At 33.6% G+C, this 53,620-nt stretch overlaps 3 protein-coding genes across 7 annotated transcripts; all 3 read left to right on the forward strand.

Moving 5' to 3' along the window:
- The first annotated feature begins 516 nt into the window (after nt 1–516).
- Nucleotides 517–5,310, forward strand: LOC135847417 (uncharacterized). The gene is made up of 4 exons (XM_065366932.1): nt 517–760; nt 1,127–1,257; nt 2,315–4,635; nt 5,028–5,310. Exons 2-4 carry the CDS (start codon nt 1,138–1,140, stop codon nt 5,128–5,130), a joined length of 2,544 nt encoding a protein of 847 aa, XP_065223004.1. The 5' UTR covers nt 517–760; nt 1,127–1,137; the 3' UTR covers nt 5,131–5,310.
- A 1,737-nt stretch (nt 5,311–7,047) lies between these two features.
- Nucleotides 7,048–13,100, forward strand: LOC135848283 (uncharacterized). Of its 2 annotated transcripts, none has more exons than XM_065368162.1 (4): nt 7,048–7,307; nt 10,523–11,129; nt 11,230–11,321; nt 11,433–13,100. In XM_065368162.1, exon 4 carries the CDS (start codon nt 11,606–11,608, stop codon nt 12,884–12,886), a length of 1,281 nt encoding a protein of 426 aa, XP_065224234.1. In that variant the 5' UTR covers nt 7,048–7,307; nt 10,523–11,129; nt 11,230–11,321; nt 11,433–11,605; the 3' UTR covers nt 12,887–13,100. Both variants share the same exon structure in this region, with proteins under 2 accessions (XP_065224234.1, XP_065224235.1).
- A 5,110-nt stretch (nt 13,101–18,210) lies between these two features.
- LOC135846827 (uncharacterized) lies at nt 18,211–53,267 on the forward strand. Of its 4 annotated transcripts, none has more exons than XR_010559019.1 (2): nt 18,211–18,442; nt 34,927–35,635. XR_010559019.1 is itself a non-coding variant. In XM_065366125.1 (2 exons), the coding sequence occupies exon 2, from the start codon at nt 49,931–49,933 to the stop codon at nt 51,068–51,070; it is 1,140 nt and encodes a 379-aa protein (XP_065222197.1). In that variant the 5' UTR covers nt 18,211–18,442; nt 49,903–49,930; the 3' UTR covers nt 51,071–53,267. The 4 variants fall into 4 exon arrangements, 3 of the variants coding, with proteins under 3 accessions (XP_065222197.1, XP_065222196.1, XP_065222195.1); XM_065366125.1 differs by lacking the exon at nt 34,927–35,635 and adding an exon at nt 49,903–53,267; XM_065366124.1 differs by lacking the exon at nt 34,927–35,635 and adding an exon at nt 29,576–32,959.
- The last annotated feature ends 353 nt before the right edge of the window (nt 53,268–53,620 follow it).

Here is a 53,620-nt window from a genome sequence, read left to right on the forward strand (position 1 = left end):
TTTAATTCAATTGAATTCAAATTTGGATTCAAAATAGCTCAAAAACTAAAAACCCTGGACAGGTAATGTAATCGAGGGAAATGTTCAGATTTTAATGCTCTTTAAAATGAGATATAACAACCTTCCTAGCTTTTTTCGTTCTTGATATATTTGAGAATAATCGAAAAAACGGCAAAAACAGCCCACTTCAACTCAACATTTGGGCCCTTTAATTCCAAAATTTTTGCCCTCGCGTATTTTTCCTGTATTCTATTCTAGAGAAGTTAAGCTGTCGATTAAAAAAAAAAAATAGCTCTCTAGGTGCCATAGATCGAGCTGGGAATTTTTTTCCGATTTTTCGAGTATTTTTCGGGTATTTTTTGGGTATTTATTTTTCTTGCAGCTGTATAGTATAGATAGATAAGGTACTTAGGTAGTGGTAGTGCCCATGTGGCGCAACAACATTGATATCGCGCAACATTGCATGCGCATATTTGTTGCTCTTTTCCTTCTTTACTCTTTACAGTACCTCTACCTACCTACCTGTACCTACGTACTTCGGTAACGGACGTAACCGCCTAACCGGTAACGGTAGTTGCATTTGTGATGTGTGTTCACTGTTCTGCATACGCGTGTCGCGTACTGTAGTTGTGTTTTCGTTGTAGCAAAGTGTTCCTTTTGATTGTTGGAAATTATTATAATTCTTCAATGTTAATGTTATACTTTTTTGGGTCGGAAGTGTCTAAAATTTAACTCTTCAATTGATTGCTATAGTCTACAGGTAACTTTGTTTCCTTCAAAAGTCATAATTCATTACGCTATGTTGTAATTGGGCCTTCGGGATAGTTAATTTTTACCCTAAAATTTCATTCGATGGTGAAAGTTTTCAGTGGTTGCATAATTATTTCAAGTAATTTTGCCTGGTCCAACTCTAAGGACTTCAAAACGAAATTGTAGTGAGGTACCTACGAAGCCTAAATGAAAAATTTAGGCTTTATAAATACTTATGGGTACTGACACTTTCTTACCAGTTTGTTTTTCTCGTATGTCTCAAACAATCAAAATTCTTCATTTATTGTACTTGGTAAAAAGTAATCGTGTAATTTCTATTAAAATTATTAATCAGAAACCAATGGATTTTTTTCAGATTCAAACATCATGTCAGAGGACGATATGATGAATTTTCATCAAGGGTTCAACGCCATAGAACATGATTTTTTAGCTCCAGATGAATTACCAGATTCGACGTTGAATGATTCCTCAGCTCATCAAATAAAGGTGAATACCTAATCCAGAATACTGGAAACTACCACTTAATATAATGTACTTAGTTTTTAAGATTCAGTTAGGATTTCATTCTACGAAGATTCAGATTAATTCAAAAAGTATTCTCCAAGAACCCAAAATGAATCAAAATCTTCGTCAGCTGTCGTGATGAGAAATCTCAGGTTTTTCTCGTAGAACAGGGACAAAATTATGTCAAATCAAAAATACTGGCCCTGTTTTCGTAAATTAAATAAAATTGAAAAATTGCTCTAGTGAATTATGTATTCTTGTTGGTAATTTAAAATCCAACTTTTCGTGATACTGGATGTTGGTTTAAATTCCATTTAATCGAGAATCGAAAAAGTCGCCCTTTAAAATCAGTTTTTTCCTTTTTTCCCTCGATTTTCTAATTGACGATTTTTTTCGGTAGGTACCTACTTATTGATCAATTTTATTTTTACAAGAATCGTTCATCTCGATTTTTTGCAAAAAATAATAAATAAACAGTGTTCAGAATAATTTTAAAATGGAAAAAATTATCAGAAGGACATAAATTGTGAAAAAATGGCAAAAATCGAGAATAATTGATTTCATTAATTTCATGGGATTGATTTTATGGGAAATAATTCTTTTTAATAACCAATATTTTTCAAAAAATTGAAAAATCGTTTCAAGAATATTCGCAAAACATCAGCATCAGGACGTCATTATACGTACGCTGATCCAGTGATCCTGGATCCTGTTACTCGAGGGCCACCTTGAATTTCTAGATTTTTTTTAAAATCTTAAATTCATTTTCGGGTAATATTTAATATGAGATGAATACCTACCTACTCAAATTTCGATCGACATTTAAAAATGTTTCCAAACTGACGACATTTATTCTTGTAACTGGCTAGAAAATAAACTGTATAAGTATTATAGGTACCTGTAGTTTTGTAACTCACGGGTGGCAGAAGTGTCTACTTGAAACTTTGAAAGTACCTAGTGTTAGAGTTTATGTGACTTTCTTTATTTATGTGTATTACATCGAATTGAATTTTTATATTGTGTTTTATTTTTGTTTCAGATACTGGATGGAAATTCTTGTAATGAAGTGGGAACGGCTCATATCGATTTGGAAGATAGAAGTACATATGTCTATGCCCATGCCCAACAAATTCCAAGATTACAAGACATGGCTACTCTTGTGGCAACTTTAGAAACGTTAAACAATCATTATTGCCACTCTCAAAGCAAACCCCTATTTTACGATTTTCCAAGAAATACGAACCCAGAAATCGATAATTTAATGGTACCGAACCGCATCAAGGAAAAAATGAAAGCACTTTGTGCTAAGATGGAAAAAGAAGAATATTTTCTTAAATGTGCTGATATCGAGGGGAAGCACAGGCCTAATATCCTGCGATTGCGCAGTGTATACGATAATGATTCGGATTTTTATCTCTATGGACTGGTTTGGGACGTGAATGGTCACATTGACCACAAAAAAACTATAGAGAAAGCTATATCGCGTTCAAGGCATTTGAATAATGGCGATTTCATATTCGAAATAATAACTGCATACTGTTTAAAGAATCATATAATGGATTTTCCTCTGGATTCTCTGAGCAAAAAGTTCATCAGAACGGTGAAAGAAAACAGATTTGTTGCAACTCAACTAACATATTATTGGATCAATTGGATGAAATGCAAAAGAAAGATTAATCTCGAAAGGTACGATCATGCAAGCTACGAATTGGCTTTGATTAGCCTGCTTGGTTCGTTGAAATGGTGTTTCTGCCAAGCACATCAATGGCCTGTGTACGAATACTTCTGGGATGTATTCGATGAAAACGAACAAGTGACAGTGACCAAGAATTTAATTCGAAGAGGTAGTATAAATAAAAATTTCCAGATGTTTTTATTCTCAAAATTAAATAAAAAGCAGCTTAAACAATTGTATTCTGAAGGACCTCTTACCATTATTGCCAACTTTTTGTCTTTGGGAGAATTCGATCTAGCGAAGGCGACTTGGGATCGTATCAAGTTGACCATCGCATGTGAGAAATACGAACTTCTACTTGAACAAATCTGGAAGAATCGAAAATCAGATGAAGATGGATATGTGCAATTTTTAATTTATTTATGGAACACCGCACCACCGAACTTAATCGAGTACATGATCGAGGTGAAAAATTGTCAAATTACGGACAAATTTTTAAAAGGAAAACCAATGCTTGAAAGTTCCAGTGGTTGTAAATTTCTGAAAGCTGTTTTATCTCGAACGACGCCCGAATTCAAACAGAAATTTTTGCTACAAGCTGGGCCATGTTTAACATTGAATCATCCGGAAGTGCTCATTTCATTGACTAATCATTGTTTGAACGATACTGACCGTGTAGCAGTCAAGGAAAGTTTACTTATTGAAGCGATGGAGTCGAGTCCACCAGCTGGAATTATGCACCGTTTTCGAGATTTATTTTTGTACTCGAGTCCTGAAGAATTTAACAAATTCCTCGAGTTGTTCACTTTGAAACCAACTTTACAGACACGGTTCAAGGAGTGTTTATTACGATCTAAATTACTAATCACCAGAGTACTGTGGAGAACTAATGATTGGGAAAAATTGTCTCATTTTATAGACGAATTGTATCCGAACCGAGAAGTAGCTCGATATCAAAAGAGGAATGTTGTTTTTACTTTTTTACAGACTTACTGTACCTACCATGATTGTTATCGACCAAATGGCGATGAAAAGTTTACCGAAATTGATAACCTCGTAAATCAAGTTCTTACGCCTCGAGAAGTAATCACTGCCAAAGAAAATATAGCCAATAGTTTTCTAGAAAGATGTCGATCTGGTCGGGTCAGATCTACGAAACGAATGAATATGCTGAGATTTGCTACGTGGTGTTATTGCGGTGATGAAGAAAAGATAAAGCGATTCAGACGTTTGCTTCCAATTGATAAATTATTTCACGCTCTTTTGAGTGAAATAGTTGAGCGATACGTTAATGGCAGAGATGCAAAGTTATCGTTTTCATCATTAGACGAACTCTTACATTGGAAATTTTCATCGAGAAGGAGAAAAATGAAAAAATTCAAGTCGCGTAAAATAAACAAAATCATGAAAAGTAAGGTAGAAGTAGGCTATTCGTGGAAAACGAACGTATATCCGCCTGTCGTGAAGAAAGTTATAAAATGGTTTTTCCATGACGATAGGCGTCAGATTCGAGAATTTGAGCAACGCTACTCAAAAAGAGATTTGATGAAGATTATTTACTGGATGAATTTAAGAGAAGAGTCCGACGGCTGCGGAGAGTACTATGGGCATACCAGTTTAGAATCAGATGGAGGAAGGATCCAACGCTCTTTTGTTAGAACTAACGATGAGTCAGATCCTGAATGGCACTTACTAAAGCCCGGAACGATGTCGTTAGTGATGTAGTTATAACAGCTATCGCATCGCTTGAAAGCGATATCCGTTAGTAATCGGTATCGCCAAATAAAACCCGAACCTGTTAGTTGGTACAATCACTTTTCATAAAACGATTATTTCAGTATCGTTTATGCATGGGCACAGAAATCCTTATCTGTTGCATGAATACATGAATGGTTGCGCACGCTTATATGAGCGCGGGGGTGTGTGAGTGTGTGAGTCAGAATTCAAAAGCGTTTGCGATAGCGATACCAAAAGCGATACTAACGACATCGCTTCCAATAAACCTGTTACTAACAGTATCGTTAACAGTTTTGAAGCGATGTCGTTGTAACGACTAACGACATCGTTCCGGGCTTTAGCACTTACCCAATTATGAGAATGATGTGTTTCATGAGTTTGGCATCCCACTTTTATTCGATAGCACGGCCGAAGAGTCTGATAGTACAACTGATTCTGATTAATTTATAGAATTTATATTATTACTCCTACATTTTTTACCCTTCTTTATACAATGTGATATTATTTTAATATGTACCAGACCTGTGGATCGAAATATTCACATCTCGTCCAGTTGTTTATATTGTAAAATTGCATAGACTTACAGCTATTTTTACCCAATAAGTATAATCCTTTACCTTACAGTTTGTTTTTTTCTTCATTTAAAGGTCAAGGCTTGAACCCATTTTTTTACCCAAAAAAGCGCTAACGACGAAAAAAAAAGCATAAAATACTAAATCAACATTTTTGGCACAAAAAATAACAAGAAAAAGCACTCCCTATCAACTTTTACTATTCGTCTCAAAATGGAATAAATCGCGAAGAAAATGTTGGTACCTATAGGACGTAGCTAGAAATAAAACATTACCTATCATAAAAATCCCTGCCCTATTTATTAGTTGAAGTTGAACACTGGCCAAGATTATTGCTTGGAGGATCAATGCATTGATTTCAGTAATTGATCACTTTCGGCGTAAATTGCCAATTACATATTGTCATAGCGAAAACAAAACATCCAACAAGTGAGGTGGTTTTTTCTCGAAGAGGAAGTCATTAAAGAGAACTTGAAAGGAAATTGAATTTTTAAAAAATTACTACCTTATAGATAGTTTGTTCATTTTTAAATTTTTTTTCAACTTTGGAAGTCTTTATAAAAGTTAGGTACCTACCAACATTCTTGAGGGAGAGAGGGGGGCTGAGGGGAAGTTTTTCTTGAAAAAATAATAATCTAGAAGTAGGTGTTCTACTCACAGCGATGAAAAATTTTAAAATAATTTGTACCTACCTACAGACATTAATTTTCATCTTTTTCGATATTTTTCAACTTTGGAGGCTTCATTCCAGGAGACCATTACCATCAACATCATTTGGAGGACCAAGGTAAGTTGTTTTTATTGAAAATGTGGTTATTTAAAAACTCCATTTACCTAGGTACTCGAGTCTAAAAAAAATATGGATTTTGAAAAGCGTCTAAATCGATCGAAATATTCACAAAAATGAACAATTGTAAATACGAGTAAGTAAGTATATAAATCTGAGTTATTTTCAACCTGTCCTTTTTCAACAATATTTTTCCACAACTGCAGAATAATCCAAAAATTCTCTGGGGTTCCAACACAGCTCGAAGTCGTTGCTAATATTAATATAATATTACAGAATTACAGAGGTCAAAAATATGACATTTAGGTAGGCATCTTACCCACCACAATTTTTTTTCATAAATAACGAACCTTCGAAAATTTTTCAAAATTCTAAAAATGAAATCCAACACTTGAAATTTTGCCTAATGATGTACCTATTTTTGATTTCCCTTTCGATTTTTCTTTCTCTAGTTATATTAAAATTTCTTCAAAATCTCATTTCACTGGTGCAAATTTAAAATTTTCCTCGGAGATATTGAAAACAAGAAAAAGTGCAAGTTATTCTAGATTTTACTAAATTTTTCAGCTCTTAAAATGTTTAAAAAATGAAGAAAAAAAATTTAATAATGTACTTTCACATAAATAGCTTCAAGCTTCAAAGCCCAAGGTGTCGATTTGAACTGACTGAAAATGGTCATTTTGAATATTTTATTGCTAAATCAACTGAATGCTGAGGTTTTATCCAGTCTCATTAACTCATTAAGTATAATTATGTATTTGTATGTTATGTACTTAGGTACCAATTTTTCGTGAAGCTAGAAATGCGTTTTGATTTTAAAAATCACTGCCCAAGTGGATCAGTGGGGTATTTGCAACGTTATATATTCAGAAGCTGAATTTCATTTTTTTTTTTTTTTTTTGGTGAGAAATAATTTTTTAATCAGCTAATTTACTTAATGGTTGGCGAAGTAGGCGAAGGGAAAGGATTATGGTGCAATGTACCACCACGTGGCGCAACAACGACATCGCGCGCAACATCGCATGTGCTCTCGGAAGGGAATCCTTCCCTAAACACATTTGTTGCTTTTCTTTAGTATTAGTATACGATAGTTGCATTTGTGATATATGCGTACGTTTACTATAGTTGTGTTTAATGTGTTTTCGTTGTTGCTAAGTGTTAATATTTTGGTCAAGGGTTCAGCGTCATGGAACGTGATTTTTTTGGTCCAGATGAATTACCAGAATCGGCGTTAAATGATTCCTCAACTCGTCAAATAAAGGTGAATAATCCATAATACTCAAAACTACCATTTAAGTAATAGTTTTTAAAATTCAAGTTAGGATTTTATTCTACGAAAATTCAGATTAATATAGAAAAAAAAGTATCACCCGCAAGAACCCAAAACGACTAATGAGTAAAAATATTCGCCAGCTGTCGTGATAAGAAATCTCAGTTTTTTATTATTCGTAGAACAGGAACAAAATGGTGTCAAATCAAAAACACTGGCCATGTTTTTGCAAATGAAATGAAATTTGAAAAAATTGCTCCTTGTAAAATGTTCTTTTTAGTAATTCGAAATCCAACCTTTTCGTGATACTAGAGGTGTCGATTAAAATTCTATTTGATAGAAAATCGAAAAAGTCACCCTTAAAAATCAGTTTTTCATCGATTTTCTGATGACAATTTTTGTGGTAGGTACTTACACATACGTACCTATCGATTTTATTCTTACAAGAATCTATTACCTATGTTTGTAAAAATAATACGAGTAAGTAGGTAAACATTGTCCAGGATAATTCAAAAATGGAAAAAATCATCAGAAGGACTAAGTAAAATTGTGAAAAACTGGCAAAAATACTGCAAAAACGTAAAGTAATAATACAGAAATCGAGAAAAATCGATTTAATTAATTTCATGGAATCTTTTCCGAGGGCAACATTTAGTAGTTCCTAGATTTTTTTTTAAATTTTAAATTCAGTTTTGGGTAAGATTCATTATGAGATATGGATACCTTCTTGAATTCCGATCAACATTTCAAAAAATGTTTCCAAACTGACGACATTTCTTGTAACATGGCTGGAAAAAAATACCTGTAGTTTTGTAACTCAAGGTGGCAGAAGCAGGGATTGTACTTGGTTTGGTTACTACAAGTTACTTTTTCCGAGGTTTTTCACAATTTTCCGTGTTTTTTTTTTCATCAAAATTTCAACCAGGATTCTTTGATAAAAAAATATGCTTTTATTTAAATGGCAAAACTGTTTTTTTCAGCGTTTCGAATTTTAATTTTCCAGATTTAATGATTTTTTTTTTAGAAATTTTTTGAATTACTCGATGGTTTTTAGTGTATTTTCTTTTCATATTGAATTTTTAGTGATTTCCAAAGTAATTTTCCATGATTTTTTTTGCCTGAATTATTTCTGAATTTTATTACCTTGGGTTCTCGTGATTTTTTCATTTTTTCATGAATTTTGTGTTTTTTTCTTCCCCGAATCGGTGAGTTTTCTTCTGATTTTTTGTAAATTTTTCCAAATTTTGACGGGTATCATTCTTTTGAATTATTTCGAGTTCTCTTTTTTAGATTTTATTTTTCTTCTAATTTTGGCAAAGTTTCTCTAGTTTTGATAGACTTTTTTACTTTGAATTTTCAAGATTTTAGTTTTTTTTTTGTTTATAAATTGTGATAGGTAATTTTTTTGCTTAAATTTTGACTGCATTTTTTTCATTCTAACTGTTTTTGTTTTCAAGACTCCTGCATTAAAAAAACTAGTGATTTTTTTGCTTAGGTACGTTTTTGTGAAATTGTGATTTTTCTTCTTCCAAAAGATATGATTTGCTTTAATTTTTGACCATTTTTTAGGGGGGAGGGCTAGGAAGGGAAGCTTCTTTGAGATTTGATGAATTTTTTTCACATTTTCACCTTTTGTGGTGGGTTTTTGTCTACATTTTGATAGGTATCTTTCATTTGTGATCCCTCTGTACTTTCCCCTTCACTGCTAGTTACAAGGAGTTCGAATTCTTTTTCTTTCTAGAATCCTCGTGAGTTTCGGTTTAAATTTTTCGATGATTTTTCTCAACAATTTTTTGACTTTTTTTTTGAATTCATATTTTTAATTCTCGTGAGTTCTCTGTTCTGAATTTTCTTTCAAGTGCATGATTTTGTTTTGAATTTTAATGATTAGTTTTTCTGCCTTTTTAGTTCTCAATTTCAGAGAAACCTTTTTTCTTGAATTTTCGTGATTTTTATAAAATTTTCTCCTAATTTTACCCCAAATTTCAGTAAATTTTTTCTGCTAAAAATCCCTTTTTTTTACAGATTATTTCAGTTATTTTTTGGACTTTGAGAGACTTGATGGTTTTATTTTGAATTTTTTTTAGGCTTTCGTAATTTTTTTTTCATGTTACATTCTTTTGAATTCTCATAGATTTTATTTTCCAATTTTTTGGCGTTTTTTCCCGAATTTTCATTTTTTTTGTGCCTACATTTTTGTGAAGTTTCTGCAATTTTATCGTGAATTTTATTGAGTTAAATCGAATTTTCATTCTGAAAACCTCATAGTTTTTTCCAACTTTGTAAATTTTAGCAGAATTTTTCTGAATTTTTGGTTTTTTTGAAATTTTCCTCGTTGAGTTTTATTCTCAGGGATGTATGATTTTGAGTTTAAGAGACTACAAAAAGGTTGATCTTTCCTTTGCTTCCTGTTTTGGTCATTATGTCTCAATTTTAATAATTTCGACGCGTTTTTTCCATTTTTTTTTTTTGAAAAGTGTACCATTTTTTGCCAGGTTTTGAGGGAGTTTTTTCATTTTGAAGCACCACACATTTTTCTGTATTCGAATTTTTAAAATGATTTTCACGAATCATTATTTTCCCCAAATTGGATTACAATCTCCTTCCTCCGCCTTTTACATTTTAATTTTATAAGTTTCCCGTTCTAAAATGATTCTTCTTATTTACGGAATTTTTTACAGTTAGGTATTGTTTATTCTATCGCAACACCTTGAATAATTTTTTTCATCAAATGCTTGCTAATGTCAAAATTTAATATTTATTCAATTTTACAATAGGTATTTTTGAGTTTTCATTTTTTGAAATGATTTTGGATAAAAGATTAAATTTCGTTCCTCCTTATTTCGGTAGACTCCCCCCCTCTTCTTCTTTCAATTTTGCAACTTTTCTCAGTAGTTCGACACATTTTTCGATTATGTTTCCCCAGTTCAAAATTTTTTTGTCAATTTAAAATAAAAATGTTATCTTTTGTATGGATTAAACTTTAAGGTTACCATTTTTTTTTTTTACATTAAAAATTTTTTGGATACTTTTTCCAGCTTTTTAGGTTATTATAAAGTTACTTTTTTTGAGAAAAATTCGAGTACAATCCTTGCAGAAGCGCCTACTTGAAACTATAAGTATCTAGTGTTTATGTGTATTTCTTTATTCGGGTTTATTACCTCAACTTAAATTCTTATATTGTGTATTACATTTTTTTGTTTCAGAAACTGGATGGAACTTCTCGTAGTGTAGCGGATACGGCTCAGATTATTGATTTGGAAGATAGAAGTACATATGTCCATGCCCAACAAATTCCAAGTTTAGAAGACATGGCTACTCTTGTGGCAACTTTAGAAACGTTGAATAATCATTATTGCCACTCTCAGAGCAAACCCCTATTTTACGATTTTCCAAGAAATACGAACCCAGAAATCGATAATTTAATGGTACCGAACCGCATCAAGGAAAAAATGAAAGCACTTTGCGCTAAGATGGAAAAAGAAGAGTATTTTCTTAAATGTGCTGATATCGAGGGGAAGCACAGGCCTAATATCCTGCGATTGCGCAGTTTATACGATAATGATTCCGATTTTCATCTCTATGGACTGGTTTGGGACGTGAATGGTCACATTGACCACAAAAAAACTATAGAGAAAGCTTTATCGCGTTCAAGCCATTTGAATGATGGCGATCTCATATTCGAAATAATAACCGCATACTGTTTAGAGAATCATATAATGGATTTTCCTCTGGATTCTTTGAGTGAAGAGTTCACCAGAACTGTGAAAACGAGAAGCTTCGAACATGAACTAGCAGATTACTGGATAAAATGTAAGTCAAGGATTACTCTCAATTATAGATACGACGCATGTTTCATATTGTATGAATATGCTTTGACTCGCGTGCTTAATTCGTTGAAATGGCGTTTCAGAAATAAATATCATTGGTCTGCGTACGAATACTTCTGGGATTTTTTCAATGAAAACGATCAAGTGGAAGTGACCAGGAATTTAATTCGAAAAGGTGAATATAAAAAATACCAGATGATTTTATTCTCGAAATTGAATAAAAATCAGCTCAAGCGTTTGTATTCTGAAGCACCTCTTACAATTATTGTCAACTTTCTGTCTTTAGGAGAATTCGAGCTAGCGAAGGCGACTTGGGATCGTATCAAGTTGACCATCGCATGTGAGAAATACGAACTTCTATTTGAACAAATCTGGAAGAATCGAAAATCAGATGAAGATGGATATGTGCAATTTTTAATTTATTCGTGGAAGACCGCACCTCCGAACTTAATCGAGTACATGATCGAGGTGAAAAATTGTCAAATTACGGACACGTTTTTGCAAGGAAAACCAATGCTTGAAGATTCCAGCAGGTGTAAATTTCTGCAAGCTGTTTTATCTCGAACGACGCCCGAATTCAAACAGAAATTTTTATTACAAGCTGGACCATGTTTAGCATTGAATCATCCGGAAGTGCTCATTTCATTGACTAATCATTGTTTGAACGATACTGACCGTGTAGCAGTCAAGGAAAGTTTACTTATTGAAGCAATGGAGTCGAGTCCACCAGCTGGAATTATGCACCGTTTTCGAGATTTATTTTTGTACTCGAGTCATGAAGAATTTAACAAATTCCTCGAATTATTCACTTTGAAACCAACTTTACAGACACGGTTCAAGGAATGTTTGTTACGATCTGAATTAATAATCACCAGAGTACTGTGGAGAACTGATGATTGGGAAAAATTGTCCCAATTTATAGACGAGTTGTATCCGAATCGAGAAGTAGCTCGATATGAAAAGAGGAATGTTGTTTTTACTTTTTTGCGGACTCACTGCACTTACCGCGATTGTTATCGACCAAATGGTGATGAAAAGTTTACCGAAATCGATAATTTCTTAACTCAAGTTCTTACCCCTCGAGAAGTAATCATTGCCAAAGAAAATATAGCTAATAGTTTTCTAGAAATATGTCAATCTGGTTGGGTCAGATCTTTGAAAAGAATGAATGTACTGAGATTTGTTACGTGGTGTTATTGCGGTGATGAAAAAAAGATAAAGCGATTCAGACGTTTGCTTCCAATTGATAAATTATTTCATGATCTTTTGAGTGAAATAGTTGAACGTTACGTTAATGGCAGAGATTCAAAGTTATCGTTTTCTTCGTTAGACGAACTCTTACGTTGGAAATTTTCATCAAAAAGAAGGGAAATGAAAAAATTCAAATCGCATAAAATAAATGGAATCATGAAAAGTAAGGCAGAAAAAGACTATTTGTGGAAAACGAACATATATCCGCCTGTCGTGAAGAAGGTTATAAAATGGTTTTTCCATGACGATAGGCGTCAGATTAGAGAATTTGAGCAACGTTACTCAAAAACAGATATGATGAAGATTATTCACTGGTTGCGTTTTGGAGAAGAGTCCGACGGCTGCGGAGAGTACTATGGCCATACCAGTTTAGAATCAGAGGGTGGAAGGATCCAACGCTCTTTTGTTAGAACCTACGATGAGTCGTATCGTGAATGGTACTTGAAGGACTATGATATTGATGTGTTTCATGAATTTGACAATCAATGAGAGTCTCACTAGTACGACTGATTCTTATCAATTTATGGAATTTGTATCACCCAACCCCTTCCTAATTTGTCCACCTTTTCAAATACAATGTGATATTATTTTAATACGCGTGTGTGGGTCGAAATATTCACATCTCGTCTAGTTGTTTATTTGTCAAATTGCATAATAATTTTACAATTTTTTTTTTTTAAATCCAATATAATCTTTTAGGTACCTTGTTTTACCGTTATTTTTTTCTTCATTTTAAGGTCAAGGCTCAAACTTTCATTCATTACGGGACTTCAACATGAATGTAACGAAGCTTACTTTTCAGTTTTCGGGGAGGTAGATGGACAGAAACCACAAAATTTCCGAAAAACACTGCTTCGAAAATTTTAAAGTTTTAGTAAACGTGAAAAAGTGCACTTTAAAATTTATTCGCCAACCGAATTTTCAATCGACGAATAGGACCTCCCCTCCCTGCCACGTGATTCAGTCGTCAATTTGGCGCAAGATATTGAGAATTCATTGCAATTAGGATGCCTCATTAAAAAATTTAAAAAGCTGAGTAAAATTCCATATAAAAATTTATTGAGAAGCTGGTACTTCACTCCGAGAATCTTTCTTCTTATCTTATTCTGACATCGACTACGTACATCTGACGTTTTATTAAGGCAAACTTCAGACATGGGTTCAGTAATTTAATTGACTTTCACAATAGAGGTAAGTACCTATTACTTAAATAAATACCTACCTAGTACATAGAAGATTTCCCGAGTTGTAACTGCTAGTTGCCAGTACTCAAGAAAAAAATAGGTAAATAATTATAAAAAACAAGCAACAAAAACAAGTATGTGAAAGTAAGGAGGTATAAGTACAGTACATTTACAGGGTGCCCAGAAATATCGAGTACCCCTAAGAAAATGTTTAAATAAAAATATAGGTTGGCAACGTGAAATAGATGCATATGATTGGTGGAATGTTATCTCTCCAGTCCAACAACCAATCATGTGCAAAAAAATATGGATTTTGAAAAGTGCCTACCTAAATCGATCGAAATATTCACAAAAATGAACAATGGTATATGCATAAATCTGAGTTCATGAACATATAATTTCAACTCGTCCTTTTACAAGAATTTTTTTCCACAACCGAAAAATCCAAATATTCTCTGGGGCTTCAAAACAGCTCGAAGTCGTTGCTAATAAGCATATTTGATATTACAACATTTAAGGTATCTATCCTAAACCAAATTTAAGCTTTCTAATTTTATTCAATTCGACCAAATTTTAAATTTTTTTATAAGATGAGGCTTTGAAAATTTTTAATGAAAAATATAAAAATTAAATCCAACACTTAAAATTTTACCTGATGGGGTATATTTAGATATCGAAAACAGGAAAAATGCAATTTTCACAAATTTGTCGACATAATGAAACGAACTTTAGCTCATGGTCATTTTTTGAACTCCGAATCAATTGCGGTGAAGATTTTGGGTCTTTCTGGGATCTTAAGCAAGTTTTTTAGAATTTTTAGTTTTGGAAAAATGTTTATAAAAGATACAAAATGAAATTCAATGTCAATAATCTCGGACTGAAGTACTTGTGCTATCTTTGTGACACTTTCGATTAAAAGGCATCAATATTTAAAAAAATCTTGCGCAGCGCGCAAAATCAACCGACTTTTCCCTCTAGCACACATTGGTAATTTACAAAAAATTACCGGTAATTTACTAAGAATTGCCAGTAAATTACCAACCAAGAATTACCAGTAATTCACCAACGAAGAATTACCAGAAATTTACCAACCCAGACTTACGAGTAATTTACCAAAAAATACTGGAAATTTACCAACCAAGAATTACCAGTAATTTACCAACCAAGAATTACCAGAAATGTAATTTACCAAGAATTACCAGTAAATTACCAACCAAGAATTATCAGTAATTTACCAACCAAGAATTACCAGAAATTTACCAACCAAGACTTACAAGTAATTTACCAACCAAGACTTACGAGTAATTTACCAAAAAATACTGGTAATTTACCAACCAAGAATTACGAGTAATTTACCAAAAATACTGGTAATTTACCAACCAAGAATTACCTGTAATTCACCAACCAAGAATTACCAGAAATTTACCAACCAAGAATTACGAGTAATTTACCAAAAAATACTGGTAATTTACCAAAAATCATTGGTAATTTACTAAAAGCTACCGGTACAATTACCAAAAAGCACCAGTAATTTATTTCAAAAAAATTATCAAAAGTTACCTGTAATCAGCTAAAGTTATGCGTTTTTTTACCAAAAATTACAAGTAATTCACCAAAAATAACTAATTATTTTATTTACTGATAATTACCATTGATTTACCAAAAAAAAATTATCAAAATTTACTGGCTAATTACCAAAAAATTTACGTTTTTTTAAAACAAAAATTACCAGTTATTCGCCAAAAATAACTATTGATTTGCAATTCGCGATTCCAATACTAGAAATTTTGAAAAATTTTGATTTTTGATTGCAAAAAATTATTAAGGTAATATTAAAAAAGTCGGTAAAAAAAATCGACAAAAAATTTTCATCTCTTGACTCACGCGGGATTCGATCCCCCGACCTCCGGCGCACCAATCTGCAACCTACACACCCTAACCACCCCATCTGTTTGTTGGGAATGAGCCATTTTCGAGATATAAGGGTTTACAAATATTTCAGCTTATCCATAACGTTGAAACACACTTAAACGTTCATATCTCGTAAACGGCTGAATCGATTTCGACCAAATTAAAAATTTCTCTAGTTTAGTATCACAGCAATATTTTGCCATCCTCAGTTTCGACTTAAAGTTCGGAGCTTTTGAGTTCAGCGTGACACAAATTTATACATAAATTGATATATAAATAAATAGATATGCAAACGGTACCTCTACGTCACCTTTTATATACTCACGCGTTCTCTTCGTCACCGAAATCGGTGACGGAGGCGTTTTGCCGGTGACGAAGACGTTGCCCTGTGTATAACAAGTCCAAACGGTTTGTTTTCCCCTGAAACGTAAAAGGGCAAAAGTTTGTCCGGTGACGAAAAGGTCATGTATACACCTACTGTATACAGATTTTAAAAATTTTGTTCCATCAACACCGACATACCCTCGACGTCACCGTATATAAACAGTACCTATTGGTCACCGCTTTTTAAATGCTTCCAGTTGTGTTATATTTTCGTATTCGTAGCCAGCGCAGTTGCAATCTATTAGGCAAGGCAGCAGGTGACAATTTGGTATAGTCAATATCTTTTTAAATACACAAGGTCACGGAAGAGATCAGTTTATAATCGGAGGCAAATTGGTACCATTCTCGTAAATTTTTTTTGTATAAGCTTAAAGCATGTAAATCAAGTGGGGGAAAGAGTATAAGCACTTTTACAACTGTGCTGGTTACGAATATGAAGTATAAATACACCTCCGGAGGCATTTAAAAGCCTGGTGACCAAAAGGTACTGTTTATATACGGTGACGTCGAGGATACTTAGGTCCATATACATATGTATGTATACACATGAAAAGTGGTATTATGCAGCCCATACTAGATAAACCTCAGACTTTTTGCGGCCCATCAGGACTTTTTGCAGCCCAGTACCGGGCTGCAAAAAGTCTGTTCTGTTTTCGATCACTACAGACATTCGAAAACAAGCCAACACAGTGTGTACATAAGGCAAAACACCACTAAAGACCTGCATTATCCGATTTTATCAACTTGGCGTTACATACACGAGCGAATCGAGCTCCTCGCCTCTCTGTAAGTCAATGAAAACATTTTTTTGGTGGCGGAAAAAGTCTGGGGAATATCGAAAAAACATACACTTGAGTGGGGAGCTCTCCTCAAAAATCGAAAATCGAATTGCAAGCCTAAATGTCAGTCTTTTTCCAACCTGGTGGAGTATATACCTTCTTCGCATGGCCCAGCAGTAAGCTGCTGTGAGAACACGTGGAAAAATTCAAGCGCACCCCTGCTAGTGCCAACACAAGTCGGTCCGCAAAAAGCCAGTGAAATATCATGGGCCGCGTAATGTATGGGGGAAATCTATACATATATATAAACTTATCTCGTTTGAAGCCATAGGTCTTATCGTGATCAGCACACTTCAATTCGTCAAGAAAACCCACCCCCACCCAAATCCTGAACCATCATGACAAATACAATACCTTCACTTTTCGTGCGAAAAGTCGGTAAAATTCATGCGTGAATTCAAATTCGAAATTTTCTTCGTGATTTTTTTTTAACAACAAAATGAAAAGTTCTCTGTTTACAAAAATGCATTGGTTTATTCCTACGTTATTTTTGGCCTCCAACATCGATTGGTGATCTTTCAAAGTTATTCTGGATTTTGCATATTTTTCAGCTCTTAAAAAATGAAAGAAAATAAATTTTTATGTAATAAGTATTTTTACACATACCTATAGCCTTACAGCCCTCGGTGGCTCGGTATCGATTTTAACTGCCTGAAAAGTGAAAATTACCATTTTGAAAGTTTAATTGCTAATAATCTAGGTATAGGTACTGAAATCTAATAGTTTATCCGGTCTCATTATAGCAATTTTTCGAGAAGCCCGAAATGTGTTTTGATTTTGAAAGTCAGTGCCCAAGTGAATGAAGAGGAGTATTTGCGACGTTATTTTCAGGAGCTGAATTCCATTTTGCTATTTTCGTGAATGATAATTTTTCAATCAGTCAATTTAATAATAATATAGTAATTTTAAAAATGCATGTTTCCTATAGACCTATACATTTCCATGTAATAATTTGACATTTTTTTCTCGAATAATTTCTGACATTGTAAATTTAAGAAAATATTTTTAGACACACGTCAGAAATTGGATGTATTGTATAAATTACACAATATTTTAATGGGAGAGTAGATGTTGCTGTGAGCAATTTTTCTGAAATTTTTGTGCGGAAAACGCTTGCTCACCTAGCTCTTGATATTTAGGGGAGGCAATTGCATGAGAAAACTTTATTCTACAGCAATACAAAAATGAAACCCTGAAGCTGTCGTACTCGGACCTGTGATTTGTGACAATACAAATAATACAATAGATATTATATGGTGGCCACTGGAACTGTGTGAAATGATAAGGTAAAAGTACGAATGTACATTAATTGTTGTACACATTAGAGAGGATTGCGATACATGGTGCAAGGCAAGTTACTGGTGCAACGTTGTTGCACCACGTTGGGTATGTAGTTGCGCGATACACGTGCAAGAAGGAGAAAAGCAGGCGGTTCGAACGTTATTTTGAGGGGAGTGGAGGAAGTGACAATCTTCATTGCACAGAAGGAACTATAAGCCTACCAAACGTTCGCCGTTAGTTCGCCGGTTCGCGTCAAAGTAATATTGTACGTACACGAACGCTAGAGTGCATTCTCTTATCAATTGTTACTTTTTTACCGAAGCAAATCACGTGTTTTTCTTGGTTCATTTTCACTCGTTCGTCGGTTAAAAATTATAAATTTCGAGTATTGCTGCCGTTCAAAGTTGATCCGTCGAACTTCTTAAATTATTCCTCGATTTGCAGAGGTGAGTTTGCACGATTTTTATCTACGTAGGTAAGGTACTCTCAGTTACAGTAGATATCTAATTAATTTGTGGATACTCAATCGAAATGAAACCTTTAAGATACAGGCTGGCCCATTAAAATTTTTAAGATTACGGTTGCGTTCATCTGTTTACCTCCCTCGTGAGAAAATTAATTACTTTCAGTTTATGGTTTAATAGTACCTGTTGGAGTGTAGGTGCATGAAAGGCTAACCATACTCATGAAAATCTTATATTTGTAAGTGGCTTGGATTTTTTTTTTGAGCCTCTTTGATTAATTCTAATAATTGTGTGAGGTGTGATCCAAAAATTCAACAAAAGCCTGGGCATAATGTGAGAAAGGCTGATAAGAAGAAATTCCAGCTCGAGCAGTCGAGCTCGAAAGTCCTTAGAATTGTTGACGTTGATATTAGGTATACATACATACAGGGTGCCCAGAAATATCGAGCATCGAGCACCCCTAAGAAAGTTTTCTACTAAAATACTTTGGTTGGTCATAGTGAATGATAATAATAATAGCACATGATTGGTTGTTGGACTGGAGAGATAACATTCCACCAATCATATGCATCTATTTCACGTTGCCAACCTATATTTTTAATGAAAAACTTTCTTAGGGGTGCTCGATATTTCTGGGCACCCTGTACCTACATATACCTACATTTTTTCACCTTGTGAGTTGTGAGGTATTTCATTAAACCTACTGAACACTAAGTTTCATTACCTATATTATAAGTATTTTTCGATTTTAAAAAAGGAAATCACAAGTCCATGGGCAAATAAGAATGGGAAATCTCAAATCTGCTTCAAAAGCATCTTTGAATCTTCTTCAAAATGTTGTACAATACATTATCTTGATTGTGAGTTCCAGTGGTTCTAAAGGAAGAAATAACAATTTGCCAATTATTGATATCATATTTATATCACTTGAAGAAATTTTTATTTTTTGTTTTGGATTTTTGGGGGACCATATGTGATTTTTTTTTAAATTTTAAAACAAAAAACAAATTGGCTCGAGCGAATGCAAGGCTAAAAGTTTTTAAAAATTTGATTACGAGAGGCCTGAAAACGACGTGTGTTTTTTTTTAGGAAATTGATTTTGAATTTTTCGAAAAGAAAGAGGACAGACTCGAATAAAGCGAGGGTGAAAACTTCTGAAATTTGTATTTTGAAAGGACTAAAAACTACGTTTTTTATGCAAGAAGTTTAAATATTTTTTAATTTTAGAAATTTTAAAAAGAATTTTTAGAGTGTTAATTTGAAAAAATAAAAGAAAACAGGCCCAAGATGAGGGTGAAAACTCTCGAAAATTTGTATATCATTTTCATTTGAGTGGCGTAAAAACAATGCTATTTATGCGATAAAAGTTTATTTTTTTCACTTTAAAAATTTAAAAATTGCATGATTTTTTTTAGAAATTTCAATTCTAAAAAGAAAAAAAACAAAACCGAGCGAAGCAAGGACAAAATATTTTTTAAATTTGTGTGTTGAGAAGTAAGAAAACAGGTTTTTCTTTTATCTCGAGCCCTTATTTTGCCGGCTTCTCCAGGAAGTGCGGGCCTGGGGCAAACTGTCCCCTTTTTACCCTCCCTTCACAACAGCCCTAGTACATGGTATCAAAAAATGTTGAAAATGTATAAGTAGTGGTTCTAAGTGTATTATGACTATTTCTAGAATTTTTCTGTTCAATTTTTATATTCTCAACATTTTTGAAAGTAGTATTTTAAATCGCACTGTATCCCCCCCCCCCACATCCACTCCTGCCAACTGGTAAAAAAACATTGAACCTGACAAAGCTGCAAAAAATTTCATGTGCTATAACCTATTACTTAGGTACATTTATCGATTTTTTGGTGAAGTTTGGAAAATCAAACCTTGATCCAAAAAAGAAAAACATCAAAATAAAAAAAAAAATGACCCAGAAAGTTGACTTTGGCTTTTGAAATTTTGGCTTGTGATGTATTTTTAACGCTCATTTCGATTTAACTTTGTTTGGTTGAAAAAATTTTCTGCCAATAAGGATACCGTCCTTGTTAAAATCTTGGGAACACATTTTCCACGAGGCCTAGGTCAAGTTTTCCTGACTAGAACTCGGTTTTCTCTTCAAAGATGGAGCAAAGCGAGAATGAAATTCAGTATACCCTAGAGTTTCAATTGAAGCGTGATTTTTCAAAAGGGAATAAGTCAATTTTTTTTTAAAATCGAGTTTTTCACGCCATTGTGTTCTATAGGTTGTATCTCACCTATTTAATGCCTAACCTACCCAAAATACCTATTTATTTACACGTAATACAGGGTGCCCAGAAATATCGAGTACCCCTAAAAAAGTTTTCTACTAAAATACGTTGGTTGGTCACAGTGAATGATAATAATGATAGCACACGATTGGTTGTTGGACTGGAGAGATAACATTCCACCAATAATATGCATCTATTTCACGTTGCCAACCTATAATTATTTTTAATGAAAAACTTTCTTAGGGGTACTCGATATTTCTGGGCACCCTGTACAGCTTTTCTGTAAATTGCAAATTGCAATCGTTTTTCCAAAACGCAATGTCACAATTTACTTCGTTTTCATTAATTTTATAGCCAAAGTAGAGCTGTGAACATTGTTTTTTTCAATACTGTAAGTAATACTTCATTTTCGTTTTAATTTTATTGCCAAAATGAAAGTAAAATTTTTTAGATGATAGTGCTGTAGATCATATTTGATTTCTGTAAATTTTATCGCCAAAATAGAGGTAAAAAATATTTTTTAATTGAAAATTCTCTTTTTGGAAATTTTATTGCCAAAATAGTGGTAAAATTTTTTTTATAATCGATAGTACTGTAATACTTAATTATTTTGTCAATTTTATCGTTAAAATGGAGGTAAAAAAATTTTTTTGATCAAAATTTTTTTGGTGATATTGTTGCCAAAAAGCCAAAATAGTGGTAAGATTTTCTGTTTTAATCGAAAATCTTTTTTTTCAATCGATATATTCGATGGTATTGTACCTAATGCTTAATTTTTGTCAATTTTATCGCGAAAATGGAGGTAAAAAATTGTTTTTTAATCAAAAACAATTTTTTGGTTGCCAAAATAGTGGTAACATATTCTTTTTGATCAAAAATCTTTTTTTTTCAATCGATAGTATTGTAATAGGTACCTTGATTCTTGTTTTAAAAAATGCAGGTAAAATTTTTCATAATCAATTTTTTTGGTCAGGTACTTTTGTATTGTGAATTAGAGTTGACTTAAATCGATTTGCAACACTGGTTCAATCATTATAAATGAAAACATGAAAAATCGTTTTTCCAAAAGGCAATAAGTCAGTTTACTTTTTCTGCCGCAGAAGCGCTGCGAACTCGAGTGACACTGCAAGTGTTGTGGTAGATCCAATGCAACATGCAGGATGGGTTGCATACTCCAAGTGCATCATGGCTTCAAATGGGCACTAAAATCATCATTTATCTCAAAATCATAATTTTTGACTTATTGCTTTTTGGAAGACCGCCCTTCAATTTATCTATTCTTCTTGACCTATGGAATCTCACTTTCTGATGAGTTCATCACCCCTGAAATGTAGAAATAAAGTTGAAATATGTGCGTACTTCGAGATAAGTTGTATATGTGCCTACTGAGGTGGATCATCGGGAGGGAAAAAAATCTCGTATCTATGGTTTGGACTAAATCCTGTGTCGACGGTCATTTTGAGTTGAAAGTTATTCAGAAAAAAATTTCCGGTCCGGAGGTACCCATGGAGGGAAGATAGGTACTAATGGGTCTTTGAAAAGAGGGCATATTTTTCGAGAAAAAAAATCATATTTTTTCGCTTTACTTACTACAAAATCTGTTTCGGGAAAAATGGCTCAGACCAAATCCAAAAGATGAAGTTTGAGATTCTGCGTCGATCCAAGACAATTTTTTAGGGTTCTACTGAGCGGTTGAAAATTTGCAAATCGCTTATTTTTGGGCTAATTCGTATTTTGAACATTTTTTCTTCCCAAAAGTTTTGCATTACCTAATCATGTGAAATCAGCGAACGATATGATTTCTCATGTCTGAAACTGTTACTTCAAATTCTTCAACTTTTTTTTCAATTTACCTTGCCTTAATGATTAGCTACCTACCTACTTGATTATATTTGTACAATATTAGGTATAAAAATAGTTACCTATTTACTGCGATGTCGAATTCCAACCAATACCTACTTAATTTTTTGATGTGATTCTCTTACGTTAGTCCTTCTTCGACATAATTTGATTAAAATTGTAAGATGTTTAAAAATTATGTGATTTGTTTGGAGTTGAGTTATTCGTGACAATTTCTGAGTATGGAACTTTCGTGACAGTTTTGAGTGCTCTTAATTAACTCATCCTCAACTTCGCGCAAATGTGTCCCATTTGCAACTCAAAATAATTAGAAAGAAGTTAAGTACATTTTATCAACAACTAATTGGGTGCCTTTATTGCGGCTTTTAAGAGCAGCAGCTTATACCTATTATGAGAATTACTAACTGGATTTTAAATCTATAGGTAGCGTCAAATTGAGATTTGCTGCCTCAGAACATACATTCTTACGTGGAACCAACATTATTTGTTTCAGAAATTGGATTTATCCTCATTGAAAGAAATGGAGACCACTGGTATTGATTTAGAAGACAAATACACGTACGTTCCTCCATTTCCAAAATTAGAAGACCTGGCTATTCTCACAGTATCTTTGGATTTGTGGAATTATTATTATTCTCACTATCACACAGATTCTTGTGATGAAGATGATGAGCTCGATGAGGTGAATGAACTTATCAATGATATGAAGATGCCAAACTGCATTAAAGAAAAAATTATCAAACTTTGTGAAACTATTGATGACCAGTTGGATTCTTATCACTATCACGACCCCGATATCGTGAAGTTGTGCAATGCTTATAAAAATAGAAAACATTTTTTTCTTTATGGACCTGTTTGGAATACGAATGGCCATATTAATGGCAAGAAAACTGCTGAGAAAGTTTTACAGTATCGTGAACGATTAAATGACAATGACGCGATGTTTAGAGTCATCGCAAAATATTGCTTAGAAAAGTACATGAATAATTTTTCACTACGTTTATTGACCGAAAACTGGAATAGAGGTAATTACGGTCATGAAATGATAACACTGTACTGGTGGAGGAAACTTCATACCGAAAAGAAAACTGCTTCAGGTAGTAGGTCTACAGGATGGGATAGACTTTTTCAATATGAAAAACGTAAATTACTTGAAGCTTTAAAACAAGCTGAAATTAAGGGATGGCATGAGTACGAATACTTTTGGGATTTCCTTGATGAAAATGATCACTTGTCCATGGCTAAGAAATTGATCCAAAGTAGTGAACATGTACAATACCAGATGATTCTGTTCTCAAAATTGAGTAGGCACCAGCTCGTATGTTTATTTTTAGAAGAACCTGTTGCTATAATTGCAAATTTTTTTCAATTAAATGAATTCGAGTTGGCAAAAGCGGCGTGGGATCGTGTCAAGTCAACAATACAAGGTGAAGAATTTCAAGATTTAATTGAAAGGATTTTGTATTGGGAAATGCTATCTGAAAACAACGACATACAGTGCTTAGTTGATATAATATGGAACAGCGCACCTGTTAATTTAATCGATTATGTAATAAACGTAAATGATTGTGAAATTACAGAGATATTTTTTTCGCAAAAACCAAAGTATGTAAGTTCCTCTAGTTTCAACTTTCTAAAAGTAATTTTCCCTCGTACAACGCTTGAATTCAGAAAGCAATTTTTTCTACAAAAAGGACTGTACTTGATATTGAATTATACTCAGGTGGTGCTCAGTTCATTAATCGAGCACTGCTTAGATGTCTGTGATCAGGTAGAAATCAAGGAAACGATTCTCGCCACTGCGATGGAATCAGAACCGAGAAAAATTCTGGGTCGTTTCCGGAACATATTATTCTACCGGAGTCTGGAAGAATTTTATAAATTATTAACATTTCTTACTTCGCAGCACGACTTGCAAACTCGAGTTAAAAAGCGTTTGCTGCGATCCGGACTACTCAACATTAGAGGACTGACCAGAGTTGATGATTGGGCAAAAGTATCGCAATTTATAGACGAGTTGTATCCAAACGAAGAAGAAGCTCGTCGACATAAAAGAAAGATGGTATTTTCATACTTGGACTCTCACTGCAGTTACTGGGGCTGTTTTCGACGTAACGGCGAAGATAAGTTTACTGAAATTGATCACCTCATAAATCAGTATCTTACCCAGGAAGAAATCGTAAAATACAAAGAAAATACAGCGAACAAGTTTCGAGAAGTTTGCTCCTGTCCACGCTGGCTTAGCAGTCAACATATAAAAAGAGTAAATATTCCAAAACTCATTTCGTGGTGTTATTCTGGGAACGAGGAAAAGATGTCGCAATACAGACGTTCATTTCCAATTGATACGGCATTTCGTCTTCTTTTGCGTGATATAGTGGAACGAGTTATTAATTACAGAGACGGGCATGTATCGTTTTCTTCCTTGGAAGAACTTCTACGTTGGAAATTCTCATCGAAAAAAAAGAAAATAAAAACGTTCAAAAGGAGCCAATTATATAATATTATGAGAATACCTTATGTTTCGGCACACATCAGATGTACTAAGCCAAGTGAATTTTCGACTATATTGAAGGAAATGATTCCGTGGTTTTTCGATGACGATGAGTCGAAAATTGAAGAATTTCAGCAACTGATAAAAGAAGACACGATGCAAATTATTCATTGGTTGAGGTTAAAAGAAGAGTGTTGGGTCTGTCATGTGTACTGTTATCGTAGCGATGATGAGTCTGACTAATGTTTTATTAAATTATTGATTTCGTGATACCTACAAATGAATAGAAATAATTGTGATTGTGATTTTTACTTACGTTTCATAAATTTCATAATAAATACCTACTTTTACTGAGCTGATCTTAATTTTTTTTTCTTCTCACGAAACGAAAATTTGTAGTTAAGGTATTTATGTTTCTCCATCTACCTATTGTTGAAGAAATTACCTAGGTACCTACCTTATGTTAACTTACACTAAAATTCAATATTCAACGTAAAATTACTTCCTAATCTTCTGAATCAAAATTTTAAATACTCAAATGATTTTTTAAAATGGAGAAATAGTTGTCAGACTGTAATGCATTGCAATAAAAATATCCTTTTGAAGTGATCTTTGGTATTTATCATGTGAAAAAATGTTCAAGAATTACAGAACATCTCACTTTTTTCAATACTTATCGAAAAATGACTAGGTATACGTTTGTTTATTTCAAGTCAGAAAAATTGAGAAGCACATTGCCAAGAGCAAGAATAACATCTGATGTAGATACCTACTCACTGAATAAATTTCTTTCAAAAGTGAAAAAATTGTAACATTTTTCAATGTAAGTAGGTCTATTAAATTTGCTTTCTTCAAACTAGACAAATTTTATGTAATTAGATACATCAATTTTTCTTTTATTTAAAAAAATCAATTTTTTTCGAAGTTTTAGAAATGTTTGCAATAAAATATTAATAATATTGAAATGTTTGTAGGCTATCAATTTTTGATATCGGATATGTTTCATTCGATGTCTATTGTCTGTACCTATACTTGCTATATCTATATTTCTATTTCAATGTTGTTGTTGTTTTTTTTGGTTTTTGCATAATTTTAGACCCACTTATGTGATTCGCTAAACAATACCATACCACTTGTCGGATGAAATGTTTTCGTTTTTTTTTTTTTTTTTTTTTTTGCTCATCGAATTATATTCTTTTTGAGTTTTCAAATGATGAAAACTGATTGAAAAAATGTTTTAAACTGACTGAGAAATCATTTTTTAAACATTTGAGCTTTTCCATGTCATAAAATTAAGAAGCTAAAAAAAATGTAATTAAAAGTTTTGAAAGTGTTTTTTGAGAATTTCGAGAAACTAATACATATGTATTATGATTAGCATGTTTATTTATGGTATTATTGCTCAATGAGTCACATACCTACATATATTCGATTACATTGGTGATGAATTTATGATTTTCTGTTTCAATTATTGCATAATATAATTTTCTACCACGAGTGCGTTTGATTTAATACAATAGGCGTTGAAACTAAAAAAAAAAAAAAAAAATACCACCTAAAATACCTACCTATTGGTTATGTTTGCCTTTGTAATCACTACGTTATCGCCACACCTCTGTATTAGAGAAAAGGAAGAGGTAAAAACTTACGCATCTGACTATAAATTCTCTAAAATTGTCCGAAGTTGATTTGAGAATGAGAAGTCAAAAAATAAAGTATTTCAGTACAATCTTTTGTTCATTTCTCTTATTGTAAGAATGTGATGTGAATTGTTAGGACTTGGAAATACTACAACAGTAATCAATGCTCTTTCAAAAAATTTCATTTATTTTTTTGGAGGGTGGAGGGTTTGAAAAGTTCTTTTATGTTTTCTTCATCAAAAACGAACCAAACTAAATAAAACTAAAGTGTAAAGTAAGTAATAAAACTGGAAAACAAAATGAAAAAATTGGAACTGAAACAAAAACTGAAAATAACTGAAACAGCGAAACGTCGATTGTTTTCATTTTAAAAAATTATGTTTTCTAAATGTTCAAAATTGTTACCTGTTTTTTTTTTTTTTTAAACTTTACAAAAATTGACGAAATGACAACAAAAATAAAAAAAACTTATACTAAAATGGAAAGACCGAAGCTGAAACTATAAACTGTCCAAGAAAAAATCCTGTATTTGCTAAAATTGTCTGGAAATTCCCGTTTTATTAAATCAAAATCGGGGGGGAGGCTGGATTAGCAGAAAACCTGACGTCATATTCATGCTCAGCGGTATCGAATCATGCAGAAACGACACATATTGTACCTCGAAATTTTCATTGTTGGTAAAAAGCATAAAATCAGTTGAAAAACACAATTTTGAAGGGTAAATAGCAAGGGAGGGGGTTGAAAATTCTTGTATGTATAGCTCTGTGGTTCAACACACCACTCTAGAAAATATATTCACCAAAAAAACCTTTGATGGCAACTACATAATTATGGTATTTCAATAGGGTTTTCAAAAAAAATCCAAGTTTGAGAGCGCGCGATAGGTGAAGTTTTCCCACGGTGTTGTCGGGGAACAATGTTGACAAAACGCGCGGTATAGCCCAGTCAAATAGCGGGATTGTCTAGGATGGTGTAGTGAACAACATACTAAAAGCCCCCGCCCCTACCCCTAGAGCTAATCCCCCCACAGTGGATCAAAGCCCCCTAAAATCCGTTTTTTGTCAAAAAATTACTTTTGAGTAAAATGAGCTCTGATTATTTAATCTCTCCTAAAATACCTATCAAATGAGCTGTCAACCAACTCCCTAGCCCCAAGGGGAGCGCTACGACCCCTCAAAGTGATGTGATTTCAATAAGTTTACATTTCATGACTTTGGGACTTGAAACCAGTTCTAACGATTAAATAAAGTCAAACTTGGGGAATGAGATTATTTTGGGACCTAAAGTCGACCCCTAGGGTGGGGGATGGTCAAATTCGAAAATTACGGTAAGGTCATTTTTTTGGAGGGCCATAATATGGTCCCAAATGAATGAAAATGGTCTAAAATCATATCATTGGTCAGTACTTCCATTGTGATTAACATATCCAAATTTCAGCTTCCTAGGTCATCCCCACTTCTTTTAAGGAGGAAAAACCGAAAATAGGGGTAAAATGAGGGGTTTTCCACCTTAATTTCGCCTTAAATGGGGTGGGAATGACCTAGGAAGCTGAAATTTGGATATGTTGATCACAATTTGGGAGTACTGACCAATGATATGATTTTGGACCATTTTCATTCATTTGGGACCATATTATGGCCCTCCAAAAAAATGACCTTACCGTAATTTTCGAATTTGACCCTCCCCCACCCTAGGGGTCGACTTGTTCACTACACCATCCTAAACCATATTCGCAAAAAAACCCTTTGATCCCAATTATGTCCGGGTCAAATCGTAATTTGACTGGGCTGGTAGTACTGGAGGTACATGTTTTTTTCAAACTTTTTTTTGACCATGTTGCACCCCTTTTTGGGACCTTGGGAAAATTATATGTTATACCTTAGGGTGTAACTAAATTTCTGAGAAAATTTCGCAGAGACCCCCCTCCCCGTTTTTTTCTACGAATTTTTGAAATTTTAAACCCTCCCAAAAAACCCCCAAATATGAATTTTTTTTCGAAAAAAATTCCACACGCGCACCTACCTAGTGACTATTTTCTGTGAAAGTTTCAAAATTTTTGGACCACCCCCTCCAGAGAACGAGAATTTTGAATTTTGAGCACGTATGGGCACATTTCTCGGGTGGGTGTGGAGGGGTCGACCCAAAAAAAATTTTTGGATGGTTTTACATCCAAACTAACATTTTGGATGAGTTTCAACCAAATCGGAGAAAGTGCGGATTTCACTATCTTACCCTGAAAGGCCTTTGCCCCAGTCAAAAAGTGTCAATTTTTGGGAGGAAATGTCAAAAAGCGTTAATATTTGGAAAAGTGGTCAAGAAGTTCCCATTTTTTGGCTCAATTGTTAATGTTGTCATTTTTGTCAAAATTTTCAAAAAGTGTCCAATCATGGTGAAATTGTTGGCAATTTCTGTTTAAATTGTCAAAACAGTCCTGCACTCGCCAAAATTGTTCAAAAAATCCTGTATTTGCTAAAATTGTCTAAAAACTCCCGTTTTTTTAAAATCAAAATCATCAGAATGCCAATTTTTTGCGCGTTGACGAAAAATTGTTGTGCTTTTTCGTCAAAATTCTCAGAAAGTGAAATGGGCGTAATTTTTCCCAAAATTGCTAAGAAATTTGTGCTTTTTTGGCTAAAGCGCCTGATTTTTGCCATACATTATGGAAATCACATGAATTTAACATTCGTTTACTTTTATCTATCGTGAACATTTCCTCCTTCGGATTAAAATTTAACAAAGGTTAACTTTTATTAGCAAAATCGAGTGTGATTTGTGATTGGAGAGTATCGGCTCATGATAGATTTACTGATAAGATTTGAATTAAGATTTGCTGTCTCAAATGCATTAATTTATGTAGTAGGTACCTGCGTCTTATTTGTTTCAGATATCAGATTTGACTTCCCTGAAGGAAATGGAGACCACTGGTATTGATTTAGAAGACAAATATACGTACGTTCCTCCATTTCCAAAATTAGAAGACCTGGCTATTCTCGCAGTATCATTGGATTTGTGGAATTATTATTATTCTCACTATCACGCGGATTCCAGTAATAATGAGCTCAAAAAAGTGAATGAAATCGTCAATGATATGAAGATGCCAAACTGCATTAAAGAAAAAATTATCGACCTTTGTGAGACTATTGATGACCAGTTGGATTCTTATCACGATCACGATCCCGATATCATGAAGTTGTGCAATGCTTATGAAAATAGAAAACATTTTTTTCTTTATGTACCTGTTTGGGATACGAATGGTCATATAAATGACATGAAAACAGCGGAGAAAGTTTTACAGTATCCTGAACGATTAAACGACAATGACGCGATGTTTAGAGTCATCGCAAAGTATTGCTTAGAAAAGTACATAAATAATTTTTCACTAAGTTTATTGAGCAAAAACTGGGATACAGGTTATTACAAGCATGAAACAATAACACTGTACTGGTGGAGGAAACTTCATACCGAAGATAAAATCGCTTCAGGTAGGTCTACAGGATGGGAAGACATTTTTCGACATGAACAACGTCGATTACTTCAATCTTTAAAACAAGCTCAAATTGAGGGATGGCATGTGTACGAATACTTTTGGGATTTCCTTGATGAAGATGATCACCTGTCAATGGCCAAGAACTTAATCCAAAGTACATACAGACATTACCAGATGTCGCTGTTCTCAAAATTGAGTAGGCACCAGCTCACGTGTTTATATTCAGAAGAGCCTGTTGCAATAATTGCAAATTTTTTTCAATTAGATGAATTCAAGCTGGCAAAAGTGGCATGGGATCGTGTCAAGTCAACGATACAAGGCGAAGAATTTCAAAAATTAATTGAAAAGATCTTGGATTGGGAAATGTATGATAAAAACAACGACAACGACGTACAGTGTTTAGTTGATGTAATATGGAACAGCGCACCTGATAATTTGATCGATTATGTGATAAACGTAAATGATTGTGAAATTACAGAGATATTTTTTTCGAGAAAACCAAAGTACGTAAGTTCCTCTAGTTTCAACTTCTTAAAAGTCATTCTCCCTCGTGCAACAGTTGAATTCAGAAAGCAATTTTTTCTGCAAAAAGGACTTTACTTGATATCGAATTATGAACACGTGTTCAGTACATTAATCGAACATTGTCTAGATGTCAGTGATCAGGTGGAAATAAAGGAAACGATTCTTGTCACAGCGATGGAATCAGAACCGAGAAAAATTCTGGCATGTTTTCGTGACGTATTTCTCAACCGGAGTTTCGAAGATTTTTATAGATTTTTAACATTCCTTACTGAAAAGCATGATTTACAGACTCGAGTTAAGAAACGTTTTCTGCGATCTGGACTACTCAATATCAGAAGACTGGCCAAAGTTGATATTTGGGCAAATGTATCGCTATTTATAGACGAATTGTATCCAAAGGAAGAAGAAGCTCGTCGACAAAAAAGAAAGATGATATTTTCATACTGGGACTCTCACTGCAGTTACTGGGGCTGCTTTCGACGTAACGGCGAAGATAAGTTTACTGAAATTGATAATCTCATAACTCAGTATCTTACCCAGGAAGAAATCGTAAAATACAAAGAAAATACAGCGAACAAGTTTCGAGAAGTTTGCACCTGTCCACGTTGGCTTAGCAGTCAACATATAAAAAGAGTAAATATTCCAAAACTGATTTCGTGGTGTTATTCTGGAGACGAGGAAAGGATTTCGCAGTACAGACGTTCATTTCCAATTGATACGGCATTTCATCTTCTTTTGCGCGATATTGTGGAACGAGTTAATAATTTCAGAGACGGGCATGTATCGTTTTCTTCCATGGAAGAACTTCTACGTTGGAAATTCTCATCGAAAAAAAAGAAAATAAAAACGTTCAAAAGGAGCCAATTATATAATATTATGAGAATACCTTATATTTCGTATAACCTCAGATGTACTAGGGAATGTGAAATTTCGGATGTTTTGAAGGAAATGATTCCGTGGTTTTTCGATGACGATGAATCAAAAATTAAAGAATTTCAACAACTCTATCAGGAAAAGGATACGATTAAAATAATTCATTGGTTGAGGATAGATGACGAGTGTCAGTCCTGTGGTTGGTACTGTTACTGGAGCGCTGACGAGTCTGACTAATGTTTTATTATTGATTTCGTGATACAATAGAAATTGTGATTGTGATTTTTACGTTTCATAAATTTTATATAATGATTTGTAAAATAGCTAGGTACGTTTATTGAGGTGATCTTAATTTTTCTTTCTTCACGCGAAACGAAAATTTGTAGTTGAGGTATTTAATTTTATTTTTCTCCATCTAGCGTTGGAGAAAATTACCTATACCTTATGTTGACTTATGCTAAAATTAAATATACCTAGTCAACGTAAATTACTTCCTATAATCTTCTGAAATCACAACAAAAATATCCTTTTGAAGTGATCTTACTTAGGTACCTATGATGTAAAAAAATGTTCAAGAATTAAAGAACGCTTCACTCTTTTCAATACTTATTGAAAAATCACCACGTTTGTTTATTCCAAGCCAGAAAAATTGAGAAGAATATTGATAAGAAAAACCCCTGATGTACTAACTGAATAAATTTCTTTTAAAAAAGTGAAAAAATTGTGACACTTTTCAACGTATAGCTTATTGAATTTGCTTGCTAGACAACTTCTAACTTTTATGCATCAGTTTTTCTTTAATTGAAAAAAATCAGTTTATTTTTGATGTTTTTTTTTTTTCGAACTTTTAGAAATTTTAACAATAAAATATGAATAATATTAAAATATTTATAGGCTATCAATTTTCGATACCGGATATGTTTCATTCGATGTTTATTGTCTGTACCTATACTTTTAAGAACATCATGCTAGGTATCTATGTTTTTAATTTCAATGTTTTTTTGTTTTTTTTGGGGGGTTTTGCATAATTTTAGACCATTTATGTGATTCGCTGAGCTATACCTACCATACCATATGTCGGAAAACATTTTTTCGTTTTTTTGGGGGGGGGGGGGCGGGGCTCATTGAATATTTTTCTTGAGCTTTCAAATGGTGAAAACAGATTTTAAAAATGTTTTGAACTGACTAAGAAATCTTTGATTTTTTTCTTCGTTTTACATCGTTTCTCAGAGTTCATAATTCTGAATATGCAAAATAGAAAAAAATTTTCGACTTAAGGTATGGTATTGCTGAGTCGGTCACATATTCGATTACATTGGTAGGTACCTAATAAATTTATGATTTTCTGTTTCAATCATTACATAATATAATTTTCTACCACGAGTGCGTTTGATTTATTACAGTAGGCGTTGAAACTAAAAAAAAAACCCATTTAAGTAGGTACCTATTGGTTATGTATCGTCACACCTCTGTATTTTAGAGGGAAAAAAGAGGTAAATTTACGCATCTGACTATAAAGGCTTTTAAGTGTTGTCCGAAGTTGATTTGAGAATGAGAAGTCAAAAAACAGAGTATTTCAGTACATTCTCTTAATCATTTGTTTATTTCTATTAATACATATTGTAAGAATTTAATGTCAATTACTAGGACTTGGAAATACAAATACAAAAGTAATCAATGCACTTTCAAAAAATTTTATTTATTTTTGAGGGAGAGAAAAGAATAAGGAGAGCTTGAAAAGTTCTTTTATGGTTTTTTCACCAAAAACGTACCAAATAAAATAAAACTAAAGTGTAAAGTCATAAAACTAGAAAACAAAATGAAAAAATTGGAACTGAAACTAAAATGCAAACAAAAACTGAAAATTACAAAATAAGAACTGAAACATCGATCGTTTTCATTTTAAAAAATTTTGTTTTCTGAATTTTCAAAGTTTTCAAGTACCTAATTTTTTCAACATATTATGTTGAAAAAAAAAATGAACGGAGTACAGCCATGGTTTATTTTAGCCCTCGCCATACTTAGCACTTTGTTTGCTTCACGTATCGCGGTTGATGAATGCAACAATTTTTGCATACTCTCATCAATAGTGAAAGTTTTGTTTTAGGTATTCAGTTTCCCTAATTATCAGCGTATATTTGACCCCAAAATATATCCGAATCTTATAAATTGAATAATTTCTCTTCTCAGTTGAGTTGAATTTTATTTTGATCCAAACATACGAGGGGAGTCTCCTAGAAAAACATAAATTTCTACTCCACCAGTTCCGCAGTTTTCTTCGATAATCTCAGGCAAAAAAATAAACTATTGGTAAAAAATTGAGTCACTTTTTTTAAAAATAATACTTTTTTCAGACGTTTAAAAAGGAAAAAAATTCTTTGAATTAATTTAGAAATTGTATGCAATCAATACTATATGCTTTAGATGTTCTCTTTTCAACAGTAGAAGCATTAAATAGGTGCCTAATTTTAAAAAATCTTCCTTTCAAGTATAGCTACTGCCCATAATTCTTCTACAAACTTTTACATTGGTTCACTTTGCTAAAAAAAATTATGTTTTATGAAAAATTTTTAAAATCACCCTTAAAACAGATTTTTTAAAAATTTTTTACGTTTTCGAAAATTTTCCAAAAATTCAAAAATAAAATACGACCTGAAATTTTGATTAAGTGGTTTTTAGGAGATTCTCTCTCAATTTAGTCTGATTTTGTTCAAAATCGAAGAGGCAAGTTCAATGAACAGTTCGTGTCAAAAGGGGTCAATTTCAGCCAAAATTGTCAAACAGCTCCTGATCTCGCCAAAATTACTGAAAACTATCCTGTTTCTACTAAAATTGTCAAAAAAAAAAAACGTTTTTTATCAAAATCATCCGAGTGTCAATTTTTTGCCAGTAGATGAAAAATTAAATTGTAATGTTTTTTCGTCAAAATTATCAGGAGATAGTATTTTGATAATAATAGTCAAATGGTGGCAATTTTTTCCAAAATAGCTAAGGAACTTGTGCTTTTTTTTGTTAAAACCCCCCAAAAGCACTGATTTTTCCCATGCATGCCTACATATAAAGAGTCCTAATTTTTGTTTCGAAGTAACCAACTTCATTTTTTACATTAAAGAAATCGTATAATTTATCGTTCGTTAACATTAAGGCTATATCAATCGTGGACATCCCTCCCTTTTTAGATTGAAATTTAAAAAAAAAAGAACTTTTACGGTATAGGTATTGGCCAGATGGAGTGTGCTTTGTGATTGGGGGTATCGACTCACGATAGATTTACTGATAAGATTCGAATTAAGATTTGCTGTCTCAAATGCATTATTTTATGTAGTAGGTACCTGCATTATTTGTTTCAGATATCTGAAGGAAATGGAGACGGCTGATATTGATTTGGAAGACAAATTCACCTACTTTCCTCCCATTGCAAAATTAGAAGACCTGGCTAGTCTCACAGTAGCATTGGATTTGTGGAATTATTATTATTCTAACTATCACGCGGATTCCAATAATAATGAGCTCAAAAAGGTGAATGAAATCGTTCATAATACGAAAATGCCAAAACGCATTAAAGAAAAAATTATTAAACTTTGTACAACTATTAACTACGAACTGGATACTTTTCCCTTTCACGATCCCGATATCATGAAGTTGTGCAATGGTTATGAAAATAGAAAACATTTCTTTCTTTATGGAGCCGTTTGGAAAGAAAGTGGTCGTATTAATGACAAGAAAACTGCGGAGAAAGTTTTACAGTGTCCTGAACGATTAAATGACAACGACTTGATGTTTAGAGTCATCAGCAAATACTCCTTAGAAAATTATCTAAGAGATTTTCCGATACATTCATTGAGTGAAGAATTCGATCGCAATTTGAGTAACGATTATTGGCGATATCAAGTAGTAACAGACTATTGGAGGATTGCATTGAAACATTCAGAAAAAGCTGATTCATGTGAATACGATAAGAGAAATATTCTTCAGAGTCAACTACGTAAAGTATTTGATGCTTTGAAAGGATTTTCGTTAATCCGACAATTGTATGTGTACCCTGTGGGCACGTTTGGCACTCAGGACGCAATGCCAGCGAAAAAGTGCCAAAATCTGACACTAAGTGTCACATTTTGGCACTGGAGTGTCAGGTGACGACACTCAAGTGTCAGGCATTGGCACTCCAGTGTAAAATGTTGGCACTGGAGAAATTTTTCAATAACACAAGTCTCAATTTTTTAGTTTTAAACAACAAAAACTTTTTTTGTTGTTTAAAACTTTGATTGAACATTAAAAATAAAAAAATTCGCAAAATTTCAGATTTTTTAAAAATTGAATTTTAATTTAAAATTTACTTCAAAAAACAGTTATGCACCAAAAGTTTGAAATCAAGTTTGTTGGTAGAGTGGTTTAATTATAACCTTAAAATCCATTAGCACTTTCATAGTTCTGTTGAGAGATTGGAAATTTTCAAATCTATTTTTGGATAAATTTGAATTTTGAGAATTGTTTTTTCGCAAACATTTCGCATTAATTAGGTACATTTATGTTAAGACATTGAAACGCTTATTCCTAAAACTGCGGATATATAAGGGGTGTTCAATAAAGACTGAGAGTGGTGTGCCGAAAGATCAACTCAGAATCTCAAATTCCATGTTTTGGAACAAGACAATTTTTTCCAAAACAGGTTGGGTAGGGGCCAGAGCTGAAAACCCAAGATTTTTTCAATATTCTCACTCTTTGATGACCAATATCCATCCTTCAGGGGAACCTCCAAAACTGAAAGTTTTTCTGAGTGAATTTCAACTTAAAATGGAGGTCTCCGCTGAATTTTCTCAAAATCTTCCAAATTTTTTTCGCGATCCATCCAAAAGAACATATATTCTACTACCTACATAATAAGAAATACAAGTTTTAAAATTTCTTCAATGTGTAATTATTTTCTTTTCAAAAAAAGAACAGGCGCTTTTCCAACAAATAAAAATTCGTTTTTTTCAATAAGCTATTTAAAATTTTTAAGCCTTACCCTTGAAATTTTTTTTTGAGAAAAAAAAACAGATTTCACCATTTCCAGCCATTCTGGAGCCTCCAGCGCGATTTTCAATTTTTCCCGAATTTTGAATTTGCTCCAGAAGGCGTGAATATGCAGTTAGGTAGCTAAAAATCGAGTTGTGTATTACACTCGACCTGTTTAACGAGTTTATCCACATTTGAGCCGATTTTGAGAGTGACACCTCAAGAGTGGCTTTTTGACCAGCTTTTTTCAAAATTGAAAAATCCAAAAATGACCATTTGTGAAGAAATTTTTGAAATGTACGCGAATTGCTGTATTTCTTCAAGAACTAACCCTGGGAGCGCAAAATCTACCATTTCCAGCCGTTTTGGAGCGAGAGTGACACCTCAAAAAACCACTTTTGAGGTGTCATTCTCAAAATCGGCTCAAATGTGGATAAACTCGTTAAACAGGTCGAGTGTAAAATATACAACTCGATTTTTAGCTGCCTAACTTCATATTCACGCCTTCTGGAGCATATTCAAAATTCTGGAGAAATTGAAAAACGCGCTGGAGGCTCCAGAACGGCTGGAAATTGTGAAATTTGTATTCGAGGGGTTAGTTACGGACAAAATACAGCGATTCGCGCCAATTTCAAAAATTTCCTCACAAACAGTCATTTTTTGATTTTTTTGATTTTTTAATTTTGAAAAAAGCTGGTCAAAAAACCACTCTTGAAGTGTCACTTCCAAAATCGCCTCAAATGTAGATAAACTCATCAAACTGGTCGAGTATAATACACAACTCGATTTTTAGCTGCCCAACTGCATATTCACGCCCTCTGAAGCAAATTCAAAATTCTGGAGAAATTGAAAAATCGCGCTGGAGGCTCCAGAATGGCTGGAAATTGTGAAATTTTGATTTGGGGGTTAGTTACGGACAAAATACAGCGATTAACGCCAATTTCAAAATTTTTCTCACAAACGGTTATCTTTTGATTTTTTTGATTTTTTAATTTTGAAAAAAGCTGGTCAAAAAGCCACTTTCTTTTGAGGTGTCACTCTAAAAATCGGCTCAATACAAATGTGGACAAACTCGTTAAACGGGTCGAGTGTAATATACAACTCGATTTTTAGCTGCCCAACTTTATATTCACGCCTTCTGAAGTTAATTCAAAATTCTGGAGAAATTGAAAAATCACGCTGGAGGCTCCAGAATGGTTGGAAATGGTGAAATTTGGATTTGGGTAATTGATATTAGTTTTGGGACTTATTCTGACCATTTTTATTGATCAAGTACCTACGTATTTTTTTTTAAAAAAGCATGAATCGCCAAAAACAGTCAATTTTGAATTTTCAAAAATTCGCCAAAAATCGAAAAATGAACTTGGGAGAGCTGAAAATTTGGTTTTTAGTTCCCCTGTAAGATGCTGTATATGGCTCATAAAATATAATAAAATGACAAAGAACTGTTTTCAGTTTTCTATTTTGGGTATTGAATCATTCCAGAGCGAATATTTTCAAAAATCTAGATTTGCGTGTGAGTTTCAAATTTTGATTTCATTCAAAAATCAAAACTTCGAAAATGGAACTCGATTAGCATTATCAAAAATATTTTTATTTCATTTTTTTTTTTTGAATAGGAGAAAAATTTGCGTTGAAACCTATTGCCACTTTTTCCTAAGCTCCATGTGAATTCTTCTATCTCACAAAATATTTTTTTCAACTAATAAAAATTCTTTTTTTTGAAAAATATTTCAAATTTTAGGTCTGTACCCTTGAAAATTTTCATTGAGAAAAAAAAACGAAAAATTGGGACCCCTTTTTTTAAAAACAATAATATTGTAAAAAAATCGTGTTTTTTATCAGGAAAAAATTGAAAATTGGAATGGAATAAATTTAAAAATTTCTCCAGTAGAATATGTAATAACTTCAGAGAAAAAAAAATCTTCAATAAATAAACTAGTGCCTAAAAAATGCAGTGATGCAAGCTCAAAATGAATGAGCAATCAACTAACAGTCACTTCAGCGTACATAAATTATGTCTCACGCGGTGGCGTAATCGGTTAAGCAACGGACTGTCACGCAAGGAACCCGGGTTCGAATCCAGCCGGAGCCAAAAAATTACATGGAAAAAAAGCGGGAAAACAGGAAAATGATGTTAACATCAACGACTCTCTCCCCGGGCAACACTGCTTCATAAATTGCTAGAATTGGCAATATAAAACTTTCTCGTAATTTTTCCTCACTGGCACTGGCACTGGCACTGGCACTGGCACTGGCACTGGCACCAAAAATTTGCATTGCGTCTCAGTCTCACATTGACGCAATGTATCAGTTCTCAGTGCCAGTGGCACTGACACTGGCACTCTGACACCATGACACTGGCACTAAAAATTGGCATTGCGTCCCAGTCTCAATTTGACGCAATGTTAAATACTGGCACTAAAGTGCCAAACGTGCCCACAGGGTACGAATACTTTTGGGATTTCTTTGATGAAGACGAACAAGTGATACTGACAAAGGATTCGATTCAAAATCCTTACGACGAAAATCAGATGGGTTTGTTCTCAAAAATGAGTCGATATCAACTAAGGCGTTTATATCTAGAAGATCCTGTCAGTATTATTGCGAACTATTTTCGTTTGGAAGAATTAGAGCTGGCAAAAGTGGCATGGGAACGTGTAAAGTCAACCATCAAAGGTGAGGAATTTCAACGTTTAATCGAACGCATCTTGAACTCGGAAATGTATTGCGAAAACAATAACATACAATGTTTGATCGACCTATGGAGTAGTGCTCCTGATAATTTGATCGATTATGTGATAAATGAAAAAAATTGTGAAATTACTGCGATATTTTTCTCGAGAAAACCTGAGTACATAAGTTCCTCCAGTTTCAACCTTTTAAAATTCATTCTGCCTTTTGCAACTGTTGAATTCAGAAAGCAATTTTTCCTGAAAAAAGGACTGTATTTGATATCGAAGTATGCTCATGTGTTCAGTACATTAATCGAACATTGTTTAGATGCCAGTGATCAGGTGGAAATAAAAGAAACGATTCTTGTCACAGCGATGGAATCAGAACCAGACACAATTCTGAAATGTTTCCGTGACGTATTTTTCTACTGGAGTCTGAAAGAATTTTATGAATTTTTAACATTCCTTACTGCAAAGCGTGATTTACAAACTCGAGTTAAGAAACGTTTGCTGAGATCTGGATTACTCAATATCAGAGGACTGACCAAAGTTGATATTTGGGCAAACGTATCGCAATTTATAGACGAATTGTATCCAAACGAACAAGAAGCTCGTCGACATAAAAGAAAGATGGTATTTTCATACTTGGACTCTCACTGCACTTACAAGGGCTGCTTTCGACGTAACGGCGAAGATAGGTTTGCTGAAATTGATAACCTCTCGACTCAGTTTCTTACTCCAGAAGAAATCGTAAAAGATAAAGAAAATACCATGGACCATTTTAAAAGAAAATGTTCCCGTACACGTGGTCGTGGTGGTAAACGTATAAAAAGAGTGAATATTCCAAAACTTTGTTCGTGGTGTTACTCTGAAGATGAGGAAAAGATATCACGATTCAAACGCTCATTTCCAATTGATACTGCATTTTGTCTTCTTTTGCGTGAAACAGTGGAACGATATGTTAATGACAGAGATAAGCATCTATCGTTTTCTTCCTTGGATGAACTTCTCCTTTGGAAATTCTCATCGAAAAAAAAGAGAATAAAAACGTTTAAAAGGAGCCAGTTATACGCTATTATGAGAAAACGTAAAGTGGGATCGTACTATTTATGTAAAGATGAATATTATCCATACGTGTTGAAGAAAATGATTCCGTGGTTTTTCGATAACGATGAGTCAAAGATTGAAGAATTTGAGCAACTCCATCAGGAAGAAGAAAGGATTAAAATTATTTATTGGTTGAAATTAAAACAAGAGTGCTGTCACTGTGATGTGGAATATTATAATAGCTGTGATGAGTCTGACTAAATTAATCAATTTTGTAATAATTCAATGATGCATATTTTTATACATTCTCAACACTTGTTCCTAAAATTTGTTTTTCTTTCAATGAATAAAGATGGTGATTGTGATTTTTATGTTTCATTTTGATTCGTCGAGTACCTATCTACTTTTATATTCATTTTTTTTTCATGAAATAAAAATTTGTAACTATTATTTCTTTTATTTTAGACGAGTACCTATACAGGATGAATCCGGAGTCGTCTGTACTCGAGGACACGAACAAAAAAATGTTATTATGATAAGTTGCCTATCTTGTAAAATGAAGGTGCTACGTGCTTCGCAAAATCGGAAGTTTACAAATTTTGAAAAATTCATCAAAAATAAGAAAATGTTTGAATCATTTAAGTGATGTCCCTAACCCATAGTACTCGAGTGAACGAACAAAAAGTGGTTTTATGACCATTTGCCTATCTTCAAAATTGAAGGGGCAAACCTGATTCAAAATTTCCAAATTTAAAGTGCCCCAAATTTGAATTTTGAAATTGTGCTTGCCCCTTCAATTTTTAAGATAGGCAATTGGTCATAATAACATTTTTTTGTTCGCCCACTCATGTACTATGGGTTAGGGGCATCAATAAAATAATTCACACATCTTCTTATTTTAAAAGAATTTTTCAAAATCGGTAAATTTATAGTTCAAAAATGGGGTAATTTCTTCAATTTGCAGACAGTAAGAAAATGTTTGTATTATTCAAATCGTGCCCTTAACCCGGTACTTGAGTGGACGAACAAAAAAAATGTTATCATGACCAATTGCATATCTTAAAAATTGAAGGGGCAAACACAATTTCAAAATTCAAATTTGGGGCATTCAAAATTTAGAAATTTTGAATCATATTTGCCCCTTCAATTTTGAAGATAGGCAAATGGTCATAAACCACTTTTTGTTCGTCCACTCGAGTACTATGGGTTAGGGATATCACTTGAAAGTTGAATGATTCAAACATTTTCTTATTTTTGATGAATTTTTCAAAATTGGTAAATTTCCGGTCTTGCGGAGCACGTAGCACCTTCATTTTACAAGATAGGCAACTTATCATAATCACGTTTTTTGTTTGTCTCCTCGAGTATTACCTCTACATTTGAATTTAATCAGACGACTCCGAATTCATCCTGTATTACAAAAAATCTTCCTTTCTAGTGTTACCTTGCTCAAAAAAATGTTTAGAATCACCCTTAAAACAGTTAATTTTGAGTTTTTTACGTTTTCAAAAATTCGCCAAAAATCCAGAAATAAAATACGACCTGAAATTTTGATCAAGGGGTTTTTAGGAAATGCTTTCTCAATCTAAGTAGTCTGGTTTTGTTCAAAATCGGAGAGGCAAGTTCAATAAACAGTTGGGTTAGGTGTTCTATTTGTAGTTACCTAAATACCTACCTAGGTAATACAGTTTTTAGCCTGCATTGAATTTCATTTTTCAATTTTTGGGAAATCGAGTGTGCTGTGGATAAGATATGAATGGAAAATTCGCTCTTGAGACTCTTTGAGATGAGTAGGTAGTCGGTCCTTCGAATTTGAGCGGTGTGAAAATTCAGTCATAGAGTTTTTCGACCACTAGGATTAACTTCCGCTGATAAATTTCAAAATCCCAGCCATAGGCATGCCTTTTTTGGTCACTCCTTTTATGTTCTCGAAAGTTGAAGTCCATAATTTTTTGTACCTCTCCTGCTCACCGCAAACATCTGAAAAAAATAGATTTTCGCATTTTTCCTCTCAAACTAAAGTCCTGTTTATTTTTAAAAAGTTGCCATTTTTATTAAAATTTTTAGAAAGTGTTAAACGTGTCAAAAGGGGCCAATTTCAGCCAAAATTGTCAAACAGCTCCTGATCTTGCTAAAATTACTGAAAACAATCCTGTTTCTGCTAAAAGTTGTCAAAAAATACCCGTTTTTTATCAAAATCATCCAAGTGTCAATTTTTTTGCCAGTTGACGAAAAATTAAATTATAATGTTTTTTCGTCAAAATTCTCAGGAGAACCTCAGTTCTCGGAAGTGGTAAGTCTAAAATTTTTTGTACCTAGCTCCGGCTCACACCAAACATCTAAAACAAAATTGATTTTCGCGTTTTTAAAAAGTCCTCTTTTTGTTCCAAAACTGCCAAACAAAAGTCCTGTTTTTTTTGCCAAATTTGCCCGATTCAAAAAGTGTCAATTTTTGGGAGGAAATGTCAAAAAGCGTCAATTTTTGGAAAAATAGTCAAGTTACCATTTAGAGGCAATTTTCAAAAAGTGTCCAATCATGGCGAACGGGTCAAAAGGGGCAATTTTCCACCAAAACAGGCAAACAGCTCCTGATCTCGCCAAAATTACTGAAAAAATCCTGTTTTTACTAAAATTGTCAAAAAATACCCGATCTTTAATTATCTAAACTATCCGAGTGTCAATTTTTTTGCCACTTGACGAAACATTGCTATGTTTTTTCGTCAAAACTCTCAGGAGATGATATTTTGATAAAATAGTCAAATGGTCGTAATTTTTTCCAAAGTAGATAAGAAATTGATGCAGCTTTTTTTTTGGCTAAAACTAGCTAAACCGCCCAAAAAGCACTGATTTTTGCAATGCATGCCTAAAAAGTCCTCTTTTTGTTTCGAAGTTTGCCAATCAACTTCATCTTTTACATTATGGGAATCGCATAATTTATTGTTCGTTCACTTCTAGGCTATCTATCGTGGACGTGCCTCTCTTTCAGATTAAAATATAAAAATAGGTGAACTTTTATTGTCCAAATCGACTGTGCTTTGCGATTGGAGAGTATCAGCTCATAATAGACTTACTGGCATGATTTGGATAAGGATTTACTGTCTCAAATGCATTTTTATGTAGTAGGTATGTACCTGCATTATTTGTTTCAGATTTGACTTCACTTAAGAACATGGAGACTGCTGATATTGATTTGGAAGACAAACGCACCTACTTTCCGGCCGTTACAAAATTAGAAGATCTGGCTAGTCTCACAGTAGCTTTGGATTTATGGAATTATTATTATTCTCACTATCACACGGATTCCAGTGGTAATGAGCTCGAAAAGTTGAATGAAATCGTCAATAATATGAAGATGCCAAACTGCATCGCTAAAAAAATTATTGAACTTTGTGGAACTGTTGACGAGCAGTTGGACTCTTATCACGATTACGATGCCGATATCATGAAGTTGTGCAATGGTTATGAAAATAGAAAACATTTCTTTCTTTATGGAGCTGTTTGGAATAAAAGTGGTCGTATTGATAAAAAGAAAACAGCGGAGAAAGTTTTACAATGTCCCGAACGATTAAATGACAACGACGTGGTGTTTAGAGTCATTACCAAATTTTGCTTAGAAAATTATCTAAGAGATTTTCCAATACATTCATTGAGTATAGACTTTGATCGAAATTTGAGAAAAGATGGTTGGGTTTACTGAGTAGTAACAGACTATTGGAGGATAAAATTGAAATTTTCAGACAATGCCGATTCAAGTGATGAATATGATCGTACAAGTATTCTTCATAGTCAACAACGTAAAGTATTTGAGACTTTGAGGGATTCTTATTGGTCCATCAGAGAAATGTCTGTGTACGAATACTTTTGGGATTTCTTTGATGAAGATGATCAAGTGATACTGACGAAGGAGTTGATTGAATATCCTGAGGAAGAACGCCACATGGTTTTGTTCTCAAAAATGAGTCGATATCAACTAAAGCGTTTATATCTAGAAGAGCCTGTCAACATTATCAAGAACTATTTTTATTTGAAAGAATTAGAGCTGGCGAAATCGACATGGGAACGTGTAAAGTCAAGCATCAAAGATGAGGAATTTCAACGTTTAGTTAAAGGGATCTTGGATTTAGAAATGTATTTCGAAGACAATAACATACAATGTCTGATCGACTTATGGAGCAGTGCTCCTGAGAATTTGACCGATTATGTGATAAATGTAAAAATTTGTGAAATTACTCAGATCTTTTTTTCGAGACAACCAAAGTACATGAGTTCCTCTAGTTTCAACTTTTTAAAAGTCATTCTCCCTTTCACAGCGGTTGAATTCAGAAAGCAATTTTTTCTAGAAAAAGGACTCTACTTGATATTGAATTATTCTCACGAGGTGCTCAGTACATTAATCGAAAATTGTTTAGATGTCAATGATCAAGTGGAAATAAAAGAAACGATTCTTGTCACAACAATGGAATCCAAACCAAACGAAATTCTGGAACGTTTTCGTGACGTATTTTTCAACCGGAGTCTCAAAGAATTTTATGACTTTTTAACATTTCTTACTGCAAAGCGTGATTTACAGACTCGAGTTATGAAACGTTTACTGCGATCTGGATTACTTAACATTAGAGGACTGACCAAAGTTGATATTTGGGAAAATGTATCGCAATTTATAGACGATTTGTATCCAAACAAAGAAGAAGCTCGGCGACATAAAAGAAAGATAGTATTTTCATACTTGAACTCTCACTGCAGTTACCAGGGCTGCTTTCGAAGTAACGGCCAAGATAGGTTCACTGAAATTGATAATCTCGTAACTCAGTATCTTACCCTGGAAGAAATCACGAAATACAAAGAAAATATCCTGGACCATTTTCGAAGTGTCTGTTCCAGTACACGTGGTTTCTTTGATAAACTTATAAGAAGGATTAATATTCCAGAACTTTGTTCGTGGTGTTGCTCTGAAGACGAGGAAAAGATATCGCGATTCAAACGTTCATTTCCAATTGATAAGGCATTTTGGCTTCTTTTGCGTGAAATAGTGGAACGATATATTAATAAAAAAGATGATCATCTATCGTTTACTATCTTGGATGAACTTCTCCGTTGGAAATTCTCATCGAAAAAAAAGAAAATAAAGACGTTTAAAAGGCGCCATTTACACTCTCTAATGAGGAGACGTAAAGTGACAGGATACTGGTTATGTAAATATGACTACTACCCGTACTTGTTGAAGGAAATGATTACGTGGTATTTCGATAACGATGAGTCAAAAATTAAAGAATTTGAACAACTCTATAAGGAAAAAAACAGGGTTAAAATTGTTTATTGGTTGGATCTAAGAAGAATGTGCATTTACTGTGATTTAGACTATTTTAATAGTGATAATGAGTCCTGACTAATTATTATTGAATTATTAATTTTGCGATACAATGATGTAGTATATTTTTATGCGTATATTCTCAATACTCGTTCCTATAAGGCTATAAATTTGTTTTTCTTTCAATGAATTAGAGATTGTGATTTTTAAGTTTCATTTTATGTTTTGTCCACTACCTACTTTTATTTAGGCTGACATCTAAGTATAATTCATTTTTTTTCTATGAAATAAAGATTTGTAGCAATAATTTCTTTCATTTTAGACGGGTACCTAGTACCTACCTAATATCACCTATTACAAATATGGAATAGGGTCAACGTTACCTCATCTTCAAAACCGAAATTTATAGCACTCAATTAATTTTTTAAAAAATAGGCAAAAAGTCGCCAAGCTAAAATGTATTATGGCAAAAATATTTTTTGCTGTCCTAATTAGGACTTAGGAGGTCAAAAAATGTTGACAAGTGTAGTCCGCATATGTATGTACCTACCTATGTTGAAGAGTCTTGATGAAGGGGCACACCTCTGTCTTTCTCATGCCAACACTAGATGCTTTAAGAAAGTTTGTGTGATTAAAATGTGAGAGGGATATATGGCGGTCCTGTTAAGGGATATTAGGGACAGTTACCAGTTACCACCCTTGTGGTGGTAGCACTGGAAAGCATTGAGTGCTGGACCTACGTGTCCGGTGCTCCGCGCCGCAGCCGTTATTACATTTGTACTATCGTGTAGAGTGTGGTCCATGTATTAGCTTATTTCAAGGTGTCTAAGTTTATTGGTGCGTTGTGGTGTCCTACCCGTGTTTGAGCTTAATTATCTCTTTTCTTATGTGTCTTATTTTATTATGTCGTGTCTGAGTTTATTGTGTTTAATTCATTAATCTGTGTTAATTATAATATTTCCGCCGAAGGAGGCATTTGTATTATTGTAACATTCGTGTTCGTAACATAAGGAATAAACAATTCAAACTACAACGCGTTTGCGTCTTATTTATATAAAGGTAATACCTATCTACTCATAGCCGGGGTAAGTCAATCCATCTCATCAGGGGTGCTTAAGCCTTAAGCCTTATATGTATTACTTTTACAAAAATGTAAATAATGTCCAGAAATATCCATGCGACTATTGAGTGCATTAATTTTTCCAAATGGAAACTCAATTTGACTTTACAAGGTAGATCAAAGCGAAAATGAAATTCAATAAGAGTCTCAAATAAGTTGTTTTTCTTGAACAATGGTTCAAGATCTGCGATTATTTTTGTATATTTTTAGCGACCAGGCGAAGTTCATATTTTTTTGTATTTTTTTCCTCGAGTATTTTTTTTATTTTTATTACAAGCATCATAATATTGTGACATAAATCCTCATTTAATGACGCGTAATGTGCAACGTGTTCAATTTCATAGTTAGCTTTATTGGAGGGGGGGGGCAAAACTCCACCGAGTGGCTCTAAATGAAAAATGGTTACAATTTTCGAGCTCAGCGTGAAATTTGATACCATTTTGATAGGTCATGTTCAAGTTTTCAAATCCATGTTCAAACATAGTCCTTAAAGGGGAGGGGAAAGGGGTGGAGACTAAGTGAAAAATTTTGAAGCAAAAATTTTTCCAAATAAAACGAATATGAGAATCATTGTGATTGCATAAACAATGATTCTCATATTCATTAAACATAAATCCTCAGTATCGACGCGTAATGTGCAAAATTTGTTCAATATCATCGCTATATTCAGTTTGAGGGGCAAAACTCCACCGCGGGGGGGGGGGTCAGAATTGAAAATTATTGCAATTTTTGAGTTCAGCGCGAAATTTTATACCATTTTGATGGGTCGCATCGATATTATCGAATAGACAATGCATTATTGAATTCCAGTTGTGGGGGGTGCTTAACAAGCCTATTAGTGCACGTAAAATCGCGTTGTGATCGTATTTTTTCACCGTTTTTGCGTAGTCGGGCTTCAAATAGCCTCGTTTAACAAACGTCCAAGAATCGTTCGGTTCCGAGCCATATCCTGGACATTAGAGCCATTTTACCATCAAAAATGGCCAAAAATGCATAAAAATCGCATTTAAAGTGCCATAGAATGCAGTTGTGCAGGGTTTTTTGGAAAAAAATTACATATTTGGCATCGGGAGAAGTCCCCCAACACAACCCCGTCGAGTTTTTTTGGTCCCGACCATGTCCCCAAAATCACCTTTTTGAGGGTCCACCCCCCTATTCTGCAGGGTAAAAATTTCAAAATTGCACTTTTCTGAATGGACAGGTAGTACCTTCATTTTGGCAGCGCATTTTTTTGTTCCCTGAAAAAAAAAATACAAAATCAACTTCTAGAGCACTTTTTCGTGTATATGGATTTATAGTCTACTTGTTGTAGCCATATAGCCAAGATTGCTGAGAAAATCCTGACTTTGCTAAAATTGTCAAAAAATCCCGTTTTTTATCAAAATCATCGAGTGTCACATTTTTTTGCAAGTTGACGAATTGACGATGAATTGTAATGTTTTTTCGCCGAAATTCTCAGGAAGTAGTTTTCTCATAAAATAGTCAAATGGTCGTAATTTTCGGCAAAATTGCTAAGAAATTTGTGCCTTATTTGTCAAAGGGTCATTCCACGTCAATTCAACCAAGAAGTGGTAACAGGGGTCGACGATTATTTTGAAATTTTTCGTGTGGAAAGACCTTTTGAAGGGATGGTCAATGGCGCAAATCGCAACCCACTAGCCCTTTTCAAAGGCTGCTAGGGGGGTGTCAAAGTTTTCAGTTAACTTAAAATATCATCCATTTCAGTAGTGGATTACTCGATAACCACGATACCTACCAAAATGGAACTTTTTTCAATAGTTAGTGGGTTAGAAAAGTTTTTTGGCGGTATGTACATATTATAAAAAAGTGTTGCCACGTTTTTTTGGTAGGAAAAATTAGCTCGAAAAGTTTCAAAACGTAGTTTTCATACCGTTTCGACTCTCAAAAATTCAGAAAAAAATAAATGTATTATGGACAGCTTTTTATGCTGAACAACATATATTACCTATTAAAAAATGGGGATGGCGTTATTTCGTAAAGTCGATTTTAAAAAATTGAAAGTTTGCGAAAAAATGCGATTTTTTAATTTAAAACATGAAAAAAAGTTTTGATTGGCGAATTTGGCCCATTTGATCCCCATTTTCACGTATCCGTTGAAGAAGTTGGAAAAGCTCATTCACTCGATGAAATAAAGATTAACTCATCACAAAAAAATCAAAACTCGAAAAAATTCAGTTTTCAACTTTAAAAATAAAAAAAAATATAAATTATTTTATTCAGTTGTCTTATTTCGAACTCTTTCTGGCGTACCTATTTCATGAAAAAGTTGATAAAAATTACACTCATAGAAAAAAAATTAAAATTCGTTTATTTTTTCAATTCACTCAGTAGGTGGTTGTTGTATGAGTAATAGGTGTGTACAGAGAGTGAGCTAGTTGGATGAGTCAGAATTCGAGGAATAGGTTGAGGAGTGAGAGAATGAAAAGTAGGACACTCAAACATAACGATTCTATATCGTTTATTAATTTAGTACATAGCCAGCTAGACCATAAGTATGTACTGAGACAGTTTAACAGTTGAATATTGTACATTATACTGAATACATCGTTTTGGATAGAACCTGCCTATTATTTCATACGACAGAATTGGCGCCCCACACATTATACTGAATACATCGTTTTGGATAGAACCTGCCTATTATTTCATACGACAGTGGTCGTTCGTTTACTTTTATCTATTGTGGGCATCACCTCATTAATCATTCATTTTGTTGAAAACTTCTTGTGGAAAATATTAAATTTTTGTCGTTTAATGTCCCACAGTACATCGTGGAAATCATGACCTAATTCGTCGATCGTTTTTTATTGAATTGCTTAAGTAGGCACTTACATTTTTTGCTGTGAAATACATTTTTCTATCGTGCAATCCTCCATTATATGGTATCACGAGTAGGTGGATCTAAATTTTTTATTGTGCTAAGCCCTTATTTTAAGGTAGGTACCTATAACCATAAATTGCACCCATTTCTGACTGATCCCTGCTATTCAGATTAAAATTACAAAGGCGAACTTTTATTGGCCAAATGAATTGTGCTTGTTTGTGATTCGAGAGTATCAGCTCATGTAATGTGAATTTTACTGACAGGACTTGAATATCTTGAATGGAGATTTTCTGCCTCAAATGCATTCTCACGCGATACCTGTATTATTTGTTTCAGATATCAGAGTTGACTTCCCTTTAAGAACATGGAAACTGCTGATATTGATTTGGAAGACAAATGCACCTACTTTCCTGCCGTTAGAAAATTAGAATATCTGGCTAGTATCACAGTAGCTTTGGATATATGGAATTATTATTATTCTCACTATCACACGGATTCTCGTTACAAGGAACTCAAAAAGGTGAATGAAATCGTCAATGATATGAAGATGCCAAACTGCATCAAGAAAAAAATTATCAAACTTTGTAGAACTATTGATGAGGAGTTGGACTCTTATTACGAGCGCCATCCCGATATCATGATGTTGTGCGATGCTTATGAAAATGGAATAAATAATTTCTTTCTTTATGGCGCTGTTTGGAATCAAAGTGGTCGTATTGACAGAAAGAAAACTGCGGAGAAATTTTTACAATATCCCGAACGATTAAATTACAACAACGTGGTGTTTAGAGTCATTACCAAATACTGCTTAGAAAATTATCTAAGAGATTTTCCGATACATTCATTGAGTAAAGAATTTTATCGCAATTTGAGAAAATATCGTTGGGACTATCAAGTAGTGGCAGACTATTGGAAGATTAAATTGGAATTTTTAGACAACGCTGATTCAAGTGAATATGATCATAGAAGTATTCTTCATAGTCAACAACGTAAAGTATTTGAAACTTTGAGGGATGCTTATTGGACCATCAGAGAATGGTCTGTGTACGAATACTTCTGGGATTTCTTTGATGAAGACGATCAAGTGATACTAACGAAGAAGTTGATTGAATATCGTAGGGAAGAATGGCAGATGGTTTTGTTCTCAAAAATGAGTCGATATCAACTAAGACGTTTATATCTAGAAGAGCCTGTCAACATTATCAAGAACTATTTTTATTTGAAAGAATTAGAGCTGGCAAAAGTGACATGGGAACGTGTAAAGTCAACCATCAAAGCTGAGGAATTCCAACTTTTAATTAAAGAGATCTTGGATTTAGTACAGTATTACGAAGACAATCGCATACAATGTCTGATCGACTTATGGAGCAGTGCTCCTGAGAATTTGATCGATTACGTGATAAATGTAAAAAATTGTGAAATTACTGAGATGTTTTTTACGATCCAACCAAAATACAGGGTGTTCCAGAATAACCTTTCACATTTGTTTTTTTTATTACTCTGAGAGAAAAATGTTTACAAAAATTCTTTTACAACCAAAATGAAGTAGAAATATGCCGTTTTTAGACCGTATATTTGAGTTTTCATTAAAAATGAAGTTTTAAAAATTTTTCCATCGAGATATTTTCCTTCATTTTTGACACATTCAACCAAACATTTTTTCAAATTATTGAACACTTCTCTTCCAATCAGTTGCGACTCATGAACCTAGAAGCTGTTTCAGAGTCCTAGATTTATCTCGATACACTTTTGACTTGGAATAACTCCATAAAAAAAAATCGCAGGCTGAAAAGTCAGGGGATCAAGGTGGCCATTAAATTTCTGGTTCAACACGTCGACCATAACAAAATTATTTGATGACCGAAGTGCTCACGCGCTAAACATATGTGTACATCCCTGGTAGTTCCAACATGTTGGAAGGAAGTAAGTAACTCTATTACATCGCGTCTGTCTTTTAGTTTGGAACAAGAAACTCGTTTAACATTTTGCCTTACCCCTCACCGTTACTGTTTCGTTAAACACACATGGTCCCACTATACCGAATTTAGCCACGCCCAACCAAACAGTCAACTTGGCGGAGGTTTAGATGTTTCTCAAGTATTATCAACTGATTCTTTGTACACTAGAAGCGCACATTCCAATTATTCACTTCACCATTTAGATAAAAATGAGCTTCGTTACTGATGAGTAAGGAGTAAAGAGTTACAGGAACCTTTATTTTTAAAAAAGGCCTTCACAGTAAAAGCACACTGTACAGCCATCTACTTCTCCAGGGCAAAAAATAACTATTGAAACATAATTCGGCATGCTTTGGCTACCTAGAACCGCCTTTACCATTCCCCTAGCTCCACTTGAACACAGATCAGTGGTTACCAAAATGTGAAAGGTTATTCTGGAACACCCTGTACTTGTTCAGACCTGTAAGTTCATCTAGTTTCAACTTTTTAAAAGTTATTCTCCCTTTCACAACGGTTGAATTTAGAAAGCAATTTTTTCTAAAAAAAGGACTGTACTCGATATTGAATTATTCTCACGTGGTGCTCAGTACATTAATCGAACATTGTTTAGATATCAGTGATCAGGTGGAAATAAAGGAAAGGATTCTTGTCACAGCGATGGAATCAAAACCAAACGAAATTCTGGAACGTTTTCGTGACGTATTTTTCAACCGGAGTCTCGGAGAATTTTATGAATTATTAACATTTCTTACTACAAAGCATGATTTACAGACTCGAGTTAAGAAACGTTTTCTGCGATCTGGATTACTCAACATCAGAGGACTGGCCAAAGTTGATATTTGGGCAAATGTATCGCAATTTATGGACGAGTTGTATCCAAACGTAGAAGAAGCTCGTCGACAAAAAAGAAAGATGATATTTTCATACTTGGACACTCACTGCAGTTACAAGGACTGCTTCCGATATAACGGCGAAGAACGGTTTTCTGAAATTGAGGATCTCGCAATTCAGTTTCTTACCCCAGAAGAAATCGCGAAATACAAAAAAAATACCCTGGACGAATTTCGAAGTGTCTGTTCCGGTTCACGTAGGTTTAATAGTAGACTCAGAAAAAGAGTAGATATTCCGAAACTTATTTCGTGGTGTTACTCTGAAGATGAGGAAAAGATATCCCAATTCGTACGTTCATTTTCAATTGAGAAGGCATTTTGGCTTCTTTTGCGTGAAATAGTGGAACGATATATTAATAACAGAGATGATCATCTATCGTTTTCTTCCGTGGATGAACTTCTTCGTTGGAAATTCTCATCAAAAAAAAAGAAAATAAAAACGTTTAAAAGGAGCCAATTACACACTATCATGAGAAAACGTGTATTCGAAGGATTCTGGTTATGTAATGATGAATACTTATTAGAGAAAATGATTCTGTGGTATTTCGATAACGACGAGTCAAAAATTAAAGAATTTGAGCAACTCTATCAGAAAAAAGACTGGGTTAAAATTATTAATTGGTTGTATGTAATACAAGACTGCAATTTTTCTGATGTGGAATATAGTGATAATGAGTCTGACTAATTACGAGTATGGTAATTATTGAATTATAAATTTTGTGATACAATGCATATACATATTTTTATACATTCTGTGATTGTGATTTTTATGTTTCATTATGTTTTGTCCATTGTCTGCTCTTATTTAGGCTGACTTTTACAATTCATTTTTTTTCTATGAAATAAAATTTATAACAATAATTTCTTTCATTTTAGACGGGTACATATACCTAATATCAATCTAAATTAATGAGATGATGCCGAATAATACCTATATGAATATGGAATAGATTCAACGTGAATTACTCATCTTCAAACCCCAAATTTATAACACTCATACGATTAAAAAATAGGCAAAAAGTCGTCAAACATAAAATGCATCATGGCAAAAATATTTTTTGCTGTTCCAATTACGATGTAAAAAAATGTTAAAAGGAGGAGTCCTCATATAGTCGTACAATGTTAAGGAGTGTGAGTGAAGAGTCACACCTCTTGTCTTTCTCATTGCCAACACAATAGTTTCTTTTAAGAATGTTTGTTTGATTA

This window comes from Planococcus citri, chromosome 5 (genome assembly GCF_950023065.1).
Source record: "Planococcus citri chromosome 5, ihPlaCitr1.1, whole genome shotgun sequence".
Lineage (NCBI taxonomy): Eukaryota > Metazoa > Arthropoda > Insecta > Hemiptera > Pseudococcidae > Planococcus > Planococcus citri.

Bases quoted from the DNA above. Each gene is read 5' to 3' on its own strand.
- LOC135847417 (XM_065366932.1), top strand. From the start codon at position 1,138: ATGTCAGAGGACGATATGATGAATTTTCATCAAGGGTTCAACGCCATA. The intron at 1,258-2,314 runs GTGAATACCTAA...TTTTTGTTTCAG, and splicing joins CCTCAGCTCATCAAATAAAG to ATACTGGATGGAAATTCTTG. The intron at 4,636-5,027 runs GCACTTACTAAA...TTCCGGGCTTTA, and splicing joins GATGAGTCAGATCCTGAATG to GCACTTACCCAATTATGAGA.
- LOC135848283 (XM_065368162.1), top strand. From the start codon at position 11,606: ATGATCGAGGTGAAAAATTGTCAAATTACGGACACGTTTTTGCAAGGA.
- LOC135846827 (XM_065366123.1), top strand. From the start codon at position 23,078: ATGGAGACCACTGGTATTGATTTAGAAGACAAATACACGTACGTTCCT.